At 35.0% G+C, this 72089-nt stretch overlaps 1 protein-coding gene and 1 long non-coding RNA gene across 8 annotated transcripts in view; one reads left to right on the top strand and one right to left on the bottom strand.

The window, feature by feature from the left end:
• The window catches only part of PCDH7 (protocadherin 7), a 419547-nt gene extending 406158 nt beyond the window's left edge, over positions 1 to 13389 (top strand). For 4 of the 7 annotated variants that reach the window (XM_081812506.1, XM_081812504.1, XM_081812503.1 and 1 more), the window contains one exon: positions 9031 to 13389. In XM_081812506.1, coding sequence (XP_081668632.1) covers positions 9031 to 9407 — 377 coding nt within the window. In that variant the 3' untranslated portion in view covers positions 9408 to 13389. The remainder of the gene's footprint in view (positions 1 to 9030) is intronic. The other 3 variants (XM_081812509.1, XM_081812507.1, XM_081812516.1) reach the window with 2 other exon arrangements.
• A 15427-nt stretch (positions 13390 to 28816) lies between these two features.
• LOC145720365 (uncharacterized) lies at positions 28817 to 59571 on the bottom strand. The gene is made up of 3 exons (XR_014143282.1): positions 59198 to 59571; positions 32655 to 32793; positions 28817 to 29008 (listed from the first exon to the last, which is right to left on the bottom strand). It is a non-coding gene; the product is annotated as an uncharacterized LOC145720365 (long non-coding RNA).
• Between the last annotated feature and the right edge of the window lie 12518 nt (positions 59572 to 72089).

The raw sequence follows: 72089 nt of genomic DNA, 5'->3' as shown, positions 1-72089 counted from the left end.
GTTGGAGGAAAGAAAGTTTGAGAAAATAATATCTATTAATTGATTTTTTTAAATTTTCTTTTTTTAACTTCTTTATTTGTATAGAATTATGTTATGTGGGGAAGCAAAGGTAAGATGAACACTGCCTTCAAGAACACAATCCAAAGATAATATTCTTACAGTTAATAGGTCCTTTGTGTACTATTTTTAGAATAAACATATATTCCTAAAGACAACATTAATATTTATTGTAGGATATATATTCTACAACTTTATGGTTAATTATGAAAACTGAAGATTTGAGACCATTACTGGAAAGTGACTCTAAGTTGATGTTTGCAACTCTTTTCTTGTTATCCACATCACACTTTACAGTAAAACCAATATAAAGTGGCTAACACATTTCATTAACTTAAAAAAAAAAAAAAGAAAGAAACCCTCATCTGGATCATTATTGTTTTGTATAAATTTTCATAATAAGAAAAATTCACCTCCCATCTTCTGATAAGTGAATGAAGATCTGGTTGCTGGGAATGCCAGACACTGATTTGAAGCAAATGTTGGATGTACATTTTAGGAAAGAACCCATTTTCCAACTGGTCATCAATAATCATTTAAACCCATCCCCAAACATTAATTTGCTATTTATATAAAGCCTTATAAATTGAACATTTACATGACCAACTTAAAATATTAACATAATCAAACCTAAATTATTTTCCTTACTTCTAAATCGGTTTCATAATTTGTTTTTGTTTATTTGTTTTAAATCTTTCTGCCAGTGTTTGATAATTTATTTACTGTCTATAATTTCTATTTTTGGACGATGCACGTCACATTGTAAAATGTTTCTTAACCTTTGACTGAAACTCAAAGGGAAAAAAGTCAAGTATAAAAATATACCCTCTTTGGGCGCCTGGGTGGCTCAGTTGGTTAAGCGACTGCCTTCGGCTCAGGTCATGATCCTGGAGTCCCGGGATCGAGTCCCGCATCGGGCTCCCTGCTCAGCTCGGAGTCTGCTTCTCCCTCTGACCCTCCTCCCTCTCATGCTCTCTGTCTCTCATTCTCTCTGTCTCAAATAAAATAAATAAAATCTTTAAAATATATATATATATATACCCTCTTTCTCCCATCCACCAGGAGGTTGGAAATATACTGTGACCTTAACTCAGGTATCTTGAGCTCCACTGAAACTTTATGCAACTTGGGGGGTACATATCTACATTTATGGGAGGAGGTAATACTTCTAGTTTTCATCAGATTATTGAAGTCTATGACCCCCAGAGTAAATAATTTCTAATACACAAAAATCCAAGAGACTAAAAAAAAACATTATGAAAGATGGGATTTTTGCAATGGAAAATAAGCATGAATGGCTGAAAAACCAAAATTGGGGTTTTAGTGGAATAATCAGTTGTTAACTTGTGAAATAAATGCCCCCAGTCTTTTCCTGGGTTTTATGAACTCTTTTGATCAATATCAGAGCATCTTCCCATTTCCAGCCTTTTTCTTCCTGTCTTTCCACTCTGCTCCCTGAGCACTCCCTTAACCTCCACCTCCTCTAATTTTCATGTGTGAAGAGGGAAATCAAAGTGAAACCCCAGCTCTGATGTGCATAAATTGATCACTCCCGGGCAGTCACTATACCTTTTTCTGCTGTAGTGTAGTTTTCATGTGCCAACCAGCAGATTCATGTTTGAGTTGATTCAGCAACACTGCTTGAGACATGGCGTGCACAGTAGATGATAATGCCACGTTCAGGATGACAGTGGTCTAAGCCTCAGGGCAATAAATGCTTCTTGAGATACATCCAATCACTGTTTAACTGAGTTTAGCCTAAGGTACAGAGAAATGTTGCTGATGCTTTCAAACATGTTTAAACATTTTAATATTGTCTTGGCATGTCAGCTCGAACTAGAACACTCCTAGGTATAAAATGCAGTGAAATCCTGTAATTGCAGACCCAGAATTTCCAGAGCTTTCTATAGTAGCCCTCAGCTTGAATTTGTTAATTAAATGTGCTTACATCTCTGAAAATGTTCTTTGGAAGAGTTGAACTTTCAGCAATATTGGTGACTTTGTTACTCACAAGAAGACATAAAAGAAGTAGCATATATTATTTCCAGATCTCACGCTGTTTATTGCAGACAAGATAATATAATACATCCACGATCACTATCTCAGAGATCCATCACTGCATTGATGAACTCTCTCCCCCTCCCAAATGAAAAAAACAAACAAAAAAACACAAATAAACATAATTTAGGTGCTTCAAACAACAAAGATTTATTACTCCTCACATTTCTGTGGATTGGCTATGTGGTCTTCCTGCTAGTTCTGCCTGGCTCACTCATGAGGCTGTGTTGGCCAGGAGAGTAAATAAACCTTACCTGGGGGTAGGCTCTGCTGAGACATCTGAGTCTCTTTCTCAAATAGTGTTTCATGTTCAAAGAGGCTAGATTGCACTTTCTCTCAGGGTAGAAATGGCAGGGTTCCAAGGGCAAACGCAAAGGAAGTTTCTAGAAGTCTTGAAACCTAGTGTGGAAATAGCATGGTATTACTTCTGCCACATTCTAATCATCAAAACTGCCCCATCTTCAAGAGGTACCCAGAGAGAGAATCTACATCTTGACATAAGAGCAGCAATGTCACATTCCAAAGGGCTGTGTATAAGGAGGTTAGAGGAATTTCTGTCCTCGTATCACAATTTGATACAATCATGTACATACATCATGAAATCCACAGAGCTCATTTGCTGTATGGCTTTTTGTTTCATCATTCCCAATGTATGAAGGGTATGCTGAATTTAGGTATTTGCCCTGTTGCTTGTTGTCTTTCCTTGATTTTAACCTTAATCTTAGATCAGTTTACTGCTAATTTTTGGCATACCTTAAAAATGGGGCTCCTTCTTATGTTGTGGCCCATGCAAGCAAAGCAAGGTAGCAAGCCAACAACTAGTATTTTAGGGGCAAATTTCTTTCAAATGAAAATAATTCATTGTGAGGCTGATCTGTCTAGGTTGTAAAGATAACTGCAAATAATAGAGCATTTCCTCTTTAGTTTTGAGCAACCATAATGACTGGATGCATCTTCCCTGGAAATAAGTACCTGACATAGAATATACAGGATATAGCAACTTGTGTATTTTCTGGTATATTGCAGACTCTGTCAGCATAAAGTCGTTAGTACTACTGGAAAAGTAACTCAAAATACATGCCCTTTTGATTGATGATTGGTATTAATTCCACAATAAGTTAATCTTTCAGTCAAATATATCTCAAAATTCAGAGTCCTTCATATGTTAAAAAAAAGGTAATATCATGCATGTATCATATATTATTTTAAAAATCTAAGACTCTGAGAGTGACCTTAATTAAGCACACTATTTCTATAGGAAAACATAAATATTTACACTACATAAGATAAAGATGAAGAACAGTATTGTATTGCATGTCAGGGGTATAAATTTATGGGAAAAAAAAAACATGTTAGTTTTCAAAGCTTTTTTCAGGACACAGTTGTGGGTGAGGAATGGTGCACCTGAAGTAGCTAATTATTGAGGGCTATTGTGTGTCAAGAATTATTACAAATACTTTACCTATATTAATACATGTAATCCTCACAATAATCCTAAGAGGTTAATTTCTTCTTATACCGGTTATACAGATGAGGTAATTTAAATCAATCAAGTAACTCGTTCACAATTACATACTAAGTGACAAAATTAGGATTTGAATCCAAGGAGCCTAGCTCCTAAGCTTATTTCCCTAAATAATACACATTTCACTTATGGAAGATTACAGAGATAAGATAGATAGATATCTTTATCTAGATATCTTAAATGTCTTCAGGGGCTATGACCTACTCTTTACTGAATATCTACACCACACCAGAGGCCAATCCATAATAAACATTATATACATTAATTCTTTTATCCCTATAACATATAAGGAAGTAGATATTATTATCTCCCTCATGAGGATCTTGAGGCTCAGAGAAATTATATCCAAGAAATTTCATCCAAAGTCACAGAGCTTATACATGATGCACCCAGAATCACACTCAACAATGTTGAGACTCCAAATATCCTGTTCTTCTCACAAACTCACTGTCCCATCAGGACTTGCTTAGGAGTGGCATGGGTAAGACTGAAGCTAGGGTTGGGTGCATGGGCTATTCTTATATCCTTTTCTAACTTAGTTGGGTCAAGTGACTTCAGACAAATTAGAACACTGTTTAGAAATCTTAAGCCCTTTGTTGTAGCCCTAGGTGACATTTATGTAACTATAAACCTCCCCTTCTTCCAGAGAGTAATCAGATACTTAGAGAATTACAAACTGCTTGTTTGCATCAGTGATTCCTATCCTGTCCCTGTTCCGTGCTTACCTTTCTAGTTTTCCCAAATTTCCCAAACAGACAAAAAGCAAGGGATCTAACACCATATGCATAGCCTTTTGGATTTCATCCCCTCACACCTAATCTTTATTGACTTCAATAATAATTTTCCAGTAAAGGGCTTATTTATTTGCTCTCAATTGTGTTATATAAGGCAAAAGTAAATCATTTTCTGACAGCTATTTTAAAATCAAGCACTTTATTTAATCACTTGAGTAAAAGAGATATTTTCATTTGGATTAGGAAAGTAAAGGTAATGTTAAAATATTTGTTGGAAAACCATTACCAATTGTCTTTCTTTATTCTTGATCATCCTTCTGTAAAACCTTTTTCATTGTCCACCAAATTACGCCAGAATTTAGACACTCCTCTAGAAAAAGAAATCTTCGTATAACAGAAAGTCAAGAAGTATAAAAAGAAAATTAAATGCTTTAAAAAGAAAGAAAAGCAAAAGGTGCCTGTATGTGTTTTTTTCTCCCCAAAAGGAGAGAATAACACAATTTTTCATTGCAGAATTTTCTCAAGTAATGTTAAGAATATGCTATTGCTTGAATTTAAAGAACAAATAAATTGTAGGAATGGTGTGAACATCTAGACATTGACTAACAACTGATCACATGACCAGAGAATTAAGTAATTCGTATGTTAAATAAGCAAGTTACGCATATAGCATGAAATATCTGAGCTTAAAAACAAAAAACCTCATTGGAAATATTTTAAAAACTAAATGCAACCTTTTCATGCCTTCTCTTAGGAGACGAAAATATCCTTGTATCTTGAGCCCCAAGCCAAGGGCCTGGAGTAAAGTCCCAGGATTCTGGCAGAATACATAACTCAGCAAGTGAAAATCCTTACTGGTGCAGAGCTGTCTTCAAGAGTCTTAACCATACAGTTCTCTTCTGTAATAAAGATGCCTGTATGGTTTCTGAAATGTATAGGACAGCTTCTGGAAACATTAAATGCCTGCATAAATCTGAGCTTTCCTTGTTATTTCTAATGATTCCACTTATTGTCTGCCTGTCGCTTCTTGTTGAGGTCACTGTACCAGCATCTCCCTGGGACCAACTCATCCACCAAGCCCAGTAAGGGCAAATATGCTTCTTTTCAGAGAAAGAGGTGGAATTCTTAAATTCGTTATCATTTCCTCTACATCAGGAAATGTAGGGAGGTTGCCCCATTGTTGGCATTAAGTAGTAAAATTTGTGACTTGGCAGCATCTGTTTCCTGTGCTGCTCAAACACTTTTTCTTTTTCTCTTCCTTTGGAGATTCTAGCTTTTTCTTATGGGCGTGAGTAGCAGTAATTGACCTCTAACTACTCAGCTGTTTTTTGTGATTAGCGGGGGGTGCAGAGGAGGGCTCTAAGGAACTGATAGACAATACCATTATATTTTGATATAGAATATTTTACTTTTTACTGATCTACTCAATGCCAACTCACAAGAGTCGTGATGAGCTGTTTTCCGTCTTAACTCAGGTCCAAATTTAAAAGAAATAGTACTAAACTAAAGCACGAAATAATGTTCTTAGATATCAAAACCACATCCTCGGTGAAAGACTGAAAGATTTCGAAGGTTACCAGTTGTTTAAGGTCTGCTTCTATAATACCACAAAATAGGACATTTTAAGAGTATGTCTTTTTATGAAAGGGAGAAAGGAGTGTCTTTGATGATTTTTTAAGACCCCGTGTAACTTTTGTGTTAAAAAAAAAAACCTTGCATAATTAAAATAAGACAATATAGAACACAGAAAAGCACTATTCCACACATGCCTCCCCTTAATAAGTTGCAACATAATACAAATTGCATTTGTTAATCATTGGCATTTCTTTTGAGGATTCATTTGAGTCATCAAGATTGGAAGTTTTGATTGCTCGTGATGAATCTCTTATAGCCTTTCTTGATTATTTTCTAAATCTGATGACAAACTGCAACGTGTCTCAGCCAATTAGGCTTGTCAACTTCCACTGTGGTCCCCAATCAAGTGTTTGACTTTGGAAATGACGGGAGATCCTTATTAAAAGTCATGCTTCTTGGATAGAGATGTGGCAGCCCACATGTGCCTGATGGCAGAGAAGACAAGTTGCCTTTTGTTAAAAGCAATAAGAGGAAATCAGTTTCAGCAGGAAATAATCCAGACTTTGAAGTAAAGGCTGAGGGAAGAAATTGAAGAGCCTCTCCCTTCTAGTTGATGAAAAATTGCCTCAATCTAAATAAATATAATTTCTTATGAGCTACAGAGAGTTCAGGTACACAAGGAAAACAACAGGTAAGAGGAGTAGTTTGCATTATCACACAGTTCTCTGAGTTGTCTCTAAATGCATCTCAAACAAAAGAAAAGCAAAGTGCTACACATTTGAAACTGGAAACACAAATTAATCCCTGAAAAGCAGAGAATCTGTAAGTCACTGTGTAAGTAAACTGACACATTGTGTGAGACGTAAGTAAACTTAGCTGATTGGAGAACATTCTGGGTCATTTCTGCAGGGAATGACAACCACTTTCAAAGAGATCTTCCCTGTTTTGGTAGCTTTAGTCCTGATTATTTTCTTGTGTCTTTGATAGGTACTATCACATGAGAAAAAGAAAAGTTTGAACTTGTTAAAGCAATGAAGAAAAAAAGGAATGTTTAGAGTAAAATAGGTCTGATCTTGCACTTTGCCTTTTTATAAGGGTTTTTCCTTTTCAAGGCATTTAGGTCAGCTTCAGATAAACAAAGTATCCCAAGATAGAAAATATTCTCAAAAGAACTCACATTTTGCTCATTTAAACTAACTAGATTACAAAGACCATTCATAAAATCTGCCAATAGTTTGATTTTTTAAATTCTTCTAAAATGTGTATTTGAGAGACATGGAGGGCATTTGGCATAAAAAAAATGAATAAGAAAGTGCTTTTTCTTTTTATGATAAAATTAATAGGGTCTTCCCATGTAGAAGTCAGATAACAACACAGCATGTACAATGACAATAAATAATTATCTTTGCATTTTACCTTTGGGAAAGAGGAAAGTCATTCCAGATTCCTGGGAAGAGCACTGGAATTCCCTCATTGAGCTCTCAGCACACAGCATAAAAATCTCAGGCCATAGTGGTTCAAAAATCAATGGGCTGACAAATGTCAATATTTCAGTTATCGATCACGACAGGAAACAATGGTGTGCGTCGGACTGCCTTCATTTGAGAGATTTGGCAGAGTGAAACTTCTGAAATAGCCAATACAAATGATAGCCAAAATAGGAATGTAATGTTAAAGTACAGAGGATGGTGTGTGCAAATAGAGGTAGAGGGCATAAATATTTGGGGGGATCATTTAAATAACCCCCTCTTTAATTTTAAACCAAATCTACCCAAGATCATGTATAGGCAAATCTCACTGATTACATTGTTGTGACTATATTTGCAGAGGTTAAAATTTGTCTGTCTTTTAAGTCCAAAGCCTTGTAAAAAAAAAAAAAAAAGTGATACCATATGATATAAATTGGAGCCCAGTCATATTATGTTCTTTTGTTTGGCAATAAAATAAACTACAAAATATATTAAATAAAACCCTAGAGGTTATTCTTTTAGAATCTGTTGAGGAGGACCGGGTTTTGTTTTGTTTTTGTTTTTGTTTTTTCTTTCTCTTTTTCAAATAAAAACAAAGTCGATTAAAAAAAATCTTTAATAACAAGAAGATACATACTTGTTCTCCAAAGACAGACACATATTAACAAATTTACTTACAAATACAGGTAATTCTTAATTTCCATCTCTAATCCTGATCCCTAAGAGCTGTCTAGATATGACTTAGCTTTATAGTAATAGAAGACTTTTCCCATTCCACTAGGCAGCAACATTAATTAGGACCACATGCTATTTCATCAAAAGTTCAGGAGCTTGACTGCATTTACCCAATGCACTGCATTTCACGTAATATTTCTATTCAGCAAACACACTGGCAAATGTATTTCTAGGTGAACATTTAAGGGATTATCTTACAGCACATATTGGTCATTTGGCATGGTGGGTGGGAGGTGGGCGTGGGCTAGGGTGGGGTAGGTGATGATATTGCTAGTATGTTCACAGCCGTAACCTACTTGTACTTTGCTTTTTTTACTTTTTACCACATGATGTGCTGTCAATTTAGGTTCTACTTCTGAGTCACCCTGATGTTTTAGAATGTATTTTAAATATAAGGTTTTGCATATTTGCATTCCATGAATAATGTATAAGCAGGAAGGAATCCAATTGGCAAAAGTACACGATTTCTGGGATAATTTATAAATACAGAAAATTATCTATTTGGATTTAATAACTTTTCTTATGCATGTGGAAAAATTTATACCCAGACAAATATACATATGCGTTTTATTTCTACTTGAGAATATACACACGTCCCTGTCCTGTAACAAATGCATATGTACCTGTCTTCTACATGCTTAAATTTATTAGTTTGCTCATTCCTCTCTTTCCATAATATTCGATGTTTTTGCAAAACCTTATCTTTAATGGATATGAAATAAAAACTGTTCTATGGGAATGATGAACTATGGGGTGTAGAAAAAAGGAAAATAATATGATAAATAATATATGTATCTCCCCCTTCCAATTTCATGCAAATAAGGAAAGCCTGTTGCTGAATGTCCAACTATAACATCGCCTTCTCCTTGAATTTCAGATTCAAGACCTCTTCCAGATGTAGCCCTGACTGGGAAGTGTACCCGTGAGTGTGATGAATATGGCCACTCAGACTCCTGCTGGATGCCGGTCCGCACTTCTCCAGAGAGGAAGAAGAGCCAGCCCAAACTCTCCACTTTCATGCCTGTTGATGAACGAGGAAGCCAGGAAAAGCTGGCCAATGGTGAGGCCGCCATCATGGGTGACCGCAACAGAAACCTCCTGAACAAAAAGTTGACCTCATCCTATGAGACCTTCAGTGCAGCTAGTTTCAGCAAAAATGAGGAAGCCAACCCTGAGGATATTCCCCTTACAAAAACAGGGGAATACAAGCCATCTCCTGTCAATACTCTCACTAGAAGAGAAGTTTACCTGTAGGCTATAAAGAAGAACAGCAAAGTTCTTTTCATGTATGAGAAGGAGAATAAGGGGCAAAAAACCTTACAAAAACCGTGTGATCAAAAAGAGGGGGCTACCAAAGAGACAAAGCTTTGCCTGCCACTTCTGCCTCCAGATCAGGCCTTTAGTGATACTGTTAGCCTGATTGTAATGTATAATGTAGAAACCATCCTTGTTACTTGCATGTCTAACCTCCTCACTGATTATTCCCAACACCCGCTATTCCTCTTCCCCATCCCCCTCCAAGGAGGAAAAAAAAAAAATTGGTTGCAAGTTTCTTTCATGGTAACAAGCCTGATTAGCAGAACACAACACACCCTCATTATCCCTAAGCTGAAGCATGATTTAGTCACTTTGATTTAGTTAGAATGCCATCCGGTTGGTCAAAAAAACACCACAAAAAGCAAAAAACCGAAAAACAAAGAAAGAACAGATCAGGTAAAATGTATTTCAGACATACCATCAGAATATGATTAATCACCATGAAAGGCAATCCCCCCAAAATGATAGAGTTCCTGTAAAGGTACAGTTCTTATTAAGGTGGACTCTATAAGAAGAATATTGAGAATCTCACAGCTTTAAAATTCTAACAAAGACTGACAGCTAGACAATACCCAGTTAGAGATTGCAGTCCCAAACTGGCTTATACATAGTTCTTTTCAAGTCAGGGGTATCCACTTCAATCCCATACATTCATCGAATATTCTTAGTATACACACAATCTTGACCACATATATCAATTACACTAATTATAACTTGTAAAAATTATATATATATATATATTTTTCAGAACAGCACCGCTGTTATCAACTAACTGGAACAATTGTGTCATTAAAAGGCCAAAGATCACACGGCAGATCAGGGATATCATGAAGCAGATTTGGTCTTGACGTGGAAATCCATTAAGCAATGAAAGCAACTGAACCCATGCACACACAGAAATACTCAAACACTAGCTTCTTTTACATTGTCTCTATACCTGAAAACATGCATTCTCTTTTAAAATGGGTTTTCTTTGAAAGCTCAGAAAACGAAAAACTGAAGTGATGTATTTTTGGTATTACAGTAGGCAATTAGTTAAGGTTCAAGTTTAGTTTCAAAAACTATTATCAGGGAAGATTCCACTTGTAAAAACCATATTTGTGGGTAGGTAAGGAAAGAAGGATATGTTGGTATATAGTCTTTTAAGTTAAAATCACTATTACCATTTTAGTATCCAGGTGATGCTTACTGGTCTTATTATTTACGTTTCAAATTACCAATTGTATTTTTTATGTGTTTAAGGCACTCTTTCATATAACACAAGTGCATTAATTTTGAATCCTGTGCAATATAGCACTATTTCAAGACTCACAACATTGAAACAAGGTGACACCCTAATTGATTTGTCACTAATATGATTCTGAACATGATTGGATATGTCTTAAAACAAATCCAGACGGAACATGAAAGAAATGAGTTCTGGGCCGTGATATGTCTCCTTGTATGTACATCTCAAAGTGGAAAAATATGCAATTTTTTCAGTGAAAAAAAAACCCACAGAATATGCAGACTTTGGGTCATTTGTTCTATAGAGGATGATTTAACATAATTAGAAATTATGAGCTGGGACATTCAGACAGAAGTGACAATCCAGGGACAGAATAGGGGATAACAGGTGAAAAGAGCAAATGTTCCCAACACTGAATGTTTGCAACCTGGTTAGGACATAGCCTGATGGCTCTCTAGCAAACTGTAGAAATAATGTAGCTTTGGATAGTTTTATTCTTTATGGAATTTCTTAGTATATAAGGTGAAGCAGCCTGGACTAGAGGTTGTGAACTCACTATAGGTCATCAAAATGTTTATCTTTGAAAACCACTTCTCTGTTTGGTGGGCTACTCTTTTGGGGTCATTTCCTTCTGCTCTTTCTTAAATGGAGTTTTGATTTTGATGTTAGTTTATGTATAATAGTTAGGATGAAAGAAGATATGTAATTGAAACAAAAACATTGGACTAAAATACCAATAATTGAACATGTTTATGTTTGATTATTATTTACATGATGGAAAGATGCAATTCTAGTACTTTGTTAGGAAACTGCATTAAAGCAGTTCTGCCTTGTATAATCTGTAAGTACCTATTAAGGCAAAATGCTTCTAAAGATACTTATGAAATGTATACATATTTTTTCTTGCACGTTTCAAAGCAAATACTCAGTTGCATAACACAGGTGTTCAACAAACTTTTTTTAATGCATTTATTTTCTTTCTTTCATGAGACACTTGAAACCATTAGATAGCTCATTTCACTCTATCTTAAAACCCTTCCGTTGTCTATAAAGCTAATACGGGTCATACTGGACCTTTGGATTAATTGGATCCACATTCCCCAATGACGTTTGCACCACATTCAAGACAGCCATGTCATTGTCATTTAACTCATGAACCTTTCTTTAGAACTAAAATGGGTGTGAAAGAATAAAATTCAGTGTACTGTAAGTATTCTCAGTAATTCTAGTAGAATTAGCTCTCATAACATGTTTATTATATAATGAGCTGGCATGACACAGAAATATATTTTGTGTTTGTATGACTTTTATTTTGAATAGGCTAAATCCAGTGCCACTCCATATATAGAGTGCTTTTGAAAAAAATCAATAAAAAGAAACAAAAAAAATAAATAAATGAGTGAATGCAAAACAAGCAACTGTGCCTTTTATACCTGTTGTTATGGTAAAAAAACGGTTGTTGGGTTTGGACAATGAGGGAAAATGGGCTATTCCCAACTTTTTTGATCCTGTATATTTACCCATGTTTATTTTCTGAAAATAATAAATAATATATTAAAAATTTGCCTTCTGACAAACTCAGATAATGGACCAGTCTTAAATATTGTTCATTCATAAAACAAAACTAAGGCATTAACATGGACTGCTTAATTCTGACTAGAAGGCTAAAGCATTTATTGTAATAGTAACACAGAGAGAGATTATCAGGGGTGAAATCAGTCCATTTTGCAAGGTCAAATATTGATTTCAAATTTCTATTCTTTATTTCCTTTTTGTTGTTATTTTTCTTTTAGCTGCTGTTTCATTTTGGTTGTACAGTATATAAACCATACTTGTTTTCTGTACACAAGACTCCCAAGTGAACTTTGCATGCGTTATACATTATGACACATTTATAAATTAATAACTATATAAATTTATGTGTATTAAAATTTATGTGTACGTCTGTAGTTTCAGTCTAAAATCTAATGCTCATTCTGAACCTCCAGATATCATTTCTGTATGGTTTCTGACTGGCCTGTTGCCTGAGTTTCAGAAAACAAGGGAGGCATTATTTTTATGGGAAGAGAAACTAAGATGGTACTGAAGATGTCTGGCTGAAAGGCTACCCTAGGAAGCTCTCTTATAGGAAAATAAAATACACAGACCAGAAGAAACCTCCAAGAATAAAGCCATCCTAAACCCAGGCCTGAGAAATCTGAAGACCCAAGTAATTTTAGGGATATTGTATCCATGATAAATATACAATGTGTCCTTAGGGGGAAAAAAAAACAAAAACAGTGAAGATGATCAAGAATATTCTAAAGCTGGTGAGTTGTGACCCAGGTAGAGGTAAATCTAACATCTGGAGGAAAACCTCATTCTTTCAGCTACCTAGGGTTTACTTTCAGACAACTTTTCCTACATTTTAAAGCACTTGCATTCAGTGTGGTATGATCTGTTTGTAATGTTAATCATTGACTATTGTTCTGCTACTTGGATGTTGATAGTGAAGCAGAGAACAATTTATCATCGTTTATTATGAGTCACTATGCACGCAACTATGCTAAACATGGCGAAATGTATTAAACACTCGTCCAACTATTTATGAAATACTTTACATAATTTAATTTGCTTTTGTACAGTTTTATGTAAATAAAGTGCTTGTCATTTTTGTCTCTGCAAATTAAAATATAACATGGTCAAATGGTTTCACACTTGTAAGCGTACTTCTCTGTTGACAGGTAATTCCGTTTTGATTGAACGAGAAGTGAATGGATGCATGTACCAGTTTGACTTAAAATCGTTTGATTTCTGCTAAGTTAAGATGGAGTAAAGAAGATAATGCTACAGTAATTGTTGATTTAGAGGACACCGTGCATAACTGTCATTTTACTTTGCTTTATAACAGAGTAGAACTTGGGTCTTCCAGTTTCATCCAAATAATTCCTAAGACATTTACCTAGCTGGCTTTTACATGTTAAGTGGGCAGTAGAGGAACTTCTCATCATTAATATAAGGATTGATTTTTTTCCGGTGTTATCTAGAGAAATTTCACGTTTACGGTAAAACTAATTCTAAGTCAAAATGTATCTCTGTTAAGGACATGTTTGGTTTTAATCTAAAGTAGTGACTACAAAAACGTTAGAGATGAAAAAAAAGCCTTATATCATGTGAGATGTAGAGAAAAAAATTTGAAGCAAAAAATAGAATTTTTACTGTGCTCATTTTTTTCTTTAGTTAAGTTTTCTCTGCTTTTAATATTTTTTCCAACAACCAGCATATATATATACAAATATATATGTGTATATATATATGGCTATTCTGTTTACTGTTATCAGATTATACTCATAATTATAATGGCTATCTTCTTTATTGATTTAATGGTATCTATTCAAACAGGTAAATTCTCTTCTTTAATCCAACTCAGAGACTTAAAAGAGAAAGAAAATACTTTCTACATATACAAATAGATTCTAGGGAATTTTTGGCCCATCTCACAACAGTACTGCTAACCCCTACCTATGTAGGAAATTAGGCATTCTCAAGATCCTTGCATGGAAGTTTCTCTACCATTTTTTTTCTCTCTCTTGGATAAAATCCAATGTACTTTATATAGAATGACATGTTCTTTCTTAAATCAAAGATAACTTTGTAAATTGATAGTGGCTGGCAGCCTTCCTTCTCTGAAAAAGGAATTAAGAGTGAAGTATGGTGAGAAAGTCTGCTGCAAGTTGTAATGAGGTGAACAAATGATATGTACATTCATTTGGCTTTCTGCATTTCTAATGGTGAGAACTGAACATCAGTACGTAAGTCAGTGGAACGGTACATAAAATGAAATCACTGCATATTCTTGTTTTAAATTTTCTATTTAGATTTGACAAATATATATTTCTCTTTACCCTAAAATTGCATTCTTAGGTTAAAAATATATTCTTTTAAAAACCTCAAACATGTAAAAACACAGTGATACATTTAGAAAGAAAGTAGACCTGAAGAAGGCCAACAAAAGTTGTGTGCATTCCTTCCAAGGCTTAGGTCTCCATTATTCTACCATTTCTGATTTGTTGGAAGAGTTTCATTTAGTTACTTAGAAGCTTGACTTAGCACAACAGTATCTTACATTTATAGCACACATTATGGTTTACAAGTGTTTTATAAGATGCATCACAAAATTCCCATTAATACCTGCAATAGGTGAAAAAACTATTAGATGAGCCATGTATAAAGGGTTTTACTTTTATTGAATTGTTCTCAGATTGAATAAAAACATAAAGTTCTGCCAATATTAACATTTCCCCCCTGCTAGCTTATGTACCAATCAAAATATTTTGCATGATTTAGCAGAGTGACAAGGAAAAGAGTTCTCCTTATTTACCCGAATAAAATAGGCATTCATAAAGTGGGAATTAGGGGGATGGGGGCACTAATTATGCAGATTGGCAGGTAATTATCTTCATTTGACATTGCACAACATACCCTGGCAGTAACTGTAATTTGTATGGGATTTCTGACAGCAAATTGTAAATCTTGAAAACAGCATAGCCTAATTTCTTCTTGCTGAATACCCCTGGCCTAACCTATCAGGCCATGAGGTTGTTGTTGTTGTTGTTGTTTTAAGATTTTATTTATTTATTTGACAGAGAGAGACACAGTGAGAGAGGGAACACAAGCAGGGGGAGTGAGAGAGGGAGAAGCAGGCTTCCCGCAGAGCAGGGAGCCCAATGCGGGGCTTGATCCCAGCACCCCGGGATCAAGACCTGAGCTGAAGGCAGACACTTAATGACTGAGCCACCTAGGCGCCTCAGGCCATGAGGTTTTGATGGACATTTGCTGGATAAATAATCTAGGTGTTGGGATTTGAATGATCAAAACTGACAGCACTATCAAAATTGATCAGATAATTATAGAATTCCCAAATTTACTTTGGTTTCAACAGGCTGATTTCACAAAGAAATTCATTTATTGAGTTTTTGTCTTGTCCCTTTTCCATTTTTATATTTAATCTTTTTTTCTGTGTCCCCACCTCAAAGCTCTTTGACATACTTTAAGTTATTTACTCTGTGTTTCTCCCCTTTCCGAAAGTAAACCTAATTTCCCCTGGAGGTGGTTGGATGTTAGGAAGCTAACCAAGGACTAGAGGATTTGCAACCCAATCAGCTTTATTTTAATGGAAATTTACAATATCACTACTTGAGCTCTTAGAAGGCCCAGTGAATAGGGACTGAACTTATATTTGTTTATTTTCTCTTATCTTTATCCCTATTCTAATACTTGTTTATAAACTGCACGGAGGAAGGTGATTAACAAAGATAATATAAATTTTCCAAGCTGCAGGGAGTGAGGAAAAGATATGAATGTAAAATGTGGAATACTAAACATTTATGTTCTCCTTTAACACTAACTTTATTTTTTCCTGTTGTGCTGTTGTTAAATGGAAATTTTATTTGTTGGTTGAATTTAATATGTATGACCCACACAGATATAATTTTGTCTACTTATTGAAACTCCTGTGGGAAGATGTAGAAGATGCTTAATCGTTCATAAATGTAAAATTTGCCCCCAACACTCTCAGGTGATGGTAAACAAAAATTATAGTCTACTCGTGATGTTCAGTTTTATTTTTTTCCATTAAAAGTTATGATTCAAATGATCCATCACCAGAAAGGTCATAAGAAAGATGCATGAGGTCAACAAATAAATGTCAGATATAGTCTTAGAGATTAATATGGGTTTTGAAAAATAAAAATGTTAATCAATGTGCCTAATTAAAAAAAAGAGAGTTCACTAAAGAAACACCTGAATAAGCAATCTAAAGCAAGAGATAAAAACCAAGATGTTTTATTTTGGTAATTTAATTGAAAGTACATTACAATATCCCAGCCTTAGTAAAATTAGTAGTAAGTTGACTGGATAATGTCAGGGTTTTTTTTTTCCTAAGTGTGTTTTATAGAATGTTACACAGAACATTTTTATTGCAGTTTTATGGATTGTTATAAAAATTTGACTGTGTATTTAAACCATCTTATAATACCTTTATGGAAAGGAAGGGAGGGCAAAAAAATAAGTAGAAAAAAATAAAGAAATAAAATAAGAAGATGGCCAGGTCACTTACTTAGTTTTAACACCTGCCTGTTTTTTGTTTTTTTTTTTTAAGGTTTTATTTATTTATTTGTCAGAGAGAGAGAGCACAAGCTGGGGAGAGGCGGGCAGAGGGACAAGCAGGCTGCCTGCTGAGCAAGGAGTCTGATGGGGGACTTAATCCCAGGATCCTGGGATCCTGACCTGAAGGCAAAGGCAATCCATAAACTGACTGAGCCACCCAGGCATCCCTTAATACCCTGCCTTTCAGAACGAAACAATTACTTGAATGTTTTTCCAGACCCTACAGTTCTGCTAGAATATACTTGATTAGTATTTCTTAAACTAGAGTTTATGATTCACTGAGAGACTGCAGAGTTTTAGAGATCCAGGTATTCTATGATAATTTTTTAAAGATTTGAGTTTTACCAAATGAGGTTCAAAGTAATCTTTCAGCACAAATAGTTTTCAGTGATAATTCTCAACTGAAGCTGAATTTAACAGAATAAAATGTTTACTTTGTAAGTCAATATTTATCCGTATTATGGGAACAATTACATTCTCTGGAGTCCAAAGGGATCTTTTTTTTTTTTTTTTCTTCTTTTTCTTTACAGGAGTCTATATCTTACTCAGTTGTGAAAAACACCAATTCAGAAATTTGGATGAGAAGCAAAGTATTAAGCAATATGAATGATTAGAGTAGAAGATATAAACATATACAAAGTTGGCAAACTTTTTCTCTAAAGGGCTAGATGGCAAATATTTTAGATTTTGTAATTCAAGGAGCAAAATCAAAGATATTGTGTAGGTTTTTATATGCTGAGAAGGAAAACAAATTTCCAGATTTTTTTTAATCATTTAAATACATAAATATTATTCTTAACTGAGGAGATATACAAAAGCAAACAGTGGGCTGGATATGAATTATAGTTTGCTGACCCTGTTATACAGGAAAAACTTCTTCAATTGATACTAATATCTGAGAACCCATCACTAAAATTCCTCTTCTTATACCTTAGCTAAGTATGTCCCTGTTTGATCAGGACAACCCTGGTTCATGTCTTTGTCCAGTAAAGTCACTAATAATCACCCTCACATGTTAGATTATGTGGTTACCCTAATTATCAGCGTTATTCCTGCCCATTGACCAGCAATGTAAAAATCTCATCCCTAGATCACAAAAGATAGACTTCGTAAGAGATGCAGGTCGATGTGTATAAAGTCCTCAGTCAACCTGAAAAGTGCTCAAAATCTTCTCAATGCAGGAATCATCATCGTCCACTTCATAAAAAATTTAAAAAGTGTGTCTTACTCTGGAAGTTCCCAGTCTGGTTTAGAGGTAGGAGATTTGCCTTTTTCCATTGGATCAAAAGCTTTAACCATACTTCCACTTAAATGCCACAGATAAGAGCTCATTATATTATGTTCAATAAAAAATAGTATAAAGTTTCATATTTAGAATCTAATATGCACAAAATAAAAAGAAGAAATACTGTGACAAATGTATTAGAATACTTGAGATGGGGTGACTTTTTTGTCCTCTTTTACGTTTTCCAAATTGTACACTTGACCAGGTCTTACATTAACAATATAAAAAAGTGAACATTTTGAAGTATTCTAAAATTATGGGCAGTTGAGTGAATAAATTTAAGAGTAATAAAAGAAACAATTTAACTTTAAAAGATTTAAAAGATTGGACAGGGGCACCTGGGTGGCTCAGTCAATTAAGCAGCTGACTCCTGATTTCGGCTCAGGTTATGATCTCGGTGTCCTGGGATCGAGCCGTGCAACGGGCTCCCTGCTCAGCGGGGAGTTTGCTTCTCCCTCTCCCTTTGCCTCTCCCCCTACTTGTTCTCTCTCTCTCTCCATCTCTCTCTCTTCTCAAATAAATAAATAAAATCTTTAAAATAAATAAAAGATTGGACACTTTTTATCTGCCCCCAAAGAAAGTTGTATTTAAAAAAAAGTTAGATTATCATTACACTGTGACATGTGACATTAGCTATTTCCTATCCCAGTAAAGTAAATATGATATGCTACATACCTTCGGAGTTTGTTGTTACCAAACTAGTGTGAAGGAAATCGTCTTCATATAAGGCCTAAACATGAACTCTGCTAAGCCTGTAAATTAAATGTGAAATTTATATTTTGAAGAAAGTAATATATAACCACGCAGGAAAAAAATAGGACAACAGTGAACTTATTATCTAGTATTTAATCAACATAGAAAACATGGATGGGTGCTTCAGTATGTAAATTAGATTATTTCAATATGAGTTATCCAATATGACTGTCTCTGAGGCTTCCAACTGGGAATATTGGTAAATTTCGACTGTATAGTTGTCAGGGGTAGTTGATTGTGTTAAACCTCTGGAAATGAAGCTACTGAAAAAGCAACTATAAAAATCATGTCTGGTATAAGAAACAATGAACATTCTCATTGACTAAAATAATCTGGGAACACAAGTGAATAGAAGAAAAGATAAATTCTCAGTCATATAGGACAGGTACGATCATTCCGTACATGGTTTGAGAAATAAAAAGGGCAGTTGAGAATGATACTATATTGGAAAACTTGCTTCAAGGTTATAGATGTTATTGGCAAAGAAGATGAACAGGATGCGTAATATAGCTCTTATCCAAAGAAACTCATCCTTCAGTGAGCCATTTCTTTGGTAATACTTAAGCTATGCTCCTGCTATGTCAATTACTGGGATTCTTAGAGAGATGTTTAGTATACCACCTGTTGACATCTTTCCTTAAATTGTCTGGCATACTCCAGGCTTATTTTTTCTGTTTTTCTCCATCTTTTATTAGATGAAAACAAATAGTATAACAGATGATTTGATTTTTCTCTCTGGTTAGGATATATATGTACTTCACAGACAGCATTTTGTTATCCTCAGGTTTAAAGGCTCTCAGTCATCAGAGAAACACTCCCACTTGACTATAAATGTAAGTCAGATGATTATAATGACAGTGTCACAGGTGGAAAAATAATCTTCACTCCATTGTAATCCGATCCAACACTGACAAAGTATCATACATCGCTTTGGTGTTTCATTGGAGATGAAAGCACCAATTTATATTTTATGAAGGGCAGGAAGATTCGTGTAAACAGAAGGATATACTGAGGTTCAGTTTCAACCTGTGTTACAAATATGAAGCAATGATTTAGGATAGAGGTTTGGAGCCAGATTGCCAGAAGTAATTTGGAAATGGCATTTGCATTGCTTGTTTTCATCGGACTCATGGAAAAAAGGCCTTGATCTCTGCATACTTGCTTCCCCACAGCATCATGGCAAAGAACTCCCAGAGGTATCATTCCTTCCACACAGATTTAAAATAACCATCATAGAGGAATCTGATGGAACATATTTATTTTACTCACGGCATGGTCAACTTCAATCTAGGAATGTCTAGATGTTCCCATTAGCTCTAAATTTATTTTTTTTAGCTGTAATTTGATTCAGTTTTAACCAGTATGCAAGTCTTGGTTACAACTCTGTCAGGCACAGTGTAATCTCTAGGCTAAGATTCAAATCAGAAAGTGTATCTCCAACACAGCTTCTGAAAGACGTGATGCCACTTCTCAGTGTTCTCTAGTTGTTCAGGTAAACAACTTTGTGGAAAAGTCATCTATTAAACTGATCATTGCAGGAGCGCCTGGATGGCCCAGTTGGTTAAGCATCGGACTCTTGGTTTTGGCTCAGGTCATGATCTCAAGGTCATGAGGTTGAGCCCCAAGTGGGGCTCCATGCTTAGTGTAGAGTCCACTTAAGTTTCTTTCTCCCTCTCCCCTCCCCTCCCCAACCTCTAAAAAAAAATTAAATAAATCCTTAAAGAAAAGTGATCATTGCCATTCTGGCTTTCAAAGTTGTTTCTCCTTATTTTCAAATACATAAGAATAATTTAATAAATTCAGAACAAAATTTCTGAAAATGTATCATTTTCTTGCAAAAAGTTACACATACATTGTTCTACCCCCTATGCTATTTAACATTGTGTATTTCCTCCAGGAAATGTAGATGTAATTTATTAACATAAATATATGAGGCATATCAAACATGATGCTAAATATCTGGGGTATAGTGGTGAGCAAGATATGAATGGTCCCTTCTCTTATAGAGTTATATAATATAGGCAGGAGGCACCCAGAGGAAAGACACATTGTGACTGCTAAGAGCCACACAGCACTTGGTACTTGGTATATTTAATGATGAGAAAATAGAAGTTGTTTAGGATAACTTGTGGGACATCCATATTAAACTTTTGCAGTAGGAATAGCGACTCAAAGAGGCATCCACGGTTAGGAATGAGGATGAAGTTTTCAGGCAAAGATAACTGTGTCTAAAGGCCAGAGGGGTCTGAGAAAGTATGAAGATTTGAAGAACTGAAAGAGGTTCAGGATGGGGAAATAAAAAAAGAAGTGGATATGAGGGTGTTTGGGAGTGGTGAGTGAAAGGGCAGGGGATAAGCATAATGGGGATGGTGGTAAGAAGGGGATGAATCCTCAAAAGTTTGCTGTCTCCCTTCCTAAAAAAACACAACAAAACAAAACACTGAGTATTTTATGACTAAATAATTGTGTTATGAAGGGCCCTTATGTTTCAAAGAACTGAGACATTTAAAAGTTGTTTCAGTGGTTGTGAGAAAAAAGTTCAGGGTCTAACTCAGCAGCTGAAGCACTGTCCATCAAGGAACTGGATGGTTATTCATTATACCAACCAGTGTCTCTTCACCTCCTGAATGCCATCAATCTCTTCATCTCGTCCTGGCCACAGGACTTGGCCCATCTCTGTCTCCACTGCCATTCCTGCTGTTGTGACCAGCAGTGCTACTTATTAGACAAGCTCTGCCCAATATGGTAGCCACTAGCCACATGTGGGTATTTAAACATGAATTCAATTAACATTCTTTGGTCTCAGTTCTGTTATGGTCTGACTGAGGTAGATAAAAGGATTAAGCTCATAGGCTGTTGGTCATCTTACTGGCTGCTTTTAGGTCATCCTGCTGCAATCTGTTGAGCCCAGGGTGAGATGAAACAAAATGTGACCTAACTTAACCAAAAGGAAATCCCTAAAACTGCAGCTTTTAGTAGCAGAAGGAGGCTACAGGCATCATATTATATATAATATATATATTTCAACAAATATATATATAATATATTCAACAAATATATATATATAGTTCAAGAGATATTTGCCACTATGCTTGATACTGAAGATACACAGTCGAATAAGATATGCTCCATACATTCAAGAAAGATGTTACTTGGAACACTGGTAATACTAAATGCAATTATAAATACCACAGGAGAAAAATGCATGCGGTTCTTAGGACATAAACAAAAAACAAAAATGGTCTGGCTGAGGCACCTGGGGAGGCTGATAAAGAAGGTTTATAAAGGTTAACATGGAAATATTAAGAGCAGTTAAACAGGCAATAAGAAGAAAATAAATATTCCAAGCATAGGAAATAGCAACGCTAACAGCTAAAGGTAGGAAAATAGAGAAATCAGAGATTGTACCTGCGTGTTCAGTATGCTCAGAGCACAATGGGAGGGACAGGAGTCCCTCCATCCCACATTGCAGCAGTCTCGCAAGTGCCCTACTTCAGTTCCAGTTTTTACACGCACACTGTATATGAGTTAATCTTTCTTTCACATTATTTTGCTATATCAACAATGGTGGATAGCTGCTCTTCTCATCAATCAAGCATTCCTTCTAACTTATTTTATTAAAGTCAGCTCAGTTTTCCTTTGCCAGTTGCCTGCAGTTAAGGTTCTCCATTTTCCTGTGGCCACATGTTGGATAGGTGACTCATCTGGGAGCCAATTTGACCCTCTCTCCAATTCAGAGGTGACCCAAGGACAGAAATTAGTTTGGATTTATCGATTCTGATTTTGGTGCCCTAAAGGTTATTCCATAATGTCTGCATCCTAGAGCACCAGAGTTGTTTCCAAAGAGCCCTGTAAGAGTTTACCTACCACCTGCCTTTTATTGAACATTTTAACCCTAATGCCTACAGTGTGTGCTTAATGACATTGAAGAGAAAACCAAATACTTGAAAACACAGAAAACAGATGCATATTCTCAGTGTTCTATTCATACCACTTTATCTTTCCACCTTCCCAGTTGTATCGGTCCCAGACTCCTCATGGCTCCTGTGCGCCACATTTAGGTGTATTCAATATTCCAGAACTTGCCTTATATAGTTCAGTCTCTAGGTCATTTTCCCAATCCCCAAAGATGTGCTTCCCCAAACTGTCCAAATCCTGCGCATGGTACAATGTGTAGATCAGGCTTAGATTCCCTATCACTTTCTCTGACTCTCCAGCTCAAAATCATCTCTCTGTTCCTTGAAACTCTAATTTGAGAGATAAATAAAATTTCTTCATTCGTCATTTCCTACAGAAGAGAGTTTCACAAAAATATTCCTGGCTTTTTGTCCCACATCCCACTCTTCCTCACAGCAGAAGAATGAATTGATTTATTGATGAGAGACATTTGCCCATTTTCTTTCTTGAATCCAGAGGAGCTTTTTTTTTTAATAAATAAATAAAAACCCAAGAGGATTTTTTTTTCTCACTTCCTTGCTGGAATCTTTGCTTCTTGCATTTACTTATGGTCCCATCCTATGGATATTGCTACATAGAGACAGGGATGGGGATAGAGTTGAAGATGGAGATAGAGATAGAGAATTTAAAGGTTTTTCTGCAGCTTCCCCAGATTTCCTGTTACACAAATGATGAGAGAATAGCGCCACTTAAGACTCCCAAGATTGATAAAATCCCAAGACTCCCAAGATTTGTAAAACATCTTAATGTCTTGTCTTTGCTTTTGAGGTCTCTCTTTAATAGGGAAAATTATGTTCCAATACTAAAGGTTTTCAAGAGTGACATTACATGTCGTTATGGAATAATATTCTTGGAAGTAACTGAGCACATTTCCTGCTAAATCATTCAGCATATTTCAACAGTTTCAACATTCGCTAATGCACTAATTTTGAGTGACTGATTGCTGATTAATAGGTATCTTTATTCATTGTTCAGGAAAAGGTACTGTGATTTGTAGAAATGCAAAGATCAAAAAAAAAGTGGATCATAATATCTGTCCTTAGAATCATGAGTGAATTATATGTTCTGAGTTTTATATATAACAATTAGTAGACCACAAACACACACACACACACCCTCTGTCTGCTCTTTTTACTGTTTTTATGCATCTCAATGTCTACATTTATAAGATGGCATTAAATGTTGTTAATTATTCAAGATAAATAACTACCTGGGTGCTTAGCTATAATATTTTTTAAAACCTAGGCAATGACTAAGAAGTTTATAATAAAGAAGAACATATGTTAATGAAACAGTAGAATAGAAGTCTATAAAAATGTGAACTAGAAAGGAGTGAGCTGATGGCAGGTCTTCATGCTTGTGATGAAAAATAAATTTGCTTAGGTTTCCTTTTCATAAGCTGAAATGTAAGTGATGTGAATTTTAGTTAACTTGGAGGACAGGAGGGAACTGGTGGAAAGCCTAGAAATTTCTTAATATGTGTTTAATTTCATGCTTACAGAATGATAACAATAACAACAATAATACATACTAATGTATCAACTATTCATGTTCCAGGCTCTGAGTGTAATACCATCCCATAATTATGTCTAAGCAAATAGAAAAATTAGCTTTTATGATCTCCATTTTCAGATGGGGAGATTGAGTCTCAGTCAAATTAAATTTTTTGGTATTAACGAAAAGATCTAGGACTCCCAAACCATATCTGAATGACTTCAAGGCCCACACCTCTTTGTGCTTAACCACCATCCTCCATCATCTTCTAATGAGAACTTTCAGATCTGCTTCAATAATTGTGTCTTGTGCAGAGCATTTTCCTTAACTGAGCATGCACTGTGAGGACAAGACAAAGGTTTCTTTCTAAGCAAAATTTCTCAACAGTGACACTATTAACACTTCAGCCCAGATAAATTTGTGTAGTGAGAGGCCGCCCTGGGCATTGAAGGATAGTTAGGAGTTCCACTTCTAACTGGCTTCCACTCACTAGACACCAAGGGCATCTGGCTTCCACTCACTAGACACCAAGGGCACCTCCTCCTCAGTCATTCAATAAAAAATCTATGCAGACATTGCAAAATGTCCCCACCCCCACACCCCAGATTAGGGAGGTCAAAATTGCATTTGGTTGAAAACCACTGCTCTAGAGTTTCATTTGCTCTTTAATCTGACCAAATTCCAGGCCAGAGTGTTGACTGTTGAGAAACTCATGTTTTGTGGTATCTTACATGGTACACAGTAATGTAGAATTTTTGTGTGTAGACATAAAGATGACTTTTTCCTAATCCAGTGAGCCATTTAAGAGCAAAAGAATGAAAGTTATTCATGTTCTGAACCAGAGTCAATTTTATATGCATACATTTAAAAAAATTCTTAGAAAGGAACTTCCCTCTCTCTCTCTCTCTGTCTCTCTTTCTCTCTGTTTTCTTCTTCTCTGGATCTCCCCACTCACCCTTGAGCCCTCTACACCCTTCTTCTTTCTTCCCTACCTTCCTGCTTTCCTCCTTTCCTCCATTCTGATCTCTCTCCCTCCTTTCTTTTTTTTCTCCTTTTGCCCCTCCCACCCTGCCTTCCACTCTCCCTTCTTTCTCCTCTCCCTCTATTCCTTTCCCTCATTCCTTCCTTTCTCCTTCCCTTGCTGAGGCAGGTTAAAAAGAAACACACTTTTCAGTAGTACATACTTTTAACTTAGTCTTGAATGTTCTAGTCGATTTTAGTAATTAACAAAAAGCAAAATATTTGAGAGACTGTGAGTTTGTGTGAAAATTAGGCTCCAGAATAATTTGTATTACATTTTTCTAGATATAATTTTGGAAATATGTTTTATTTTATTTTATTTTAAAGATTTTATTTATTTATTTGATAGAGAGAGACAGTGACAGAGATAGCGAGAGAGAGCACAAGCAGGGGGAGAGGCAAAGGGAGAGGGAGAAGCAGGCTCCCTGTAGAGCAGGGAACTTGACATGGGGCTCGATCCCAGGATCCTGAGATCATGACCTGAGCCAAAGGCAGACACTTAACGACTGAACCACCCAGGCGCCCCGGAAATATGTTTTATTTTAACAGGAAATTACATCCCGCCATTGAGATTAAAATGAAACAATCGCTACCAATGATGCTTGAACTTAAAAATCTATCTGTACTGATAATTTTGCATAGATAATATTTTCATGATATTTTTATTATTTTTACCAAGATAAATTCAATAGAGAGTGCTAGGTCCAACAATTTAAATGACATTAAACACAAAAAGCCAAGGATATTCAGAACCATTTACTCTCTGTTTAAAAAGCCATTTTCTTCTTTCTGTATTCCTTTGAGTCAATGGGAGTACCAAAAGAGTTACGATGAGAAGAAACGGTACTTTCTTTCACATGTTGCTATCTTTTCTTATTTGATGAGGAAACTAAGAGTTTTTAAGTGATAAAAGAAATTCATGTGCAGTAAATATGGGTAAATCAAAGGGGAACAGCCCATACTGTCTAGGCAACAAATGTAATGGAATTTAAAGTCAGAAGATATTTTTTATTTTTTTATTTTTTACAAGATTTATTCATTTGAGAGAGAGAGAGAGAGAGCATGCCCGGCAGGGCAGTGGGCAAGGAGGAGCAGATGGAGAGGGAGAGAGAATCACAAGCAGACACATCCCGACACATCTTGGGACCCCGATACCACAACCCCAGCCGAAACCAAGAGTCAAAGCCCCAACCAACTGCACTACCCAGGTGCCCCAAAGTCAGAAGAATATTTGTTCACTTTTGATCACTTTAGCTACATACACACTGTATTAAAAAGTCATTAATAGATTCTAGTGAACAATGCTATCGTCTGAAATAATCTGAAATCTTAGCAAGTTATTTGGGCGGGGGAAGCCAACATTGCTTACAAACATGTAAAAAGACTACATAGCTGTATTCTTTTTGAATCTACTCTTTTCTTACATCTCTTAATGAATTTATGTTTAGAGATAGTCTCATTTGTATCTCTGAGCTGGGGCAGAAGCAGAGATGAATCCTTATAAAAACAACCAGTGGTCTCCTTCTTGAAATTTTTGTGAATTTTGCTCAGCTGCTCCTATGTCATAAGAGTAGTCAGTAAGGAGATCACAATTGAAAAGATTTCCTCCACCTACAGCTAACTAGGATACTACTTAAAAGAATAACATACCTCTGATGTGCTTTTGGGAAAAAAAAAAAAACAAAAACAGACACAGTTATTACCCTCAAATGTTTTTACAAAAAGAGATACATGGTAATTACTATCTCTTACTGCCAATACAATAAATAATCAGCAAAGGAGAGTTCTTAATGACTTTTTCACTGCAGTTCTCATAGGGTTTCTCTGTTGTTCTTGGCTATTTGACTTGAATGCTAAACTTTCTTCTTTAGCTTATTTTACTTTTTTTTACTTACTGAAGTATAGTTGATACATAATTTTCTATTAATTTCTGGTGTACCACAGAGTGATCTGACAATTCTATACATTGTACCTACCATGTGTCATTATACAACACTATCATAATACCATTGACTATATTTCCTATGCTGTACCTTTTATTCCTGTGTCTTATTCATTCCATAACTGGAAGCCTGTATCTCCTACTTCCCTTCACCCATTATTCCCTTTCCCTCACCCTCTTCCCTCTGGTAACCATCAGTTTTGTTCTCTGCATTTATGGGTCTGTTTCTGCTTTTTTGTTTGTTCATTTGTTTTGGTTTTTAGATTCCACATGCAAGTGAAATCACATGGTATTTGTGATGTGACTTTTTTCACTTAGCCTAATTCCTTCTAAGTCTATCCATGTTGTTGCAAATGACAAGATTTCATTCCTTTTATGGCTGAGTAATATTCCATTGCATATATACCACATCTTTATCCATTCATCTATCAAATGACACATAGGTTGCTTCCATATCTTGGCTATTGTAAATAATGCTGCAATAAACATAAGGGTGCATGTATCTTTTTGAATTAGGGTTTTTCTTTGGGTAAATATCCAGTAGTGGAATTACTGCATCATATGGTATTTCTATTTTTTAATATTTTGAGAAAATTCCATACTGTTTTCCACAGTAGGTGCACTGATTTACATTCCCACCAATAGTTCATGAGTGTTCCTTTTTCTCTACATCTTCATCAATACTTGTTATTTCTTCTCTTTTTGCCTCTAGTCATTCTCACAGTTGTAAGGTGATATGTCATTTTGGTTTTGATATGCATTTCCCTGATAATTAATTAGTCATGTTGAACATCTTTTCATGTGTCTGTTGTCTGTTTGTATGTCTTCTTTGGAAAAAATGTTTATTCAGGTCCTCTGCCCATTTTTTTTTTCCCTCTGCCCATTTGTAATCAGATTATTTGTTTTGTTTTATTTTGGTGTTGAGTTGTATAAGTTCTTCACATATTTTGTATATTTATCCTTTATTGGATATGTCATTTACAAATATCTCCTCCCATTCAATAGACTGCTTTTTCATTTTGTTGATGGTTTTCTTCATTGTACAAAATCTTTTTACTTTGGTGTAGTCCCAATAGTTAACTTTTTCTTTTGTTTCCCTTACCTCAGGAGACATATCTAGAAAATGTTGCAAAGGCCAATGTCCAAAAGTTTACTACCTGTGTTTTCTTCTAGGAATTTTTTGGTTTCAGCTCTCATATTTAGGTCTTTAATCCATTTTGAGTTTATTTTTTGTGTATCATGTAAGAAAGTGGCTCAGTTTTATTCTTTTGCCTATAGCTGTCCAGTTTTCCAGCACCAGAAAGAGACTGTCTTTTCCCCATTTATATTCTTCCTCTTTTGTTATAGACTAATTGACTATGTTTGGTTTATTTCTGGGGTTTCTATTCTGTTCCATTGATCTATGTGTCTATTTTTGTGCCATTACCACATTGTTTTGATTATTATATTCAGCTTGTTTTTTCTTTTCTTTTTTTTTTTAAGATTTTAAAATTTTTATTTATTTGACAGACACAGCGAGAGAGAGGGAACACAAGCAGGGGGTGTGGGAGAGGGAGAAGCAGGCTTCCCGCTGAGCGGGGAGGCGGATGTGGGGCTCGATCCCAGGACTCTGGGATCATGACCTGAGCTGAAGGCAGATGCTTAACGACTGAGCCACCCAGGTGCCCCCAGCTTGTTTTTTCTTAATGTTTCCATTCATTCAGCAGGTGTGTCTGTAATAAAAGAAAGTTGAGGTTTAGACATGTGACCATTTAATTATTCCTGGATCTCTCTGCTCAATTCAATGACAGCTAATTTTCAAATTAGCATAAAGTAATTTAATGTATACATACACACACATACATACATACACACATATACACATACGCACAACTTACAATAAGTCTGACCTTATTTCAAGAACTTTACGAATTTTAACTTATTTAACCTTGAAGACAACTCTGAGAAAAATAATTATATCATCTTTTCAGGTGAGGAAAAAAAGACACAGAAAGTTTTAGCAAGTTGCCCAAGGTCACCCAACAGTGAATTACAAATCCAAAACAAGGCCATGGGCTTCTAGAGTCTGTGTTCATCACCACTGTGTTCAACCTCCTCATTGACAAGTGAAGTCATATTTACTTCAGCCCTTCAGACATAAAAGGACAGCTGACTATGTACATACCCTCTTAGAAGCTGGAATAGAGACTATCTAATGCTCGGGATGAGTATCCCTTTCAGAAAATGTCTTCTATAAATCAGAGACATCTCACTACTGTGAATAACCTGGTAGCACTCCAGAACCCAAGGAGAAGCTAACTTTAGAAGGTGTCCCAGGTGAATAAAGTGCACAGCTTTGTGGAATTGCATCTTTGCAAGGAGTCTTAAATAATTCTGGAGATTCTGTGAGCACAGTTCTTGGCCTACTTAACACCACTGAATTTCTTTTTTTTTTTTTTTTTTTTAAAGATTTTATTTATTTGACAGAGACACACAGCGAGAGCAGGAACACAAGCAGGGGGAGGGGGAGAGGGAGAAGCAGGCCTCCCGCTGAGCAGGGAGCCCGATGTGGGGCTCGATCCCAGGACCCTGGGATCATGACCTGAGCCGAAGGCAGACGCCCAACGACTGAGCCACCCAGGCGCCCCACACCACTGAATTTCTGTGAATTATAACTTCTATGTCTGTTTGTTTATAATTGATATAGCTCAACTTCAAAGCTGGGATTAATAAAAATTCAAGATACAGAATTTGCAAAGAAACAAACACAAGTCAATCAATACGAATATTCAGATCTTAGAAAGGTATGTCAGATGGTCAACTTTGGAATTAAAAGGACCTCACTTAAACATAAGCAAATCTGAAGTTAAGCTAATTAGATGGTTGTTATGCTCTTTCAGAGGTTGTTATACTTTCTTCTTCTTCTTTTTTTTTTAATCCTAAAGAAAACCTGGGGGGAGATCTGGATTTGGACTACTGGTGAATAAATGATATTTGAGGTGAAGTAGAGCTGATTTCATGGTTTATAAATGGAGTTAAAGTTGATTATGGATAATATTCACTTACTAACTGAAATACTCATCATCTTGAAGAGGGAAAGTGTGGTTTTTATTTTTGTGGTCTCCAAGATGGATTCAATTGGCCATTAGGATCAACAAAATGGACAGACTCCTCAACTAGATTTTAAGTTCCAGGAGAACACATAGTATGTCTAAATTATTTAACATTACATCACCAGAAACTAACCCAGTTCATGGAACATAGTTGATGCCCAATAACATGTAAAAAAGAAAGGAAGGAAGGCAGACAGAGAGGGAGGAAAGGAGAGAGGAAAGGTAGGAGAAAGGAAGACAGCCTTTTAACTAATTTACAGAGAGCATTAGGGGAAATGTTCTTAACAGTCTATTCTCTAATATAATCTTCATCCAAAGGAATGATCTTGAAATTTTCAATGTGAACACGTTCAGAAATGTTAGCCTGTTTTAGAAAGAACAAATTGACAAAATTACTTCTCTATTCTAAATTTTGTCCTATTATCTTGTAGAAAAAACACTTTTCTCATAAACATCTATAGACATCTTTAATTTCCATGGGAGACATACAAAATTATTACAGTTAAATGCAATGTGTTCTCTCTTTTTTGATTGGCTCTAAAATTGTAACTTTTAATACTAAAAAAAACCTGAAGAGATAAAATGAATCATCTCTGAGAGTTTATAAAGACAATGAATACAGCAGATTGCAACTTAATGGATTTTGATCGAGGCTCTAGGAAAGTTCTTGTTAAGAGTCATAAAACCAAGTTTGAGTTCTTACATATTCCGGGCAAAATTCCATTATCCTACCCCATTCATTGAACTATTTAGAAATGTTATAGCATGCCCCAGATTCTCATCCAAGGTTTGTTCAGGGTTTTTACAAATAGTTTCTGTCTCCTAAGATAGAGGCTCTTTCTATGATTAAAGACATTTAAGCAAGTAGAGAATAAGCAGGCTCTTTGGGCCCATTTTGCATTCATGAGATCCTTCAAGTCCTTACAAAAAAAAAAAAAAAAAGAGCCATCTTCTAATCCCAGCATGACTGATGTATTTCTGGGTTGTGGTCACAACACTCTGGGGAAAAAAAAAAATTAAACTCTTAGCTTTAGAGATTTTTCCTTTATGCTATGCCACCACTGTGGATCCTTTTAAAGGCTTGCTCAGGACAGGGCTTGTTTTACACAAAGTTTTCCTGCGAAAAGGCAGTGGGTGGAGGAGCTTGAAGGTTAGTTCATGAACAGAGTTCAGTTACTCTGCTTCTGCTGGTTTCCAGGCATTTCGTCTGAGTTATTTATAAATAGATGCATTAGATGTCCTGTTATTTTGAATAAGTGTCTAGTTTTAATTAGGCAAGGTACATAAGCATTTTAATTAGATATCCAAATACATCATCTGAGATTTTTCCTCTCAGAAAATAAAAGTAATTTGATTTCTTCTTCATTAAATGTGAGAGCAGTAAAATCTTATGAATAGATTTTCAGCTCAAGAGATTGAGATCTTTTCCACAGAACTATAATATACTCACAGATTATTTCCCCTTAAATTTCTCCAGGCTAATGAAGTGTATGAAAGTAATGAAGTTAAGCCACAACTTGTTAAGTGTAGTGCAGTTTTCTGACACGACAAAGGAAGAGTTTCTGGGTTAATGCTGGTGTCCTAAATTAGAGCCTATTTTGCTATCTTGAGTTTTAAACTCAGGATAAAAGTGTAACTGTGTGTGTGTGTGTGTGTGTGTGTTTGTGTTATATGAGATGAAATAAGGAACAGCATCCTGTCATATCACATATATGGTATAAGTAACTAATATATATATATATATATATGTGGTATATAACTAATTCTCTCTTTTCTGTCACTATGTTTGCATTTAATTATAAAATTAGGGCATGCGGACAGAAGAAAAGATCTTTAACCATAAAAATTGGACCCTGGAGACCCTGCATTTTTTGGATCTTTAACATATCCAACTTGTGGAGATATTGCAAAATATCAGAATTCACATATTTTTTCATTGCACTCAACCTACTAAATTTTGCTATGATACTGCTCATAGTCCTCAGTGTTCTTAAGTGGAAGTTAAAGCATGAATGATATGGCAGCACAGTAGACCCTGTCTCCCACATGAGGGTAGTGATGGGAGATGAGAAACACAGTTGTGAAACCCAGGTCTTCAACTCTTCTACTCACTGGGCGGCGGTGGGGGACAGGCTGAGAAAAGTCACTTTTCTTATGCACAAAATGCAGATTGTATGTACTTTGTGTTTGAAGTGCAGTGTTTAAAGAATATAAGGAGACATCTGGTATCAAATGAGTACTCATTAAGTTATAGTTATTGGGTCACTTGGTTGACTCAGTTGGTTAAGAGTCCGACTCTTGATTTAGGCTCAGGTTATGATCTCAGCATTGTGACTTCAAGTCCCATGTCCAGCTCCATGCTCAGCACCAAGTCTGCTTGGAATTCCCTCTCTCCTTCTGCCCTCCTCAAAAAAAAAAAAAAAAAAAAAAAAGGTAATTATTATCATTTTATCATCTTGGCTCTTTAACCATTTTTTTCCCTTTGTCTCCTTTCAATTTTATTTCTTTTTTTTTAATATATTTTTTAAAGATTTTATTTATTTATTTGACAGAGAGAGAGAGACAGCGAGAGAGGGAACACAAGCAGGGGGATCAGGAGAGGGAGAAACAGGCTACCCGCTGAGCAGGGAGCCCGATGTAGGGCTCGATCCCAGGACCCTGGGATCATGACCTGAGCCGAAGGCAGATGCCTAAGGACTGAGCCACCCAGGCGCCCCAAGAAGTTACATGTACTTAACAAAGAGGTCATCTTTTCTGTTGCCCCAACATTCCTATGACTAAGTCAAGGAAGTATCCCTTATTTTATTTCCATTGGCTCAGCCTCCAATCTCTGTTATATGTCAATTATATCGAATGAATGAATGAATGAATGAATGGATTGGAATATGATTTGGAGGGCCTAAATAATCTCTGGACATCTTCTGGGAATAAATATTATGCATTTTACAAAACTACTTTTAGAAGACATTTTTCTTCTTTTCTTTCTTTTTTTTTTTTTTTTAAAGATTTTATTTATTTATTTGACAGAGAGAGAGATAGCGAGAGCAGGAACACAAGCAGGGGGAATGGGAGAGGGAGAAGCAGGCTTCTTGCCGAGCAGGGAGCCCGATGTGGGACTCCATCCCAGGACCCCAGGATCATGACCTGAGTCGAAGGCAGACGCTAAACGACTGAGCCACCCAGGCGCCCGACATTTTTCCTCTTTTCATGGCCCAATTCAAGAGACATCTTTCTGAAACTAGTCTTGATGGTGAAGAATTAATTGCTCTTTCATCCAAGTTCCTATAGTATAGTCTACATATTTTTGTTTCAGTACTTATCACATTACATTTTGGTAATTGGATACATGTATCTGCCTTACAAGATTTAGTTTCCTATAGGTAAGTGACTTTTTTTTCTTTTCCTGTCCCAGGAGGTCATCCAACCTAGCATAACCTCTCTATGAGTATTTGTCTTGTTGACATCATAGAAGTAGATGTTTTGTTCCTCTTAAAATGGATACATAACCTGTTGTCAGAGTACAATTCTATTAAGTAACCATTGTGGAACATTTTGCAGCAAGTAAGAATTTATGCAGGATTTTATAGATTGGCATGAATTAAGGATTTAAGAATTATTTTACTAGGATGAAATTGTAAACTCATTGTATTTATATACCTTCCTGTCCCTTAATCTTTTGCCACCTTAAATAGTCCAATATATCATGCATGCAAATAGAGCTATTTAATTCAAATTCCTGAATTAAATTGTATTGTCTTAATTTCTGTTAGTTACAGAATAAGCATTTATTGATAACAGAGGAGAGAGTTTTCCAGATGTCCTCTGGTCCCTTCCCTAGGTTACTTGCCACAGGTTGTTGCATTTTTCTACCAGCCCCTTGAGTCATAAATAAACTAAACCTATCTGATTTTAGGGTTTTTTTAATATTCTGTAGGATTACTCCTTGGAGTGAACAAGCCCTCCTTAATAGCTGAGGCAATTAGATTTAATTGAAAGGGTCTCTAACTATATGGAATCAGGATAAGATCAAATTAAACCATTTTACTTTTACATAGGGTCTTTTATATATCCTCTCTTGATGCCCTCAAAAATTGAGTTTCCCAAACCCTATTTTCTCATAGAACTAAAAATATTCTGCGAAGTAAAATATCAGATTTCTTTTAATGATTAAAGAAGCCAAAAATATTAATATTTAGTCTCAACTTGGATATTTGATGGAGACAATTTCCTTTCTTTCTTTCTTTCTTTCTTTCTTTCTTTCTTTCTTTCTTTCTTTCTTTCTTTTTTTATATTTTACAGGGGTAAATTAATTTAACTAGCACTGGGGAAATTTATATAGGCTCCTGTGACTGGGTCCCACTACTCTGAAGATCAGCAGCAGAATATTTATGATTTTAATATTTATTGTATTTGTGCTCCTTGTTAGGAAAGCCTCTGTTTTTGTCTGCTCCTCTCTCCCTTCAATCCCCCATGTGTGTGTATATATGGTGTGCACGTCTTATGTGAAACATAAGAACATTCTTATCTCCATGGTTCAGCTAATTTTGTAAGAGATAGCAACAGCCATAACATACGGAGATATTTTTGGATTCAGACACTGAACTAAGCCAAATATTTCATGTAGTACAGTATATCCACACGGAGCTGAAAAACGCAGCTTTTATGTTTCATGGAGCCCCTTAAATTGAAGTAAATTTAAAGTGGGCTGCAAGGTCAGTAGAGAACATTTCTTTTTTATTTCCTTCTTTGTGTGTGGATTTCTAGTTCACATAAAGGATAATTACATGTGCCCTGAAATAGCTTCCTTATATTAAACAACTGAAGGACTGATAGCATATTATATAGAGAAAGGTAATACCAGGAGGCTGTTGCAAAGGTACATTATTTTGGAGTATACTGAGTGATAAGAAGAAGATCTGAAGTTAGGGTAAATAGGCAGAGGAAGAGTTAAGGAAATCACTATTGACGGGAATTGTGATGCCTTTGCAGGTGTAGAGGAGTTGAGCAATTAATGCAGTTTTTCATTCATTAACTCATATAACAAGTACCTATTGTGTCTTACTATGTCCCAGGCATCATGCTAGATGCAGGAGATACACAGGTGAACAAAACTAATGTAATCCTTATTTTGTAAAATTTGCAGTCATTAAATGTGTGAGTGTAAGTGGGGGTATATTTGCAATAATGTTAAGAAATATCTTGAGAAAAAAAAAAAAAAAGTCATACAACCAGAAAGTGATTAGCAGAAGACCTGAGTGATGTCCATGCTCCAGCAGTCTCAGTCTTAACTAAACAGCACTGGTCTTTAAAGCTTAATACCCACTTTCCTTCACTACACATCGGCTTTCTGGTAATTACAGTTACTTCTTGATTAATACAGACTCCAAACCCTTATCTTTCAATTGTAGACACTCACCTTATTCTTCCCTCCTTGCATCTAGGTATGTCCCTGTGACTTTTCAACTGAATTCCCTCATTGTGGCATTCAGCCTCTTTACCCACAGCACCCACACGTGAACACAACCATGCAGACGTTTTTCTTTGAAGAGGCCAGTGATCTTCTTCACGTAAGAACAATGTAGATAATAACAAAATTAACAGAGAGATTAAAAAGTCCATGGAATACTGATTCTTTACCTACTGCTCCTGATTCTTTCACAGAGGGTAAGTTAAAACCAAAACTAGGCTTCGGAATCCAATCTCCTTCCTCTGTCATCACTTTGGTGAAGTCACATTGTTCTTTCCTCTCTTGATAACGCCACTTCTGAGAGGAAATCACCATAAAGGCTGCACAACTGACCCCTAGTTTCAAACCAGAGGCTAGAATCTCCAAGTCTTGCAGGTGAGCCATCGCTCAGTTCACTAAGCCTCTACCCTGATGAGAAATGATTTCTGTGTAAATTTCCTCATCTTTAGCCTTCTGAGAGACACTTAGGAGTTCTTACATTTTCAATCAACTTCTATTTTAAAGCTCTGATCCTTTCCTCAGGACTTTTGAAGTGTTCTGCCTTCAACTGCGTGGCATTTCCTAGAGGAGTTTTATTTTCCTCTCTAGATTTAGCTACTTAGGTTAAGCAACGAGACGTCATTTTAACTTTGCCTTTTTGTCAGGCATCCTTCAAAATATCTTAACACTACTGTCGATCTCTCTGATTATGAGAGACCAGATGCGCATGGAGTATGTCAGGAATGCAGCATTTTTTGGATTTCCAATTGATAAAATAGCTAATAACAAAGCTTATGAAACTCATTCAGCTTTTAATTTTGATCTGAAGTTTTTTCTTAGCTCACCCAGGATTGGAATTTAATAAAAGACATTCTCCTAACTCTGTTCATGGAGCAAGGGATTGTTTTTGATTTATTATATTAGACATACCCCGAAGGGTCAAAAAGGTTTAAGAAATGCATATAAACAGACCAATAATCTTGAGTCTTATAAAAATCACTTGGTGTATCTACTGCCCCAAGAAACCTCCTGACCCTGATATCTCTAACCCAGAATCAGCTGGAGAATGTGCCATGCTCCCCGGGGGTTATGGACTGGAATGTGTCTGTTAATTCCAGACGCATCTGGATATTGATGAGAGCTGGTATATGGAGAGTCACATGTTTTTAATCATTCACTTACAAGTCTTCCATATTTTGGACACATCCACTTACTTGATAAGAGCTATAAACCCAAAGGTAGCTGTTCACCTAAGTTAGAAAATTTTTGTTGCAATAGTGAAAATATATTTGAGGTAGATCAAGCCACAAAGGAGGATTTATTCTAAGGTCATAGGTGAGTTTTTTGGAACTCAAGGGAAGGCAACGCAGGTACTGCAAAAGAAAATTGGAACCTTCTGAAATGGGGAAATTCCTTTTCCCCCTCCCTGTCTCTCCCCACCTTAACCCCTTCTCTCTCTTTTTCTTGTACCTTCTGAGACATATGCTTCCTTCTTTCCCTGCACTCCTGGTAGATCAGCTTTCCCTGCTGCTTAGTCCATAGGGAGCCATGTGGCTCATTGTGTGCGTTAACATGTCTCCTGTTCAAGAGATTGACTCCAGCTGAGACTGGATTCTCTTATTCTCACTTTTAAATCCCAGAGGAAGGACTTTTGATTGGCTCAGCTCGAATCATCTGCCTGGCCCAGAGGTCAAGGCCTCAGGCACAGATTTGACTTTTGGGGACCGATCTGATGAGTCAGAGTTTGGCCATATCATAGAAGCAATTCTAAGTATTTGGAGTTGGAAGGAAAGGCATTTATAGGTATTAGGATGTGTGGAAACTGAACGTTAGAAATGACAATTTTACATGAGAAATAGTAGAAGCAACTGAAAGTAGAGACTGTCATCAATACCTTTCTCTTTCCTCACAGTGCCCATGTGAGTGTTTGCTAAGGAACTTACTAGTGTTTAATTGACTGATAAGCTGGCAGAGTCCCTGAACCTTGAATAATTGTACCATATCCTTTACTTTTAAATACAACTGGTAAACAATGTCAAAACTACCAAAGCAGGTGGTAAGAACTGGAACTTGAGGAAGACATAGGTCTTTGTCTATCATTAAAACAATCAACAATTACTAATAAATTGTAGCTCTTTAGTTCTGGATTCAACTTCATAAAATATTGCAAGGACAAATATGTATGGAAAAGAAGAATGGAAGAAAAAAACAAAAATATCAGGGAGGAAATAATTTGGTAAGATGAAATACATGCTAAATTCCCTGACTTCATTTTGTGTTTTGGTGTTAGTATATGGGATTATATGCTACCTACAATGAAGATAAATTCCACACATCCAGTGAAATTTTTGAGGGGTTAAAAATTACACATATATGTGTTTTTCTTGTACTACAACAAATTATTACAAAGAACTTTAAGATTTTTTTAATATGTACACATAGGATATTGTATGCATATTTATTTTAAATGAAAATAGCTATTACAATGCTTCAAAAATACACTCTAAGGAAAATATACAAATTTCACTTGAATTTTACACTGTTTACCTTTATTTCTATGATTAGTAAGCAAAAATTTAGAATGTTATCTAATTAGAGTCACTCAACTAAAAAGTGGTACAGCAAGGGTTTTTCCCTTTTTTAATTTATTGTACATTTGTGGTTTTGTTTTGTTTTCATTTTTTATTAAGAATTTTTTAGAGCAGTTTTAGGTTCACAGCAAAATTGAGGGGAAGGTACAAAAATCTCACATATATCCCTTACCCTACACACTTAGCTTCCCCCATTGTCAACATCCCATTTGTTACAATTGAAGAACCTACAGTAACTCATGATGATCATCTAATGTCCATAGTTTACCTTTGGTTGCACTCTTGGTGTTGTACATTCCGTGGGTTTGTCAAATGAATAATGACATGTATCTATCATTATGGTCTCATAGAGAGTATTTTCACTACCTTAAAAATCCTCTGCGTTCTGCCTAATAATCCCCCTTTCTCCACCTCATTCCCCCCCAAGCCCCTGGAAAATACTGTATTTTTTTTTGACAGTCTCCATACTTTTGCCTTTTCCAGAATGTCATATAGTTGGAATCCTATGCATTGTAGCCTTGTCAGATTGGCTTCTTTCACTTAGTCATATGCATTTAAGGTTTCTAAATTCATTTTCATGGCATGATAGCTTATTTCTTTTTAGCACTGAGTAATATTCCATTGTCTGAATGTACCAGGTTCTTTATCTGTTCACCTACTAAGAGACATCTTGGTTGCTTTTAAGTTTTGTCACATATAGACACAGCTGCAATAACCATGTGTGTGTGCAGATTTCTGTGTGGTTATAGGTTTTCAACTCCTCTGGGTAAATGTGTAGGAGTACAGTTGCCGGATTATATGGTAAGAATGCATTTCGTTTTATAAGAAACCTCCAAATTGGGGCGGCTGGGTGGCTCAGTTGGTTAAGCGACTGCCTTCGGCTCAGGTCATGATCCTGGAGTCACGGGATCGAGTCCCGCATCGGGCTCCCTGCTCAGCAGGGAGTCTGCTTCTCCCTCTGACCCTCCTCCCTCTCATGCTCTCTGTCTCTCATTCTCTCTCTCCCAAATAAATAAAATCTTAAAAAAAAAAAAAATTAAAAAAAAAAGAAACCTCCAAATTGTCTTCCAAAGTGGCTTTACTATTTTGCATTCCCATCAGCAGGACATGAGAGTTCCTCTTGCTCCATACCCTTGCCAACATTTGTGTTATCAGTGATCCAGTTTATAGTCATTCTAAAAGGTGTATAGTGGTATCTTGTTCTTTTAATTTGCATTTTCCCAATGATATATGATGGGACATATTTTCATATGCTTATTTTCCAGGTGTATATCTTCTTTGGAAAGGTATCTGTTAAGGTCTTTGGTCAATTTTTTTTTAATTGGGGTTTTTGTTTATTTATTATTATTGAGTTTTAACAGTTCTTTATAAATTTTGATAACAAATAAAAGGATAACAGTCCTTATCAGATCTCTTGCAAATAATTCTTCCCAGTCTGTGGCTTGTCTTCTCTTTCTCTTGACATTGTCTTTTCCAGAGCTGTTTTCAATTTTAAGGAAGTCCAGCTTATTCATTATTTCTTTCTTGGTTTGTACATTCAGTGTTGTATCTAAAAAGCCATTGCATTACTCAAGGTCATCGAGGTTTACTCCTATGTTATTTTCTAGAAGTTTTATAGTTTTGTGTTTTACATCTAGGTCTGTGATCTACTTTGAGTTACTTTTTGTGAAGGGTGTAAGATCTGTGTTTAGATTAATTTTTGCATATAAATGTCCAGTTATTCCAGTACCATTTGTTGAAGACACTATCTTTGCTCCATTGCGCTCCTTTGTCAGTGATTATTTGACTATTAATGGTGGTCTACTTCTGAGCTACCATTCTGTTCTATTCTTTCACCAGTACCACACTGTCTTGATAACTGTAGCTTTATGGTAAGCCTTAAAGTTGGGTAATGTCAGCCCTCCAATTTTGTTCTTCTTTAATATTGTGTTGGTTAATCTGGGTCTTTGGCGTCTCCATAAAAACTTTAGTATTGTTGCAGGATTTCTTTTCCTTCGGAGCTGTGGTTCGTGGTTGTGCAATTTCAAAGAATGAAGAGGTAGACTAAATAAAGGGTGATGGGCAGCAAAGCAAAATTTATTGAGCATTAGTAAAGTTTATTGAGTAATAGTACAAAGCTCCCAAAGAAGGAGGGAACTCAAGAGGGTTGCCACTGGAGTTTTTAAGTCTAGGTTTTTGTTTGTTTGTTTGTTAAGTCTAGGGGTTTTTATGGACTTGTTGGAAGGTTGTTTTAATCTGATTAACCCTCCATGCGCCTGCCACCCAATCAGGTTTTTGTTCACACGCTCATCTGCCTAACAGGTAGTTGTTCAAATGGGAAAGGGTGGAAGGCTTCTTCGAGGGTGATGTAAAATCTCTTAAGTGTGGCTTCCTCTTAGGGAGGGGGCTTGTCCCTGCCTGCCTTTCTTCCTTAGTACCAGTTTGTCAATATCCACAAAATAACTTGTTGGGATTTGATTGGGATTGCATTAATCTGTAGATCAATTTGGGAGGAAGTGACATCTTGAAAATATTGAGTTTTCCCTTCTTTAAACCTAGAGTATCTTTCCATTTAGTTAGTTTTTCTTTGATTTTATAATTTCTTTTTGTAGTTTTGTTCATAAAGATCTTGTCCCTATTTTGTTAGGTTTATACCTAAGTATTTCATTTTTTCAAATCTAATGTAAATGCAATTATGTTTTTATTTTAAATTCTACTCATTCCTTGCTGGTACATAGCAAAGTGATTAACTTTTGTATATTAACCTCTTACTCTGAAAACTTGCTATAATCACTTATTAGTTCCAGGAGTTTTTGTGTGTTTTTCAGGTTTTCTACATCAATGATCATATATCATCTGCACCCAAAGACAGTTTTATTTTTTCCTCCCTATTCAAGACACCTCTTATTTCCTTTTCTTGTTTTATTGCATTGACTAGAACATCTAGTATGATATGTAAAATGAGAGACGAGCGGGTAAATCTTTGCCTTTTACCTGATCTTGAGGGAAAGCTTTGAGTTTTTCATCATTAAGTACCATGGTAGCTGTAGGTATTTTTAGATATTCTCTATCAAGTTGAGGAAAATCCCCTCTATTCCTATATATGATATATATATCATGAATGGGTTTTAGATTTTGTCAAATTATTTTTTCTGCACCTAGTGCTTTGATCATGCAATTTTTCTTTTTTAGTTGTCGATGTGATAAATAACACATATGTAACACATGTGTTGATGTGATTTGGAATGCTGGACTAGTTTTGTGTACCTGGCATACATTCCATTTTGTCATAGTATGTAATTCTTTTGTATACATTGTTGGATTCAATTTGTTAATATTTTATTGAAGATTTCACATCTATGTTCATGAGAGATTTTGGTCTATAGTTTTCTTACTGTCTGGTTTTAGTATTAAGGTAATGCTGGCCTCAGAATGAGTTAGGAGGTTTGCCTTCTGCTCTTATCCTCTGAAAGAGATTGTAGAGAATTGGTAAAATTTCATCCTTTAATGTTTGGTAGTATTCAGCTGTGAAACCATCTGGCCTTGTTCTTTCTGTTTTGATAGGTTATTAATTGTTGATTCAATTTCTTTAATAGGTATATATTCATTTAAATTGTCTATATCTTCTTTTGCAAATTGCATTTTTTAAGGGGTTGGTCCATTTCACCTAGGTTATCAAATTTGTGGGTAGGCCAAGTGTTTTAATCCAGGTTTTCTAACATACAAGTAACTAATCCTAGCTCAACTTTGTTTTTCTACCATTAGGATCATCTAGAACATTCTAAACAAAAATAACCATTCAAACAAAATAACCATTTTTCTTCTTAAAAAAGAAATAAGTTCTGTTATAATTATCAGGTACCTCTAAAAAAGACATCAGTCTTCAATTAAATACAGTCAAGTTGCATTATAATTGCATTTTACTTACAAAATTAAACTATAAATTGAACACACACACACACAAACATACACAAGAGATAGAGAAAAATATCCTTTTAAATGATGCAGGACATCTTTCCCAACATGTGACTCAATAAACAAATATCCAGAATTACCATGAAGAGCTAGAATGGAAAGTCACTTTTCCATTACGTGGCCTTGGTTCCCATATATGTCCCACAGTGTGAACTAATCACCATACTGAGTGGGTTTCTAGTATATATATATACATGTATATTTTAAAATATGGTTCCTGAATATAATCCAACTACTTCACTCAGTGTTCAAGTTGAAGAAACTACAATTTATTCTAAGGAATAAGACAGAAGATGTACCTTCAACCTCATGCTGATTTGAATTTAATGAGAGGGAACGTTTGGGGACTTTCAAAGGTATATTTAATATATATATTAAATATATATATATATATAGTCTTTGATTTTATGATTTTACTGTAGAAAACCACCATAACTACTAATCTATAGTCTATCAAAGAATATTAACTACAAATAATGTACAAGGTATGATGATAAAATGATTCAACTTAGTTTTGGCAAACCTATTTATAAATGAGTGTGAACTAGCATTGTTTTCTTATTTTAAAATCTATATATAGTAAGATATTTTCTAATTTTTTTTTGAAATATCTTTTGAAGCTTGCATAAATCATTTAAATTCAATTAATGTTGGCAGGTGGCCATTCTTAGCAAGTAGACTTGGTTTCTAGTAATAGTAGAAATTCATCTCATGTAAGTGTTAGGCACTTAAATTGACAAAATTATTTTAAGACAAAATGTGTTGTGCCTCTAAATTAACAAGACTGCTTCATCCCTATGGCTCATAATCTAGTTCTGAAATCAAGTCACAGGAATAAATTACAAAATGCTGATGGGTACTTCACTGGAATTAGTCAATAAATATGATGACCATTTTGAAGACACCACATATTTGGATGTAATAGTTCTAATACATTTGCTTAAATCCTCCCTCTTTGGTAGCCAAATCTCACCTACTTTATAAAAAAAAGAAAAAAGTCTTAGCTTTTTAGAAACAAGGAAGTATGGTATGAAATAGCTTTACACCTTCATCTGCATGCTCATGACAATAGGGCAATTTTCTTCCCCCCTTGTCCTATTCCATCTAAGAAAACCCTTAGCACAGGTAATTGCTTGTTATGATTTTTTCTTCTGCAATTTTCCAAAAGAAAGACCACAATGTGTCCTTACATCTCAGCTTTATAGAGACTGTCCATTGGTCATGCCTGTATTTTTATATGAATCTTGGCATATAAAATTAGAACAGATTCATAAAGAGTAGGATGGGAGCAGTTGAAGTGAGTGGGCCAACTTACTTCAGGCACAAAGTTTAAGGAGCCCCAAAACATTTGGTAATTAAGATAAATAATACTTGTGTATTATAGATATAATATATAAACCATCAATATAGTATGACAATAATTTATATTTTATAGTATATGTGTATATTATATATTTGTATTTTATAAATTTATAAATATAAAATATTTATTTTTATATAATTTATATTTACAATATATATTAATTTATATATGTACATACTTGTATATAAATATATATTATATAATATTTTATAACATTATACATAAATTTATGTTTATATTTTATGATATAATTCTATTTTAAAGTAAATTATTAAGTCAATGTTAATGCAAAAAGTCGATAATGTACAAATTATCAAAATTTTAAATTAAAATAAGCAGTTGTTTGTTTTGTTACACTACTTTATTGTGCAAGGAAACACTCCTTTAAAATCAGCCTAAAGTTCCTGGCCTGTGTAGATGTTATGTTTCAGCTAGATGGTTTATGAAGTTTGACAACGGTGTGGGAACAGATTGGATAATATAGGCTGTAAGATATAGTGACATTTTTTGATTGTAGGAGTTTCTTTAACTTTTTCCAATTGGTTCTAAACATGGGAGAATGTTCTTATATGTGTATGTAGGGAAACACATTTTCCTCAGACACCACGTTTTTTCACAGCTGCCTTTGCTACCAAGCACTGGTAAAGGGACAACATTTTAGCTCCCCAAAGGTTATGTGTGTGGTGTGTACCATCATCCTGTGTTGTATTACCTAATGAAGAGTCAGACAGTATTGTTGAAAGTGATCAACTTGCATGTCAATTTAGACAAAACTGTTATCATTGTTTTTTAGATTGATATATTGTATTTCAGAATAATGTGAAAGTACATAAAGAGCAGAAATAATGTGAAAACATAAATATCAAGAGATAAATACTATGATGTACCATTCTAAATAGAAAATTCTGTTTGCTCTTCAATATTTAAATAAGTTTCCTGTTTATTCAGCATATGACCTAATTCAAATTATTTACAATTCAAGTATTTGTGTCTACTGTGGATCTTGTTTTGGCTGTTTAGTCTAAAATGGTTCTCCTTGTTATTTCTTGTATACTGTATACAACCTAGATTAGCATAATCACTGTGATTAACATTAATTGAGGAGCAGAAATGAAAATGGTTGCTGAAAACAGTTTGGCTGATATGTACAATGGTAAAATTTTGTATTGTGTGAATACTCAAATTATAACATTTGACTTTAGTTCTAAAGTCTATGAAGCATTAATGGGAGAATAGAATTTGGGTCATAGATTAATATACAAATGTATGTTAGACAAAAATGCAGATATGATTTATATAGGAATATACCTTGCTGTAGTAATATATTTACTAAGAGGGACTACAATATTATTGGAAGTATAGACTTTATAATTATGCTAAGACATGAGTCAATCTTTGCTTTAATTAGTAGCTGTGTAATTGTAAGTTACTGTATCTCTCCAGGGCTGAGTTTTCTTGCTTGCAAAATGGTGATAAGAATATAACTTAGTTAGTAGGGTGGTTGCAAGTCTTACATGTAATTCTAAATGCAAGTTTTTTGGCACAGTGTTAGACAAATGATAAATGTTTTCTATGGTATATCACTTCTCTGATATTTTTTTGTTTCATTACTCAATGTCATATTCTTGTTCACAGTTCTGCATTTTATTTCATACTCTTTCCACTAATAGCTTTCACTGTTTGTACCATTTCTGGCTTTCACAAATTTGCTTTCTGTTTCATTTCTGTAGAGAAATTCTCTATAGGTTTTTCTTTTCTTATTTTCTGTACATATCATCCCATTTCTAATCCAGAATTACTGCAATAAGTGCCAGGTTTTCTTTTGGAAGCATTATGTGTGTTAAATGAAAAATGGCTTCCCATTATAGATTTCAAACATTTAAATTGGGTAAGTCTCCCTCAAAACACAAAGGATATCCACATGCAAAATATTAATTTTGGGACACATGGGTAACAAGACTTATCATGGGGATCATTTCTTATTGCATAAAAATATTGAATTACTATGATGTATACATAAAACTAATAGGATATTATATGTCAGTAATATTTCAATAAAAATCAATTTTGGAAAAACAGTCATGTGGTTCATTATCAACCGTTAAAATTTATATACATATATATACATGCATTATATGTATATATATATATATACACACACACACACACACACAATTCAAAAGCTTAAAAGTAAACATAGGAAAGTAAAAATACCTGTTGGTTTAACTTTTCTAATAAGCAGATACCTTCTGTGACAGGTAACAATAAAGGCATAGAAAGAAAGTTGTCAGACTATGAATTGTACGGGAAGTTTTAATAGACTTCAGCATTATGACCATAGACGAAATAATCCTTTCTGTTATCATTCACTAGGAGAAATTGGCCAAACTTAAAAACATTTTCTAGCCTTTGTCTTCCAAGACTACATCATCAGGATTACATTCAATTGCAAGTAACATTTTAAAAATTTAAGTATCATTAATAATATTTTTTCTTCTATACAAGTTTGGAAGAGAAAAGGTGATAGTGCTGGTTTAAATACTCAGTAGTATCAAAAAGAACCTAGGATCTTTCCTTCTTTTTACTCTATGATCCTCAGAATTTTGGTCTTTTAATTTTAAGTTTGTTCCTTCATTGTTACAAGAAGGATGTTGCAGCTCCAGATATCAAGACCTAACTCTAAAGAAGAGTGCAAGCCATGACAGTAAGACAATTTCTCATGCTGTTTTCCTCTTTTTGAAATTACTTTTACACAAAGAACCTTAGCAGAATTTTCCTTCACTTCTTTCATGAGAAAGGAGAGTAACCGCTCCCTAACCAAGAGGTTTTAGGCCAACTCTCTCTGAGATCAAGGGATTTCTCCGATGCCTTAAGAAAATCAAGGCCCTGAGGCACCTGGGTGCTTCAGTCGGTCTCGGTTTCAGCTGAGGTCATAATCTCAGGGTGGTGGGATTGAGTCCCAAAGCAGTCTCCATGCCCAGCTGAGATTCCCTTTCTCTCTCCCTCTCCCTTTGCTCCTCTGCCCTACGTGATCCTTCTCTCTCTCTCTAAAATAAATAAATAAATCTTTAAAAAAAATCAAGGCTCTGTCAGCAGAGAAATGGCGTGTGAGCAACTATTATGTTTGTCACATAGGACTACACACACACACACACACACGTACATACACACAGCACACACAATTTAACTCTACAGGAGGAAGCAAGAAGTTTGCAAAGAAATATTATCTCCCTTCACACTTTCCAAATTTTCCTTTTTTTTTTATTTTGGCTCTAAAATTGTTAGAAACTGTTAGAAAATGTTACAGTGCTAATAAATTACAGTTAATACTTCTTTGATCAAAGTTTCTTCTTAAAATGAGGTTCTATTGGCGATAAAGCCTTTGCACATTCAGTTTTGAATATATCTGGTTTCTTTAGGTAATGGTTATATCCCTCCACTTATCCTAAATAAATAAGGAAAATAAAGAGCAAAGAGAAAATACATGTGGAAGATGATGAACACATAAAATGCATGTCAAACATATTAATCTCTTAAAGGATGATCATAATGTTGGCTTTAAGCTTCTTGGCAATGAATAGGAAAAGGAAAATCTATCAAGACAAGACATTCATAGTATCCACGAGACAGAAATGAACTCCTGATTCACAGGAAACTCAACTACTCTGGGAAAGCCCAGAGGCATTTCCCCAAGGTTCTGATAAAAAAGATAATGTATAACCCAGTGGATCATGGTTTCGCTAACATCCTTACAGCAAAAACATTGCTGCATTTCTCAGGGGAGATTTCTTATGAGCTCCTTCAACTTGAACAATAGCAAACCACCTAAGTATCATTTAGTAAACACAATTCTTGGTCAAGGGCCATAGACCTGGCAAATCCTGAAAGAGGAAGGATAATAGAACAACATGTAATAAATCTATCTTCCCCTCCTTCCTTTGCAAATCCGTCTTCATAAATGAGAGTAACAGACACAGGAAATGTACAACAAATCTCTCCGGCCTCACAGTTGACAACACATTTGGTCAGTTTGGGTTGGTTTATTATTTCTAAAGTTATCAAGGTCTCAACAAGCTAATAGTTTTCTTAGGTTCGTGCTGGTGGGATTTTAGCATCTATTAAAAGGCACATTTGAAAAAAAAAATTGAGATAGAACAGAGACTATAAGCTTCGAGTATTCTCAGAACAAACTAGAGTTGCCATTTGCTTATTTTTTGAATTTACTTTCTTATAAATATTTCTTAAAAATAAATAAAAGATCTTAGTCATGAAAAACCCTGCTGAGTAACAGTATGTCAAAAGTTTACCTTTGATCCTGACCACTGACTTTTATATCCGTAAGTAATTAAATATTTAAGGAGTTAATTCGTTTCCAACCATTAATTTTCATCTCAGGTTAAGTGGTTTGTCTGTTTGACTTTATTTCAAATTACCAGGACTTGAACTTAGACATCACTTGGCAAAAGATAAAAATCTCAAGGGTCCAGGAGACCCAGTGATTAATTTCTGTTATGGAGGTGACCATTCAGACTGTATAAACAGAACCTTTGCAATGTAACTTTTGAACCTCCCATGACACATATAAAGACAACAATTTGTAACATTTATGAGTTATGTTATTGTTTTTCAAAATAGCATTCTTTTCACATAATAGTTGTATCTGACACTTAACAATTGATCCCTAAGTTTCTTTTGTTTATTTGTAAGTACTGTTTCCTTGGAAAATGTCATTATTTGTTCATTTTGCAATAAAAAGAACTCAACTCTTTGATTAAATCATTGTCAGCTATCAACTGCTTTCCTCCAAATTTACCTTGGAAACATGAAAAATGTCTTTAAACAGTTAAAGCAAAAAACTACTATTGGTTAGCTTAGCAAGTTAGAAATATGAATAAAGGCATGAGTATTAACTTCAAAAGGTCACCAAAATTGCAGGTGCAAAAATGCAGGTGTAGCTAATTAACCTCTTGAGCAAGCAATTGGTTGATTGCAGGTGCAATTAGTGAAACAACAAAAAAAAGGATGGTGGAATCTTGTTGAAAACTTAATTTCATGTTGTATGAGTTTTCAAACTACATTGCAATCAAGTTAAAAGTATCAACAATGAAGCTCACTAACATTTGGCTTTCATAGCATCTGTCTATTTTATGGTGATAAAGAAAAAATACTATTGAGGAAAACCATAGGTTTTTCATGTCTCTGTCTAAAAAGCTTTAAATTCCTCAAGGACAATGTTCCTCTGTATTTGGTTATAACAAAGTTGTAAAAAGAAGTTTGATATCTGAATCAGTGGTTACTACCATTTGAAGAATTGAGACCCAATAGACAAAATCCATTTCTTCCCCCATCCCAAAGTTTGAGTTATTTCTTTTTTAAACTAAATAACCACCAGAAAGAGTATAGCTGTGTAAATTATCATCTATTTCCTTTCCTTCCAGGAACTCAAAAGAACAAAATTCAATTATTTTAAGAAAAACTAGAAGAAAGATAAAATTCACACTTTAAAATAAGAGCAAGGGGGTACCTGGGTGGCTCAGTCAGTTAAGTGGCTGCCTTCAGCTCAGGTCATGGTCCCAGCGTCCTGGGATCGAGCCCCGCATCAGGCTCCCTGCTCGGCAGGAACCCTGCTTCTCCCACTCCCCCTGCTTGTGTTCCCTCTCTTGCTGTGTCTCTCTCTGTCAGATAAGTAAATAAAATATTTAAAAATAAATAAATAAAATAAGAGCAAGGCCTACTAAAAACATCTAAAATAGGGCAAAAACAACAACAACAACAACAAAACCTCAACTGGAGGAAGTAAAGTGAACAACAACAACAACAAAATAGAGTGGAGAAAAGGCCAATTGGTGACAAATCTCAGACAAGACCAGTAAAACACACTTCCTGAAAGCAAGGGCATCATCATGAAGTGAAAATCCTGAATCTCTTATAGACAAAAGAGAAGTGGAAATTGGGGTGAGGAGGGCCCACAGGAAAAACCTTCTGGGTGCTAAATAATAGGAAAAGAGGATGCAGAGCTACACAAAGTTTAACAAAGTTGCATTTGCAAGATGATTCCTTCACAAACCAAAGGGGGCGGGGGGGTTGGGGAAGCTTTGTTTTGTTAAGCCTACAAGGTGACCCTGATGTCCTACTTTCCATACTCTTCATGGGATTCTTCTGAAAAGAACACCTTTGCAATGTAACTTTTGAACCTCCCATGACACATATAAAGACAAAAAACAATTTATAACAGTTATGAGTTATGTTATTGTTCTTCAAAATAGCATTCTTTTCACATAATAGTTGTGAAAAGGCACCGCTTTCGAAGAAGGGTGATAAGAAAAGAAGCAAGCACAGCATCAAAGCAAAGATATAATAAGCAGTTAGAAGAAAAAGGTGAAGAATTTTTAAAAAGACAAAACAAGTGCAGCCAAATTTATTATTTTAAGAAAGCAGATGAAAATTATAAACTAACATCATGACAAGAATTTTTAAGAAAAAAATGAAGCCTTTTTGAAAAGCCTCAGGAAAGTGATGCTAGGTAACAGAAGGAGATGAAACCAAAGTGCTAGAATCAGAATGAAAGAGAAGAAAAACAACATCATTATCAAAATAAAATGCAGAAGGATTTAGAAGCATAAAGGACAATTACAATACAGGTAAAAATAATAGAAACAGGAAAAGCAGTAAGAAAGAGAGTAGAAAAGAATTACCGAAGACACACGCAGGAGGTCCAACATAAGCACGTGTGTGGTACCCAAAAAAGAAAGCCAGAGAAAATATTATTTCATTAAAAGTGTATTTCAGGGGTGCCCGTGTGGCTCAGTCAATTAAGTGTCTGCCTTGGGCTCGGGTCATGATCCCAGGGTCCCCGCGTCAGGCTCCCTGCTCAGTGGGGAGTCTGTTTCTCCCTGTCCCTCTCCCCCTCCCCCCCACTCGTTCTCCCCTCTCTCTCAAATAAATAAATTAAATCTTTAAAAAAATAAAAGAGTGTTTAAAGTATAAAAGTATATTTGAAGGTGAAATGATACATTTCAAGAAAAATGAAATAAAACTTAAAGACTATATTGTCAGGATACAAAAAACTATATTGTTAGGTCAAGAGTGAAAAAAACAAAATTCACCAGGAAGGGTCAACAGCAAGATGCATCAGAATAAAACAAAAGAATTTAAAGGCAGAATCTCTTCAAGGGGGAAAGTTAAGGCTAGCCTTATTTCTTTAGAACAAAATTCAACCAATGAAGACAGAGAAGCAGCATCCATAATACTGAAGAGAACAACTGTGAACCAAGACTTTATTTATATCCAAACTCTCTTTTCAGAATAAAGACTACTGAAAACAGTTTTGACCATGCAAGAATCCAAACTAAATCACACCTAGATATCATTTTTACCTTTTATATCCATATTAGTAAAATTAATCAAAATTGCCTATATATATCCACTTTAATCAAGCAATTCTAAGAATACATTCTACAAATACCTTTGCACTACAGAAATGATGCATGAAAATGTTATTTATTGAGCATAATTTGTTATAATGAAGGAAAATAAAATAGATATCTATCAAAATAGGACTATTTAGATAAATGTGGTTCATCTGCAGAATGGAATACTATACAGCTATAAAAATGAATGAGAAAGCTCTCTATGGACTAATATAGAAGGATTGCTAAGAGATATTATGTGGAGAAAAAACTAAGTACAGAATAGCATGAATATTACTCTATATTTTACATAAAAATAGAGAATTTTATACTAATATTTACCTGCATAAACATGACAATTGTTAATAAGAATGGAATAATGGTCACTGTAATTTTAGGGGAGGTAACAAGGAAATGGGTGGGTATGGGGCAGAGCTGAGAGAGATATTTTTAATTATATACTTATTACTTTATGTATTTTTTAAATTTATTAACTTTTTGAATAAATTACCTTTTCAAATAGTACAGAAATATAAATAAGAGTTGTCACAAAATTAAAGTTGATGAGTGTTGTTCCAGAAACTATTTTCTAAGATCAATCAATGTAGTTTAATATTGAGAACTGCTCATCTGTCTTCCTAGTTCCTTGGCAAAGCCAGATGGAACACTTCAAATATTTATACAATTTTATTTTTTGTCTTTTAACTTTTGCAAGAGTTGGATGAGAGACTTTTTATTTGGAGCCTCTGGATAACACCTCATTGCTGTGCTTTAGGTTGGATTCTTAGGAATTCCCTGGTAGACTATGAACACCTCATGGGCAACAGCTTTCTCTATCATGATCATTGCATTTTTCTCAGAGCCTGGGAGAGTATCTGGCACATCCAAAGGGCTTAACATACTTTGATAAAAGAATGGATTTATGTGGGAGTTAATGAACAAGAACTCTTTTGATGTCCTGGGTAAAACAGGCAAATGGGAATGTTTGTTTCCTTTTAAGCCAGTCTTCTACTCTTTCTGTTAACAACTTCTTTCTAGATCTGTATTCTCATCCATGAGTTTTACTTTCTTACTCCTAGTGCTTGCTGCTGTTATATTCGGTAGTATTCCCCATTGAAAATCACCTTTATCTATGTCAGCACGTTGTTCTGATAACTTAGCACATTCTAATATGATAATGGGATAAGCCTGGAAGGGCATACCTAGGTTACTTACGTTTATTTTAATGAGGGCTTTTGGGACACAATGTCCTTATATTCTAGGTTTTTTGTTTGTTTGTTTTTATTTTTGTTTTGTTTTGTTTTGTTTTGTTTAGAGATTACTAAGGAGGATTTCAGGCTACACGGGAGGAGAATTTAATAAACAGCAGATGTAATTTTGGGATGAATGTCAAATCAAACTTATGTCGTCACTGTTTTTTTGGTTGTTTTTTGGCATACAATTGGCCTTGTTCACCATAACCCTCAGTGCAATGGCATTCTGTCAGTAAGTCTCAGGATACCTGCCCTAATAGGACCCTCACAACCTCAAAGGCAATGATTGCTTGCTCAGCAATTCTTATTGAAAACCCACATAATAAAATATAATCGATTTTCCTGTGATTTTTATTTAATAGTCCTTGGTCTACTCTTTGGGTTTCAAAATAAAAGGTCCCTCCACAGTATAGTCAAAGAAGTGTTTCTGTCTCCTATTAAAGTCTTTTCCCAGTTGCCATTCTGTGCTTCTTCTTTGTTTTCCTTTTTTCTTTTTAATTTCAGAAAAATGAGTTTCACTAATTTTGCAAATTTTTAAAGATATATATAGCCTTTAATTTGTGGAAATTGATTGGTTCTATTTTGGCTAATTTGGTTTCAGAGAAATTTCATATAGCAATTTCTTAGAGCTGGGGTGCCTGGGTGGCTCAGTTGATTAAGAGTTCGAGCCTTGATTTCAGCTCAGGTCATGATCTCGGGGTGATGAGACTGAACCCCATGTTGGGCTCCACAGTCAGTGGGTAGTCCACCTGGGTTTCTCTCTCCCTTTCCCTCTACCTCTCCACACCCTGCACACACCCACTCATTCTCTCTCTCTTTCTCTCTCAAATAAATAAATAAATCTTTAATTTAAAAAAAGAAATTTCACAGAGCCATGAAAAATTGGTTTATATGAAAAGAGGCTAATGTTATTATGCATGCCTTCCTAATAAAATTAATTTCTATTTGTATGCTTTAAATATGTCAAAGAACAGATGCATAGATGTGTCATCACTCTATAGTTTATTCACTTAGATGCTTGAAATTTTCAGCCAGTTAACAAAATAGAAATCAAAATAACCCTACAGTTCTAAAATTGCTTTAAAATATAAACTCAAAAATAGAAGTATTGATATCACTAGTTTATAGCTAGTAGAAACAACATTAATGAAGAGGTACTTTATTATAACCAGACCTTGGAAATGCTCTTAAAATTGAATTTGTAAAGGACAGGAAATAAGTTATTAGATTTAGAAATTTTACAATAAAATCATCTGTTATATATTTCAATGTATCCTAGTGGTCCCACTAGATTACATGGTATGTGTTTTCAAAAATTATTTCTGTATTTTGAAATCTCTGCATACAATGTCGTATGGTTGTCACCAACTCAAACACAGTAAGTACAGTTCTTCTAAAAGTCGATTGTATTTATGGGAAGCAGAGGTTATCGTACTGCATGAAATGCCTGAGCAATGACAGCTAAACCCTACAAAGGCAAGAATTCCTTGCTCCTAAGGGTGTGGTGCCAGCTAGTCAGCAGGTCTGGAGGCATGAGGCAAAAGAATGGGTTGTGGCTCTAAGCCAGAACTTTTCCAAGAGAAAAGGAAACAAAGAGATAGTACTAGACTTTATAGTCAGGCCAACAGTACAGTACATCCCACTGTCTCCAGTGGCTTTTTTTTTTTTTTTTCCCAACTCCTATCCAAGAGCTAAGAAAGTAAGAACTCCTTAAAACAACTCCTACAGCATATTATTGGGAAATCTTTGGGATATGCTTTTATAAGCCAGGGAGAGAGATGACAGGAAATTCAAGGGGGAAAAAAAATGGAAAGGGCAAAAGATGGCTTGGGGAGACTTGGGAAAATATAGCAAATATATTACATTGTGTTATACAAGTAGAGAGCCAGAAGAAAAAAAAAAAAAGTTACTGGAACCTTCCGATACTCCTGAATGTAAAGATAGCAAGTGTCTTAGGATATTTCATTGATATGTGTAGAAAGACATTTATATCACTCACCTTCTAATTTTCTGATATGAAACATGGGGGCATTTAAATAGCTGGGCAAAAAAAAGATCCAGCAAGTTTTGGACCTAGTATAGATGCACACATATTTTGATTACCAAATTCTTAATTCTTAAAGTCAAAGAGGATGAAAATTTTTTTAATTACCTAAGAGACAAAAAGTGATAAGTAATAATCTGATGGGGAACTTATGAATTTAATCCAACAAGCAGTTTTTAAATATTTAATCTGTACAGACCACTCTAGTTATGACATAATCAAAATTATTCTTGGGGAAATGGTTCATTCATTCAACCATTTTTTTTATTCAACCATTTATTCAAAAATTTATTTGCACGACTAAATTGTTTCAAATATTCCAGGCACTAGATCTTGTCCAATGAAACATATAAAAGTCCTTTTGAATACTATTCTGTGGTATAAGTTAATTTTGAAATAAATGTTCAAATTCCTTTACATGGAAATGTCATAATACTCTAATTTTGATTCAATAAAGGTTTAAGATCATGTCAATGTGTCTTTATCACTATTTAATTTTCTCAATTAGGTTCAAACATTGGACTCTTGAAGACTTACTCTATCTTTAGTATATTATGTATACATTAAATTTTTCACTTTTTTTCATATAAAGAGTACTATGAGGAGATCACAAAAGATATGAGAAAAGGCCATCTAAGGTGACCACAAAGATGGTATTCTGATATGAAATTTTAATAAAATAGTAATTTTTCACAATAGGATATGTTACTCAAATTGTAAGTTTATTGTCCTATAAAGACTACACCAGGTGGTGGGTATTAAGGAGGGCACGTGTGGTGATGAGTATGGGTGTTATACACAACTGATGAATCACTGAACACTATATCAAAAACTAATGATGAACATAATAATTAAAAAAAAAAAGACTACAAACTTTGTAATCAAATCATTAGAATTCTACTACACCAGAGACTGGTACACATTCAATAATATCCATTGTTTTCTTAGTCCTTTTAATAATGGAAAAACAAACTCAACTCTATGGGTTTCTTTGTTATAGCAGTATAGATTATACTTTAACTAAAAGTTCAACTCTGTCATTATCCAGCTTTTGTAATTTTGAAAAATTACTTAGTCTCTTTGAATTTAAGTGGGTTAGATGTACTCAGAACTTTTTCCAGCTCTAAAAGTCCATGAGCCTAAAATTGAAAGTGGCTATGCAATTGTAGAAAATCATTGGTATTTCTCACCACAACCACCCCAACCTCACAATACCTGAAGGATCAAATTAATTTAGTGAAATAATTGTCCTAGTATTCCTTGGTGAGAAAATTTTCATTTCAAAGTCTACGTTTCTCCTCAGCCCCCATTGAGTGATTTATGTTGCATGTGACCCATTCTCTGAAGCTATATGACATTAACATATTTCAGGTTATGACCACCAATTGCTCCCACATAATATGCATGGTTGGAATAGAGAGGGTCCCAGAGAAATATGCACATCATAAAGCAAGCTGAAGGAGAAAAACATTACTGGGGAAAAATAGAGGAAAAGATAAGCAGCAAGTCTTTCTCTTACCAGAAATGACAGAGAAAAAAAGGGAAAATTTAATATTTGTCATAGAGAATCTCTGGTCCAACACACTTAAGAAAGAACATATTCATAGTGGATAGCTGAGCATATTGTTGGTTTTCAATAAAGCTGTTAGTGACTATTGAGTTCAACTGATTACAGTATATTACTAATGAGGCCAAGGTTCGGTCCCCATGTGGGCCAGCTACCTGTGCCCTGTTCCGCAGCCACACGGCATGCCCCTAAGTTTGGCCAGCTGTCTCCAAATGCATGCTCTTTGTCAAAAAGGGACCAGGTGTATATGGATCTGAGAAAATCTATTCTCACCATTAGGAAGAATTCTCAAGGCAGATGGTAGGTCAGTAATGTCACGCTAGCGTATGAAGGGTGGCATGTGTTCTTACATTGAAACGTAAAGTGGAGATTTGTCAGTTACCCAATGGTAATTGAGTATTTCAGCTAGAATTCCAATGGAGTTTTGTTGATACAGTCAACCTGAGGTTTTACGTGATTTATTAAAGGTGGGACAACTTGAAGGGTCTCAAACTTAATGATTGTGGTAACCAAGGAGATATTCTGGCCTTCTATATGACAATAAGGGAGTGGTGGAAATGGTGGTGAATTGGGCAATTATTGCTGTAGTGAACATGATTGGAAAATATCTAAACAAAAGCTTAATTACTAGACTCCTGACCTATTTGGACCTGGTATCCAGAGGAATCAAAAAATCACATTGTGCATGAGTCTGATGTACCTGTTGATAGAACAAAAGATATTGATTTCATGAAAAACACTCATAATACTTAGTATTTGTATTGTAATTATTTGTTTAAATGTGTGTTCCCTCAGTAGATACTGAATTCCACAAAGGAAACAACACATCTGGTTTGCCTTTTCAAAACTGGAGCATAATATGAAATATGGCATCCCATTTATGAATAGTAAAAAGTTTTTGTAAGGCAAGGCTATAGTGTAAACACAAGATTATATAACAGTCTCAATTATCTACAATATTAATTTCACTTTCAGAAAAGTATTTAAATTCTGATGTGTTAGAAGTTTATTAGCATAAATAGATTAAATTAGATATGCAAAAGCATATTCCCAGTAGTAGAGAACACAAAAATAAACATTCATTTAATCTATATAAATTACAATTGAAAAATAAATTCAGTCTTACTTTAACTAGACTTTATCATGGAATTAAATGGACTTCAGTTTTGTGTACATCTCAACAGAAACATTAAAGAAAAGGATTTGCTTAGTTGCTAGATTTTATGTTAACTTAAAGCAGATGAAGATAAAACAAAAATAAACAGTAACTAAATCACACAGAAATTTCTGGATGAAATAAAACAATTCTTTACAGTTTCTAGGTAATGGCAAAAATGTTTCTGGCAAGAAAGTATAATTAACAGCAGTGTTAAAGCTTTGCTTTACATTCTTTTGGCAATTGAGTCTACTAAGTTGAAAGCTGTTGAGTATTTGAGTTTCATATTAATTTGCATTTCACTTGACTGCTTTTTACTGTTTTGTAAGCATGAAACAGAGAGGTCTGGGTTCAACACAACAAATTACTGTACAAAATAAAAAATTGCTACCCAAGCAGCTTTGTGTTTCTACTGGGTTTGTCATGCTGTGAGTAAAAAAGAAAAAAAAAAAAGAAAGAAAGAAAAGAAGTGTTGATTCTTAAGAGGCATTTCAGCACCAGATCTGCACTATCAAAAATAGTCCTCGAACACAGAGTTATCTAGAAATTCAGCAGTTTGCAAACAAGTGCACTAGGGAGTAGTTTTTTCACACTAAAATATTTTTGCTACACATCAGCAAGTCCTTGAGGAGAGCCTGCTGGCTCCAAAGGCCTGCAGTTTGCTATTGAAATAGCAAAGCAATAATATTTAGCCATTGCTAACAGGGAAACCATGATGTGTCTGCTCTTTATAGTGACTACTATATTTGACCAAAATAGTTTAACCACTGGACTTGAAAAGCATGACTTTATTTTAATACTTGTTTCTTAACCTTTGATACCCTTTATTATTATTTTTCGTAAGTGCAAAGTGTGCATGTCATCTATTCTTTCTATAGACCTGAATCACAAAATACAAAATGAAAGATGAATGATTGTTGACAAAATCAATATATCCCATTGTGTGTGTGTATGTGTGTGTGTGTGTTTGTACTTGTGTATGTAAGTTTGTATATTTACTGTGTTTTGGTTAACAGTTGGCAATGATAATAAAAGAAGCAAAGAGAACCTTGCTGTAAGTGAGGGAATTATCATCTGGGTCTGTTGGTTCTCTGCCCTATTAGAAACTGTGTTATTGCATAATAATGTTCATGAAGTCATTAGAATGTTTCAGCTTCCTTTTTCCTATGTCATTGTCCTCCTACATATTAAGATGGGCTTCAATATTTATGTTAATCTAATTAATTCATATGCCCATGAGGTAACCTAAAATATTTTAAAGTTGTTAGACCTCTAACCTCATTTTATTGTACTTGTATTTTTCACCAAGATCCCACAAAAGAACAGATACTTTAAAAATTTAATTTAATAAGAAAGGGGATAGCAACTCCTTATTGAAGGAACTTTCATATTGGCAGCTGATCGGATGACAAATCAAATTCTTTAAATATTTGCTCATTAGTGGAATAAATGGTATCAGTTTAATTCATTTCTATTTCATGTTTCCTATGTTTCAAAGCAACTTTTTAATACACACTTCAAAGGTTTCTCTGGAGTACTGTGTTATAATTTGTTTTCTTTTTCTAACTAGATACAAATTAATAAAGTCATACTCAATGAGGTGTTGGGCACCCCCTAAAATCTTTCTACTCATTTGATTGAGAATTTGGCTGTAAATTTCAGTGACTGCAAAATAACCAGATATGTACCGCTAGCAGGACTCAGGGGCTGCAGTATGTTAATGAAAGAGATTGCAGGTGTCAGATAGCTGATGTATTCCAGGACTGTTTAGGGCCACTAAGAGCCTGTCACAGTGGGAGAAGCTGCTGTGTAGCACTAGGTTTATCTTGAGACATTCAGACAGGGAGATAAAATGCATATTAATCCCTAAGGATAAACAGTCTTTACTGTTGTATTGGATAAGCATCTGTTTTGTCAGATTTAGCCTCAATGTGGGCAAATGGAGAGAAATCAGTGGTGAATTATTGAAGGAGGGACAGGGGCACAGAGGGAAAGCTAGAAGAATAATAAATAGTGTCCACCTTACCCTGGTTATACATCGCAGTGCTGTCCTCTCATCCACCTTTACTGGGGCATCTGCATTTTGGGTAGTCATAAATTAACTTGATAGACTTACTTTCTTCTGACTCCGTTTTGCCCAGGATCTACCTTAGAGAACCTACAGAGCAAGAGGATAACTAGCTGACATCTCCAAACACCGACAGGCATCAGGACCCTTCATGTTGAATTCCTTGGGGTCAAGGACATTGTATTATTTTGTATGTTTCCCCCATAGTGACCAGCACCATATTAGGAAAAATAGGTACTGCATACATATTTGTTGAATGAGTAGCCCAGGGATCATGAAGTTTATTATACCTTCTGACTAATGCCAACAGTTGTCCTTTATTATTTTTATTTTCTCTGAAAAGGAACATTGCTAAAATCAGTTCATAAGCCTTTAGATGAAGCAGAGCAAAAGAATTTTCTTTAATTACACAACCATGTTCTGCAGCCCAATGCTATGCATCACCTGTTTTTACTTAATGTTTGCAAGAGCTAAATAAATACACTTGTTACAAGGACAACATTAGCCTGGGGGTATAACAACAGGTCACTGTTACTCCCAGCAAAAGGGAAGATTTGGAACAGAAATCCAAAAACTTATCCTTTTATTTTGAATCCTACCCCAACGGCTCTGCTTAGAAAAAAGGTTAGATGACCTCTTACTTTCTTTTCAATGGTGATTGCATAATGATAAATTTAGAGCCAAGGGGATTTTTTTAAATACTGGCTAACTTCCTGTGCTAACAATGCATTTTTGGAAAATGTGTTGAAATGACTCTTTAGAAGCTGTGCTCATTTTTCTAAGATTAATTCTGTAAACACACAGTTGATAAATGCTGATTCAGAGTCTCATGTACTAGACATGAAGCAAATGATTTCTGTGGTTTAGATCTATTTTAACTTCTATGCTTTACATATCAACAATATTCTATTTTTCATGAAGTCTTCTGCATACTTAGTCCTCTACGCCAAGGTAAATGTAAGCAGAATTTTGGAAGACAGAATCAAAGTATTTTTTAATAATGACTTCAATCCTCTCACTGCCTGTGGGAATCTGATTCACAGTGGAGTCTCTAGTATAATTTCCCACAAGTTCTCTATTACTCACTCTGGTAGCCGTACTTGTTGATTGGATTGGTTGTAATTTTACTTTTTCTTTGTTGTGTGTTGTTGTTGTTTTTTTTTCCCCGTTGAGGTATACTTTACATAAAATAAAATGCATATGTTTTAAGTGTTCATTTTGAATGAGTTTGTTAAATTTATATGGCAATGCAACCACCATGCAAAGCAAGATATAAAACATTTTCACCATCTCAAAATTTGTTGTGCATCTTACAGTCAATTCCCATTCTCCAAGAAGCAATTATTTTTACCTCTTTCATTCAGCAAAATGTTCATTCCTAGTGGTATCTCATGATATGATTATAACACAAGCTGTTTATCCTTTCTCTGTTGCCCAGTTAGGGGAGATATTCATTTAACTTTACCAGAAATTGATAACATTATCAGATCAGTGCTCCAAAGTGAGCCATTTTATACCCCTGCCAGCAATGTAGGAGATTTATAAGTGCTACATCCTTGCCAGTATTTGGTAATGTCAGACATTTTAATTTTGCTATTCTAAAGAGAATGAAATCTCTTTGTCTCGTTGCTTTGATATTCATTTTACTTATTAACAATGTTGAAGATGTTTTCAAGATACTTGTATATATTCTATTTCAAATGTCTGTTCAAGTCTTTAGACCATTTTTACTGGATTGTTTGAAATTTCATTATTAATGTATAAGAGTCATTTTAAAATGCGGGATACAATTTTTTGGCATTACATTTCCTCTGAGCCTGTGGCTTAATAGTCTTAACATTGCCTTTTGATAAGCAGAAATTTTTAATTTTTATGAAGCCCAATTTATCATTTATTTATTTTTATTTAGTACTTTTTGTGTCTAGGCTAAAACATGTTCAACTATTTTAAGGTTCTAAAGATATTCTTCTCTACTTTATCTCCTAGAGATCTATGATTTTAGCTTTAAGTTTCTGGTTCATCTCAAATTAATTCTGAGGCATGGGTGAAGTATGGAATAATACTCTTTTGATTTTTTTATTCTTTTTAAAAATTATAGTTGACTCACAATGTTACCTTAGTTTCAGGTGTACAACATAGTGATTCAACAACTCTATACATTATGCTGTGCTCACCCCAAGCATAGTTTCCATCTGTCACCACACAACGCTATTACAATACCATTGACTATAATCCCTATGCTGTGCCTTTTATACCTGTGACTTATTCATTCCATAACTGGAAGCCTGTATCTCCCACTCATCTTCACCCACTTTGCATCCCTCCACCTCCCTCCTCTCTGGAAATCATCAGTTTGTTTTCTCTATTTTGGTCTGTTCTTACTTTTTGTGTGTGTGTTTATTCATTTGTTTTATTTTGTTTAGATTCCATGTATAAGTGAAATAATATGGTATTTGTCTTTCTCAGTCTGACTTATTTCACTTAACAAACTATCCTCTAGGCCCATCGATGTTGTTACAAATGGCAAGATTTCATCCTGTTATATGTCTGAGTAATATTTCCGTGTGTGTGTGTGTGTGTGTACCACATTTTCTTTATCCATTTAGTCACCGATGGACACTTGGTTGTTTCTATGGTTTGGCTACTGTAAGTAATGCTACTATAAATGTGGGGGTGAATGTATATTTTTGAGTTAGTGTCTTTGTTTCTTTTGGACATATACCCAGAAGTGGAATTGCTAAATCATACAGTAGTTCTATTTTTAATTTTTTGAGGATTCTCTATACTGTTTTGGCTGCACCAATTTACAATCCCACCAACAGTTACAAGGGTCCCTTTTTTCCACATCCACACCAGCATTTGTTATCTCTTATCCTTTGATGATAGCCATTCTAACAGGAATAATGAGGTGATTATCTTATTGTGGTTTTAATTTGCATTTCTCTGATGATGTTAAACATCTTTTCATGTATTTGTTGGCATTTCCCACATCTTTGGAAAGTTGTCTACTCAGGTTTTTTGCCCATCTCTTAATTGGGTTATTTGGGTTTTTGTTGTTGTTGTTGTTGTTATTGAGTTGTATAAGTTCTTTGTATCTTTTGAATATTAACCTCTTATCAGATACATGGTTTACCAATTATTTTCTTCCCCTTCCACAGGTTGTCTTTCACTTTGTTGATGGTTTCTTTTTGCTATACAGAACCTTTTTAGTTTGATGTAGTCCCACTTATTTTTGATTTTGTTTCTTGTGCTTTAGATGTTACGTCCAAAAAGTCAATACCAAGGCTCACACCAAGGAGTTTTATTTCTGCCTTCCCCTAGGAGTTTTATGATTTTTTAAGTTTTACATTTCAGTCTTTAATCCATTTCAAGTTAATTTTTAAGTGGTGTGAGATAGGGGTCCAGTTATATTCTTTTACAAGTGAATATCCAATGATTGCAGCACTATTTCTTGAAGAGACTGTCTTTTCTCCATTGAGTGTTGTTGGCTCCCTTGTCAAATATTGGTTGACTATTTATGCTTGAATTTATTTCTGGGCTTTTTTTTTTAATTAAAAATCTATGTGTCCATTTGTTATACCAGTATCATACTGTTTTTTTATTTTTAAGATTTTATTTATTTGAGGGATAGAGAGAGAGGGAGAAGCGGACTCACCACTGAGCAGACAGCCTGAAGCAGGGCTCGATCCCAGGCTCCAAAAATCATGACCTGAGCTGAAGGCAAACGCTTCACTGACTGAGCCACCCAGGAACCCAAGTATCAAAATATTTTGAAAACTATAGCTTTGTAGTATATCTTGAATTCAGGGAGCATGACACTTCCAGCATTGTTCTTCTTTACTAGTTTTTTTTTTTTTTTTTTTTGCCTATTTAGGGTCTTTTGTGGTACCATATAAATTTTAACAATGTTTTTTCTACCTTTGTGAAAAATGTCTTTGGAATCTTGATAGGGATTGCATTAGCTCTATAGATGGCTTTTGGCAGTATTGAAATTTTAACAATATTAATTCTTCTAATCCATGAACACAGGATACCTTTGCACTTATTTGTGTCTTCTTCAATTTCTTTCATGAATTTCTTGTAGTTTTTGGAGTAGAGATCTTTATTCTCCTTGGTTAAATTTATTGTTAAATATTTTATTGCTTTTGAGCTAGTGTAAATGGGATTGATTTTTTTTTCAGAAAATTCATTGTTAGTGCATAGAGACACTATTTTTGTATAATTTTTTAGCCTTCAATTTTACTTAAATCATTGATAAGATCGAACAGTTCTTTGGTTGAGTCTTCAGGATTTTCTCTATATAAAATCATGTCATCTGAAAAAAGAGACAGTTTTATTTCTTCCTTTACAATTCTGATATATATTGTTTCTTTTTCTTTCCTGATTGTTCTGGCTAGGACTTCCAGTACTATGTTGAATAGGAGTCTTGTTTCTGATCTTAGAGGAAAAGCTTTCAATCCTTCACATTGAGTATGATATTAGCTATGGGCTTATCATATATGGCCTTATTATGCTGAAATATGTTCCTTCTACACCTAAGTTGTAAGGACTTTTCGTCATGAATGGATGTTGAATTTTGTCATTTTTTTAATCTATTGAGATGAGCATATGATTATTTTATTTCATTTTATTAATACAAAGTATTACATTGATTGATTTGCATATATTAAACCATCCTTGCATCTCAGGGATAGATCCTACATGATATGGTGAATGGTCCTTTTAATGTGTTGCTGAATTCAGTTTGCTAGTATTTTATTAAGAGTTTTTGCATCTATATTCATTAGGGATATTGGCCTATAGTTTTCTTTTTTAATAGTGTCCTTTTTGGTTTTGGTGTCAGGATATTGTTGGTCTTGTCAAATGAGTTTGGGAGTGTTCTCTCCTCTTTGATTTTTGGAAGAGTTTGAGAAGGATTGATGTTAATTCTTTAAATGTTTGCTAAAATTCACGAGTGAAACCATCTGGTCCTGGACTCGTCTTTTTTGGGAGATTTTTGATTGCTGATTCAAACATCCTTACTATCAGTTTGTTCAGATTTTATATTTTTTCTTGATTCAGTCTTGGTGAATGGTATATTTCTAAAAATATTTCTGTTTCTTCTAGTTTGTTCATTGTTGGTATATAGTTTGAAGTAGCCCCTTATTATCTTTTAAATTTCTGTGTTATCAATTGCAATGTCTTCCTTTTATTTATGATTTTGTTGATTTGGGTCCTTTTTTTTATTTAGTTGATCTAGCTAAAGTTTTGTCAGTTTTGTTTATTTTTTCAAAGAACCAACTTTTAGTTTGGTTAATCTTTTCTATTGTTTTCTCTTCTCTATTTCACTTATTTCTTCTCTAACCTTTTTTTTTAATTAAAAAGCTTTTTATCTTTTTTTTTAAAGATTTTATTTATTTGACAGAGAGAGACACAGTTAGAGAAGGAACACAAGCAGGGGCAGAGGGAGAAGCAGGCTTCCCCCTGAGCAGGGAGCCCAATGCGGGGATCCATCCCAGAACCCTGGAATCATGACCTGAGCCGTAGGCAGATGCTCAATGTCTGAGCCACCTAGGCTCCCCTACTCTAATCTTTATTATGTTAAATTTCTTCTGCTAACTTTGGGCTCAGTTTGCTCTTTTTCTAAAATTCCTTAAAGTATAAAGTTAGGTTGTTTATTTGGGATCTTTCTTGTTTCTTAACATAGGTATTTATTGCCTTGAACTTCCCTCTTAAAAATGCTTTTGCTGCAGGGCACCTGCGTGGCTCAGTCATTAAGCATCTGCCTTCAGCTCAGGTCATGATCCCAGGGTCCTGGGATCAGCCCCACATCGGGCTCCCTGCTTGGCGGGAAGACTGCTTCTCCCTGTCCCACTCCCCCTGCTTGTGTTCCTGCTCTCACCATCTGCTATCTCTCTCTCTGTCAAATAAATAAAGAAGATCTTTAAAATAAAAATGCTTTTGCTGCATCCCAGAATGTCTGGTTTATTGTGTTTCCATTTTTGTTTATTTCAAGAAACTGTTTTATTTCCCTTTTAATTTCTTCTTTGATCCATTGGTTCTTCAGGAGAGTGTTGTTTAATTTCCATGTGTTCAGAATTTTCCAGTTTTTTTTTTTCTTATTATTGATTTCTCCTTTCATGCTGCTGTGGACAGAGAAGATACTTGTTATAATTTCAGTCTTCTTGAATTTGCTAAGACTTGTTTGGTGGCCTAACATGGTTTATCTTAGGGGATGTTCTGCATGTACTTGAGAAAGATGAGTTTTCTGCTGTTGTTGGGTAGAGTGTTCTATATATGTCTGTTAGGTACCTTTGGTCTATATTGTTGTTCAAATCTGCTATTTATCAATTCTTTGTCTGGATGATCTATTCATTTTTGAAGTGGGGTAATGAAGTCTCTATCTAATTATTGTATTACTGTTTATTCTGTTACTAGCTCTGTTAGTTTTTGCTTTGTATGTTAAGGTGCTCTGATGTTGGTGCATAAATATTTACAGTTGTTACATCTTCTTGATAGATCAACCTCATTATTATGTAATGACCTTCTTTGCCTCTTTTGACCATTTTTAGTTTAAGGTCTATTTTGCCTGATATAAGTATAGCTACTCCTGCTTTTTCTAGTTATCATTTGCTTGAAGTGACTTCTTCCATTCATTTACTCAGTCTATATGTGTCTTTAAGGCTTAAGTAAGCCTATTGTAGGCAGCATATGGTTGGATCCTTTTTTTTTTTTTTTTAATCTATCCAGGCATTCTCTGTCTTTTAATTGGAGAATTAATATATCCATTTTAAAGTAATTATTGACAGGTAAGGACTTACTATTGCCATTTTAACTGTTTTCTGGTTGTTTTGTAAATCTGTTGTGTCTTGTTTCTTATCCTGCTGTCATTTTTCATGCTTTCTGTTTTTTGGTATGCTTTGACTTCTTTATCATATTCTTTTATGTAATTCCTACAGGACTTCCCCTTGTGGTTACCATGAAATTTACATAAATATGTTAAAATTATAGCTTCTTATTTTAAGTAGATAACAACTTAGTTTTAATATAATTCCAAAAATTTATACTTTTGCTTCTCTTCTCTCTCATATTTTAGGTTACTGATGTACGATTTACATACTTTTTATACTGTATAACTAATAACATATTATTATAATTATGGTTATTTTTACTATGTTCATGTTTTTAACTTTTAAACTAAGGTTGTAAGTGAATTATGCACCATCATTACCAAATTATAGAATCAAACTTTGACTACACAGTTACCATTATCAATCGATTTTACACTACCTTTTTAAGTTTTTATGATGTCAATTAGTGTCCTTTTATTTCCACTCAAAGAACTCCCCTCATTTCTTGTAAGGCAAGTCAAATGGTAATGAACTCTCTCAGCTTTAGTTTGTTCAGGAAAGTCTTTATCCCTCCTTTATTCCTGAAGATCTGCCTTGCTGGGTATAGTATTCCCAATTGACAGGTTTTTTTTCTTTCAATATTTGAATATGTATTCCAATTCTCTCCTGGCCTGGAACATTTCCTTTGATAAAGTCTATAGAGTTGTGGGGGTTCCCTTGTACATAACTTCTCTTTTTTATCTTGCTCCTTTTAGAATTCTTTCTTTGTCTTTGACTTTTGACAATTTAATTATGTGTCTCTCTGTAGCCCTATTTGGGTTTAAATTATTTAGAGTCTTCTGGGCCTCATAGATCTACATGTCCACTTCTCTCTCCAAGTTCAGGAAGTTTTCTGCCATGATTGCTTTCAATATATTTTCTGCCCTTTCTCTTTCTCTTCTTCTTTTCCATAATGTGATTATTGTTTCTTTTTATTGTGTCCCATAAATGTCATAGGCTTTCTTCACTCTTTCATCCTGTTATTTTGTTCCTCTGACTGGATAATTTGTAATGTCTTATCCTCTAGGTTGCTGATTCTTTCTTCTGCATGGTTAAGTCTGCTTTGAAATTCTCTCTTGCACTTTCAGTTTACTTACTGTATTTTCATTTATAGAATTTCTGTTTTGTTTTGGTGGTTTCTATCACTTAGTCAATCTCATTTGTCCATGCATTGTTTTCCTAATTTCATTATCTATGCTTTCTTGTAGTTCATTAAACTTCCTTAAGAGGGTTGCTCTGAATTCTTTGTCTGACAGCACATAGATCTCCATTTCTTTAAGATCAGTTATGAGAGCTTTATTAGTTTCCTTTGCTGGTGTCATATTTACCTGGTTTTTCACAATCCTTGATTCCTTACATTGGTATCTGTGCATCTGAGTAATCGCATTCCTCTTCCAGACTACATATTTGCTTTGGCAGAGACAGATCTTCATTGGTCAGCTCTATTTGGGTTTCTGGCTGTGTAAGGTCATAAAATCCTTGGGCAGGTGGGGCTTATTAGTATGGTCTATCATTTGGGTAAGCAATTGAACTCTGAGGTTAGGGATGAGAGGGGTATGCCGTTGACTGAAAACAGATAGATAGAACTGCTGATTTGATTTCCTATCCAAGTGAAGCTGTAGGATGGGCTCTGTGATTGCCTTGATTCTCTGGTCAGGACTAGGTAGTATGTTCAGTTGTAAATAGGGCTGTAAAATAGCTTGTCTGTCCTGGCAGAACAGCACAGTAGGGCACAGGATTTGTACACCTTGTTGTTTAGTGACCTGAATCAAGCAAGAGTGTGCACTGAATTCCAGGATTAGGTGAGGCCGCCAGTTTTGCTTTGCAGATGGGGGAAGCCACAGGTTGTGCTCTCTGTTCAAGTGCCACTGTAAGCAGTGCTATTGGATGGGCTATGCAAATCCTATGTGTTCTTGTTTTATTCCCTGGTTAAGCTGACTGGAGGCAGTATTCATTAATGAGTGGTGCTATAAATTAGTTTTCCTGCCCAGGCACAATAGGAGAAGTAGGTCTAAGGTCAGTAAAAGTCTCTGTTGCCTTAATTCAAGCCTACCCTTACCCCAAGTTCCCTGACTTTGGGTGCACTGACTTTGCTCTCCAAATTACTGGCTCACCCACCTTTGTTTCAGTTCAAGCACTGCTGGGATGCACAGCTTCCAGGTGTTCTTTGGCCAGATGGGGACAGGAGCCACAATAGGTGGGTGGAGCTGTGGCTCAGCTCCCTTGCCTGGGTGGGATGGGGAAGGGTCACTCCAGGCAACTTTCAATTTTGCAAACCAGCTCTCCAGTGGGAAGGCCCAGAGAGCTACCCACACCCCTGGCTATCAATTAATTCTCCTTCCTATGCATGGCATAGGAATTGTCCATCCCCAGAACTGGCTTTGTTCTGGAGATAATCAGCTTTGCCTGCCCGTCTTTCAGCTTAAGCATTGCTGAAATACATAGCTTCCAAATGTTCTCACCAGCCCCTCTGTTAAGATGTGTCCAGGAGACATTCTGCACAGTGGGTGGGGCTGTGTGTGACTTAGTCTCTTGCTGAGGCAAGGGCAAACCAGTCTCTAAGGCTGGCAAAACTCCTCATTTGAGGATGCAAATCTTGACTCAAGGAAATTCAGTGGGGTGCAAATATTCTTGATTCACATCAATCTGCCAAAATATGTGTGCTGGTTTTTACAGGCTCCTCCTCCCATCTTCACCACAGTCATCTTCCCAGTGGATGAGCCCTACAGATTTTCCTGCAATCCCTGTGGTGTGAGATCAGAGTAGGGGCTCCCACAAAGCGACACAAAATGAGAGAGGCTCCCACAAAGTGAGAGAGGGGGCACTAGATGTCCTTCCTGGATTCTCTTTTTCCATTGAAGGAGGCAGACACTCAGGGGAGACCTCTCTGGATGGTGTGTGCTGGCCTGGGTAAAGGGCAATGTAATCAATGTGTAGCTACTTCTCTTTCTCTTCTAATGCCATGTGTCTTGGTCTCTGTGGTGCAGGGGGTGCTTTAGCCTCATCCCCATGTTCTAGGCTTCTCTCAGTGGTGTTTTATTCTTGAATAGTTGTTAGTTGTTCTTGTCAGGGGAGCAGAGTCAGGAACAACTTGCATTGTCATCTTGGTGATGTCACTCTACCCTATATTTTCTTTCTTTTCTTTTTTCATTACCTAAATACATGTACAAACAGAAAATCACAAAGAATAATATAACAATTTTTGTAATCATACTTTCTTTAAAACAATCCCTGTCCATGTTTCCAGAGGCAAATACCACCAGGAGGTCAGTGTATGTACTTCTATACACATATTTTTATTTGCAACAATTTTAGTTTAGAGAGTGGGATTTAAAAAGTATTCATGTTAATGTGAATTGTTTTTTTTTTCCAATTTTTATTTTGTCCTTGAAACCTCTCTCTTTCTCTCATATTCTGTGCGTGTATGTGTGTATGTGTGATATATATGTATAATATTATTTATATATTTTTAAAATTATTCTTATATATTATTTTTTAATAATTGCTCCATTAGTATTCCACATTCTACTCATCTATTCCTCTAATGATGGACAGTTAGTTTTTTCTAACTTTTAGTTACCACAATGCTGTGATTGATCACCCTCCCTAAGTACAGCCATCTGCTATGATTTCTACCACCTGACTATTGTCATTATGGTTCTGGACCTGGCTTTCTAATTGCATAGGTGGCTATTATCCCATTATCTATTACCTGGACATCTCCTCATGGGTCCACCTCACCATGGTACATGTTCTCAGAACTAGATTCCTGGAGAAGGAACTTTGGGAGATTACTGAATTCAACATCCTGAAACTGAAGCCTTCTCAGATCTTTCTCAGATCAAGTAGTTTGTACAAGATCATGGATTAAATAAAATGATCATCACTTCCAATGGATTCTAGGTTTGCTGCTCAACCAGTGGTTATCCTAGTAAAATTTTCAGTTTGTTTGCCTCATTTTGAAATGGCTTGGCTATTAATTGCTGCTCTTATTAATCTTTCTCAAGAATTCAGTTTAGAAATTAAAAGATACTATTGTTGTTTTCCCTAATCTTTGTTTCTGATATTGTAGGTAGATCCAACTCAAGAAGCATAGGGCAGCCGGGCATTGTTTGAACAACTGTAACTTCTCAGTTCTATAATAATATGTGTGTGCATTTGGTAATCATTATCCATGTCCAATTTGCTTTGAAAAAAAAAATGAGATCAGAATCACCAGGACCTTACAATTATGTTTGCATTATTACAGTCTCGTTCTATTTCACCATTGAATTTATGCCTGCAGTTTCCCTGTTGGACTCCCACCCAGGGTGGTTTAAGATCGCATATCTAAAAACACACGCCCAGGCCCTGAAACATTTAAACATGTTAAAAATCAGTTTTACCTATGTGATTCCCAGCTGAAAGCCACTTCTGATATATGTTAACTTCAAAAGAAATTAAAAGATAAGTAACATGATTACAATCAGATTAGCTTGTCTAGGCAGACAAACGAGATTGCAGAGTTGTCTGAGTGAAGATACTCACTTCCTAGTGAGACTAGTTTACATTACATTAAATAAAAATGAGTTTCCAATATGTGTACTATGTAACAGAGTGGGTAAATGGAAAACTGCTCCCTTGTGATTTAATATGAGTCATGGAAACTGTCTGTTATTTTGTGACTATTCATGAATTTATTGCCTGTCAGGATTCTTTATAAGGTATCTTAGAAAAAACTGTATCATTCTCTGAGATTTGTTGCTCAAACTGAAAGAAATATTTCTTTGATTAACATAACCCATGGAAGTCAAGAAAAAGGGAAATCTTGGATCTTAACTTATTCTACATTGTAGAATAGGATAATGAAAAGTATTTTGAGGGTAACTCATGACAAGAGTCACATCTAACCAGAAGACAGAAACATATGTTAAGGAATACTAACGAGACAAAATACAAGAAATAGGATGGGCTCACTGTCAAAATGATATCCATAGTGGGGAAAAAGCTCCTGACTTTATTTCTCTTATTTAAAAAATAATTTTTACTTTTGTGTTTAGAGGAAAAAAGAAAAAAAAAAAGAAGAACAAGTAAAGTTTTATGGAGCAAGTATAAAATAATTGGGCATTGTTTATTCAAGCAAGTGTGATAATGTCACCCTAGGCTGTTTTCTTTATATTCTTTAATTATTTTGGTTATAAAGAAAAAACATGCAGGAAATCAAAATAATTTAAGTGCCTTCATGATTGGACAATAATATAGGTGCCTTAATGATTGGACGATTCTATGAGTAAGAATGCTGTAGCAACAAGTTTTAAAAATAAAAAGCAAAGCACATGACAGAACTTTTGAAGTTAGAGTAAGGGATCTATCAAGAAAGAAAGGAGTATTACACCACAACGGAATAGTCAATTCTCCAATTGTTTTAATCTAAAATGCCCATTTTCCCAATCGCGTTTTTTTTTTTAATGTCTTCTGATTGCAGATTTCCTATACTTAAAGATTTCTTCAAATTGCACAGAGACATAGAGGAAAATGTCTTTGAACTAATAGTGCATTTAGCATAATTTGCTGACAGAAATATTACCAAACATCTACTTATAATTTCTGATATTTACTAGTATTTGCATTATTCACAAAAAACTATATGTAGGTAAAACATCCATTTTTGGATTAAGTTGACCTTTTTATGGAAAGTGCAACTATATCCTTTCTTCACAGAAAATGTAAAAGAAAAAGGAAAGTCAGAAAAATGATTGTCAGGGAGGAATCTTGGGAAATATTTCAAATAGACATTTTTGTCTTTCTAAATATAAAGCAGTTACCTTTTCTGCCTTAAGTTCAAAAAAGTACAGTTGTACATATTACCTAAATATCAGATATCAACATGCCAGCATTTAAGAAACTTATGTCTCTGGTTTAGATCCTTTTCCCTTTAAATTGAGTTTAATTATTAGAAAAATGGGAAGAGCTCAGCTAAGTGTTCATCAGCAAAAACACCA

Source organism: Leptonychotes weddellii, chromosome 2 (assembly GCF_054177405.1).
Source record: "Leptonychotes weddellii isolate Sample4059 chromosome 2, ASM5417740v2, whole genome shotgun sequence".
Taxonomy (NCBI): Eukaryota; Metazoa; Chordata; class Mammalia; order Carnivora; family Phocidae; genus Leptonychotes; species Leptonychotes weddellii.
Note: the sequence above shows the minus strand (reverse complement) of the source record. Positions and strands in the feature narration are given on the sequence as shown.